This window comes from Cupressus sempervirens, chromosome 10 (assembly GCF_028749045.1).
Source record: "Cupressus sempervirens isolate cs-2001-9-10 chromosome 10, ASM2874904v1, whole genome shotgun sequence".
NCBI lineage: Eukaryota > Viridiplantae > Streptophyta > Pinopsida > Cupressales > Cupressaceae > Cupressus > Cupressus sempervirens.
Window position 1 is genome coordinate 946354964 of NC_143127.1, and position 72089 is coordinate 946427052.

Below are 72089 nucleotides of genomic sequence, written 5' to 3' on the forward strand. Positions count from 1 at the left end.
TTTTATCTATTTGAAGATTGGTCACATTAGTTTATATTGTCCCACAAGGTCAAAGCACCAAGTTGTGAGTTCATCAAAGGCAAAGGCAAGGGGGACATTGAAAATGTCAGAAATGAGATGAATAAGACATGGAAGAGAAAGGAGGATTACAACACATCAAGTGCAGATCGGATCACTTCACATAATGGGTTAGGTTATCACACCTCATCAAACTAAGCAATCAAGAGGTATGTGGGATTGATACTTAAAAGATATACCATACATTAGTTCCAAGGGTTTAGTTCTGAAAAAATGGCATATGCATGAACAATGATGCAAAGTGCTATTAGAAATCAAGGAAAATCTTTAAAGTTTTGTTAGCTTTTTCATGTCAGGAAAAGTCTCTTATGGTTTCTGAATGAGATGTTAGTGGATGTCAAGCTAATGAAATTTTTTAGTTGAGGCTGAGCTCATAATGATTTTTGAGTGAATGGAAAGACATGTGGATGCCAAGTGAGCCAAAAATTAATTGATGCCAATCTTATAGATGTGTAAGCACTTAGCATTAATTGTAGTGTTTTAAGGGCTATTTGATCAATTTTTGTTCATTTAACATCATTAAAATTTGAGAAAGAAGACAAAGAACTAAATGTGATATGGATAATTTCATCTGAGTGATTTTAAGAGATTTGAACAATTTTTTGACACCATTTCATCAAGATTTATAAGGTATTTACCATGCACTGAGCTACGCAGTTTCAAATTTTGCAAACCCTAGATATATGTAATGGCATCTAGTTCTTCTAAAGTGAAAGGAGTAGAGGGAAAAGAGGTTTTAAATGGATAATTAATTAGCAATGAGATAAAACAATCTATTTTGAAGGCTATTCCAAACATAGTGTACAAACAAGATCCCTCTAATGCATTGTCTATGATACCACCATGGGTGTTAATGATTCAAGATGTCAAGAATTGTTACAATTGTAAGATTGGAAGCATAGGTGACATGGAAATTAAAGAAGAATATAAAATACTATGTGAAAATGGAATGTTGAAGGAAGAATACAAGATTGTAGAGAAGAAAGGGTTTACTTGTGCCCTAAATATCCCCAGTGTTCTCAAAATTGAGTGGATTAAGATTGTCTTAAGAAGAATTCATGATAGCTTAGCATGGTTAGAGAATGGGCCAATTAAAATCAAAAAGAAAATTTTTCATAGGGTAATAGGGTATCCAACCCTAGATCGACCGAAGACTATGAGAAGTGAGTCTAAGGAAGCTATTGAAAAGAACATAGGAGCTATATGGAACAAAAGGGGAAAGACCATTAACACTATCATAGATGCCCTAATAGAATTTGTAGTGAGGGTAATAGCACACAAGTTTTATCAATCAAGTAGCTTAAAAATTATACCCTACATTGTAATGGACATGGGCTACAAAACTGTGAAGAAAGATCATACTTTTGATCTTGCCAAGTCACAGTTGTAGCAATTTATTGACAATCTGGGAGCAATAAGGAAAACAAAGAGTACTTAGTGTAAATTTAGATCTATTCTAGTATGTATTTTCTTCTGTGTGTAGAATAAATTTCCTACATTTTCTAAGGTTGCATGAAAGACAAATAGATCACTTGCAGTATAGGTAGGAGAATTTTTTGAAAAATTAGGTGATAACTTTGAGTCAGTAATGACTAGTTATTTTGAATATTTTAAACAATCTATGAAGAAAATATTAAGGATACCAATCTCACTAGTGGAGAAACATTATGATGGTGTTTTCTTCCTAGTTGATATTGATCACACATATGTTCAAGCAAAAATTCCTAGAGTGAGATGGCTAAGGCCATTAGGTTATGAGATTAATGTCAATGAGGCCTTTGCAACAATCACCACATTACCTGTAGAAGAAGTGGAAAAAGAAGCCCAAGATTTTGGCAACTATGAATTGGCCAAATCAAATATCACTATGGAGTTGAAGACTAATTCTATGATCAAGAAGAAGAAGAACTAGGTGAAGAAACTAAAAGAAAAATTTGGTGAAGGAGCCAAAGAAGAAGAAGAAGAAGAAGAAGACACATAGGCTCAAGCACCACTAGCAATGACACAAGGTCAGGGATAAGATCATCAAGAAGAGGAAATAGAAAATGCAGAAGGTGTTGAGGGAGAAGAAGTCAAGGAAGCACCTATTCCTATTGAAAAGAAGAAAAGAAAAACCAAAACACAAGTAGTGACAAGACTAAAGAAGGTTGCAAACTAAGCCAACCTAAAAAAAAATACCTACCACAAGGGCTAGTACAAGAGTCACTACACAAAAGGCTAATGAGGTAGCCAAGCCTAAAGAGTAGGAAGGTGAAGCATAGAAAAGACCAAGAAGAAAGTATGTTGCTTAGGCTGAATTTGATGAGGAGAAGATAGAATATGATGACAATAGCCAATTCCAAGTGGTGAGTGACAATCCATCCTTAGATCTAGATAACTTATGTGAGAATGTTAGAAATAATGTTGATTTTTTAGGTTTCTCTCACATTGAATTTGATAATCTTGGAAAGATTGAGAAAAATCAAGTAGAGGAGGTAATATATGCCATGATGGCTAAATTTAAGAAGGCTCCTCTACAAATTACCAACTCCATACCTAAGAGCTTATTTGAAAGAGTTGAGCAAAAATGGCACTATTGTTTAGACACAGAGAAGAAAATTAGGGAGGCATCCCTTGCTCAAGTTATGCTAGAAATTAGTAAGGCAAAAATTTATAAAGCCATAAAGAAATATGTTGTGATATTTGTGAAAAAGTATAGGGAATTTAGCATATTATAGAACAACATAGAGGATGTTTTCCAAAAGTCCAAATAAATGTGGAAGATTACATATGGACTAGCCATAGCCAAAGATAATGAACAAGAACCTATTGAGGTAGAAGATGATGAAGAGGATAACAATGAGAAAGACATAGTTGAGAGAGGAACCCATATGGATATTAATGATTAGGCAACAACTAAAAAAGAGTAGCAACCATATCATAGTGTACAAGATGCACAAATGCCAAGTGCCAGCCCTCCATAGGTGATAAGTGAAAACACTAAAACTATCATAGTAAAGGAAGTTTTTGATCCTACTAATCAAAACAATAATCCCCTAATAGAGGAAGATTTGAAAAATATACTTATCCAATCCACACTACAAACCAAATTATGTAACAACCCTGTATTAGTAAGTGTTGATAAAATTCAGAAGCCAAAGTCTATGACTGCAGGGGAGGAAGTGAAAACACAAGAACTACCTACAATCACTCCTCAAGTCACCAGTGTACAACCTTCACAACCCTTAGTCATATACCAAAGGAAGGATACAACAGGATGCACTATCAATACACCCATGGAAGGAACTCTAGGCTTAGAAAATGTTCAAGAACTTGAAAAATACAAGGTTGAGATAGTTGGAGAAGACAAGGTGGAAACACCAGTAAATGATGGGACATAAAGTCAAATAGGTCAGGTAGAATCTCTAGCACAAGATCAAGGTGTAACAAGAATCAAAGAGGCAAAAAATGACAAGTCTAAAGAGACAAATTTGACACCCAAGTCAAAGGAGCTAGTAGCAATCCAAGCATTGGTGACATTACCAAAATCTAGATCTCCTCCCATTCAAAATCTTTAGAGGCTTAGAACAGATGCAACACCTTTGCAATTCTCAATGCCAAGTCCTAGCTCATCTAAGGTAGAAGAGGTAATAACTTATGGAGATGTTAGCCTAGATGAAGAAATTGTATTTCCCAACTTTGATTATGCAATAATAAAAATTGAGTGGATGGGTATACTTCAAGAGGCCCTAGCAAGGAAGAAACATTAAGAACTTCTTAGAAGGGAGCATAGGCAAAAGAAAGCTTTGATTGAGATCAAAGAAATTTTCTTAGATGCATTCAATCTACCTAATCCAGATGAAACAAAGCCAAATCATTGAACAATTGACCAATTTAGTGAAAAGAGTAAGGAATACAGACTTGGGTACTAATGTCAAATTATTACAATGGTCTAAGAAGAAGTTTCAAAATAAAGTGAATGAGAAAATATCTAGTGATATTCCACTAACATAGGTTGCATTGGAAACTAAGATAGATAGTGTGAAGAAGGTACTAAAGGAAATTTTCTCTCTATACACCAAATTGTGTAATCCTACACTCTTTACAAAGGAGATAAGGAATCACATCCTAATTTTGGAGAGTAAAATGCAGTCATACACTGCAAAATTGTCCATGACTCCAACTCAAAGTGAAACACTTTAGGACCCTTTTGCAATCCCAAATTTAGTTAGCATCATTACAAGTAGATGAAGCCAACATAAGGGCTAAAGTGATTAAAATTTAGTCTACATTGACTCCTCACATGGAGATTCTACACAAGGAGCTAGGCTATGCAAGAACACTTATGAAGAAAGACCCCAATCTTTCTACATCAGATGGCTTAATACACCATGCTGCTAAGTTAGCCATCCAAATTAAGTCTTTGGAGGTAGCTTGTGATAATTGGGATGAAACTCTTAAAATAATACTTGAGGCCCATAAATCTTTCTTGGACAAATACACTATTAGTGTATAAACCATTGACATCAGTGTCAAAAAAGGGGAGTAAGAGCTAAGGGGGATCAAGAATGGGGGAATAAGAGTAGAAAATAGAGAAAGAGTATCAGTTGAGGTAAATCTACTTGGCAAGAGAAATATTTTGATACAAAGTATACTATAGAATAAATCAAACAAATCAAGGAGAGTTACAAGATTTTGAGGTATAAGTCATGGTGCAAAATTTTGATATTTTGAAATTGTGTATAGAAGCCGAATAGTCATTTATGTTATGCTTGTAAGAATAAGAGTATTAATGTATGACCAAGTGTTTTTGACACACATGTCAAAGGGGGAGATTTTTAATCTCATATTGGTTTTGACAAGTGAGTGTCTATACACTTAAGTCATTTACTTAGTTCATGTCAAACAAGTAACGTATGTTGAGCACAATATGTAAATTAGAGCATGCCAAGTAAATAGTGAGTGTCAATTCACTCATATGCTAACTCACTCAAGTGCCAAGCAGATAGTATGTGCCAAGTGATTTAGGATTTTTAGTCATTCAGATGTTGAGTGACAACATTGAAGTCATAGTATATGCCAAGCATTAGGGACTTCACATGTCGAGTAATATAGTTTTGTCATATTTGTTTATATTGGCACAAACTACTATGTAAACCATTTTTGGGCTGACTTAAGGATTGTAACCATGTTTCATGATCAAACATTGCAACCTTCATTAGATATACTTTATTATTGCAATATTGAAGATTTGTGGGTATCATCCCCACCCCAGTTTTACCTTCTCACTGAGGGGTTTCTGGCTAATCATATCTTTTGTCATATATGTGTGAATTCTTACTTGTTTACATACTTTATATGTATATTCTTTACATGGTATTTTAGTTTACTTATTGAATATGTGAGATGGATGTGTGGTGAATATTCTTATGGGTTAAAGTTTAAAGCTCTAATTCAACCCCTCCCCCCCCCCCCCACAAGAGTTTACCTTTCCTATTGTAATTCCAACATCTCTCCCTAGTTTGTGTACAATTATATACATTTTTTTTAGAAAATTCTTATTGGATACTTCATATTTCCCATTCCCTTGGGGATAGTAAATGGAGGACCAATGCTGCTTAATCTTGAATTTTTTATAGAGTTGTCTAAGGTCCTTATTCTTGAATTGACCCCCATTATCAGTAACTATGGAGGAGGGAATGCCATACTAAAAATTGATGTGATTGAGAATGAATAGAGAAACATGTTTACCTATAGTAGCTAGAAGAGGCACATCCTTAACCCATTTAGTAAAATACCTTGTAGTTGTAATAAATAACTTGTGTCCACTCAAAGAATTGGGATGGATCTTTCCAACTAAATCAAAGGCCCAATATTGAAAATGCTAATGTGTGATGGATGGAATCATCTCACACCTAGGAGCATGAATTATGTTTCCATGTAGTTGATATTTCTTACAAGGTTTAGTATAGTGCACAACATCAACCTACATTATAGGCGATTTGTAACCAGCCCAAAGAAGCTTTCGAGCAAGTGCAAGACCATTAGAGTGCAATCCACAAATGCCATCATGGACTTCGGATAGTCCCTTTTTGAACTCATCTATTTTGAGATGCCTAAGAAGTGTTCCATCTAGACCATTCCTAAATAGGTCACTAGAGACAAGGGTATAGTGTGAGGCATTATGGATAATTGACATTTTTCATTGTGAGTAATGTTGTCAGGGACAATTTGGTCTCAGAGGTAAGAATAGATGGTGGCATACCTAGAGGAATCATGACCAAAAAAAATGCAGATCACTCTGTTATTGAAGGAATTGTAAGTAGGGTAGCATAGTTCTTCCACTAGAAACTCAAAGTGAGACTTATGTTCTTGCAATTGCACGATAGATGCCAAGGTAGCCATGGCATCTGCATCCTTGTTCTCTACCCTAGGAATTTGTTGGAATGTAACAAATGTGAAATAGTTCCTTAAGATGTCAACCAATTTCTTATAGGTTACTAGCTTAACATCCTTACCTTAGTAATCATTATTGATATGATTGATAACAAGCTAGGAATCTCCATATATATGTAATTCAGTGATCCTCTATTCAAGAGAAAGCTTGATTCCATTAGAAAGGGCCTTATATTCAACTATATTATTGGTGCAAGAAAATAGCAACTTGTAGGACATAGGAATGGTATATCCATGATGTGTAATAAATAAGATGTTGACACTAGCCTTGTATTGTGTGTAAGCCCATTCAAAGAACATTTTATAGGTTCTTAATGTGACATACTGTTAGTGAACAGATTGTCCCGCTTTAAAGAAACATGAAAATATGACCCTGGATGCCCAAATGACAGAACAAGCTAACACCAACAGTTGGATAGGTTATCATGGGTTAATAACCTTCCTCTGAATTTTTATCGGGTACAGCTCCCCGTACAAGGTATTCAATGAATCAAATGTAAATTCTTTTACCATAAAGCATAAAAGGATATCAAACATCCACTTGTAAGTACAGCGTAGATGTGAAAATCTATACTAAAGCACGAAAAGAAACTAAAAAACAGCAAATGACACAAAGTTCATTTGCTAAATGTTGCATCATGTAATAAGAATAAAACTGACTATTTCATCTTCCTAAAAGGATTTAAATTAGAGCCTTTAACATGACAAAAGAACAATGACATTGAACTGTAATGTTCAGAGAAAACTAAAAATGCCTCAAAGTACAAATTCAGTGGAAGGAAAAACACATTATAGCCAAAGTTAAATGCATTTCACCTCTAGCCTCCCTTCTCTGACTGTGTAGACCACAAAGCTTCTTTCATAGGTTACAATCCAACTAATATTCAATGAAAATAGAAATTCTTCCTATCATATTACATCAAGCGTCAAATACTTTTACCCAATCTCAGACACATAGTTTTGAAAAGAAAAGAACTATGCTCATGCTTTGCACTCGTTTGGCCCCTCAAGAAGATGAAACCATCCTGTCAAAAACTTCTTCTTTAACTGTATTCATAGTTCTCCCAATCCTACTGCTGCTCAAAGTCTCGCAGCAAAACTCAGAAAAACTAGAACCCCCCCTTGTTTAATGCTTTCATCATTTATAGAATTTGGTGGCTGACTGTTCAGTTTCTATAACTGATTCTTGAAAATATTTTTTGCTTCCTCTTTCCTTTTCTCTTACCCTTTCATATGTGCACAAGATTTAATTTATAATAAAATACTTTATTACAAACCCCTTTTAATATCATATTGCATTATGATAGACCACAACTTTTCTTGAGAAAAATTTATCTAATCTTGTCCAGCCACATGTTAGAAAATGAATCATTGACTGTAGGCTCCTTGCTTCTAGGTATTTTTGGTTCATCCTATATTTGGAGATGTCATGTGACCAAGGATTGTTGCTTTGGCTTTTATGTGTCTTTGATTGAAAACCAACCATAAATACACGACTGTCACCTTCATACCTTGATAGAGTTCTGCTAACTTGCTCACAATGACCATCCTATTCACATAGCCCAATTGTGTCAAGGGCAATTTATATTTAAACTGTGTAGCTTTGAAATGGGATGAAGTCCTCTTGACTATGAATGAGCTTTCTTTATCATCACTCCTTTCTACTATGCAGTTATCAAGCAACAATTAACCACCACATACATGGCACTCAAGTTTTGCAACCTCCTCAATGATCTCTTGGTTCGGCACCACTATTACCTTGTGGGGACCCGTGTATTATTGAACAATTCATACATTTGTCCCATAAATCCATGAGATGTCTGCGCCATGCCAAGATGAGCCTTCTCCCAAAATTGTCATGGGGTGACTATCGAGTTAGCCTTATTGTAATCATTTTATTGATATTGCGCTATGAATAGCCTCCTTTAATGTCACAGTCTAGTATTCAATTTCGTCAATGATGTAGGTGCTAGATTTGGAGAGTATCGACTGTCAAGATCTCTTTCCCATAGTGATCTTCATTGGCTTAGTGCACAAGCGCCTACCTTAGTTGTGCTCAGGGGTCAAGACCCTATTTTTCTTTAAAACTTGTCAATCATACTATCGCTCACCATGTGCCTTTTCATCTGAGTTTCTTCCATTGCAGGTGTTGAGAAAAAGCACCCTCAATAAAACCATCGCTGACTATTTGCACTTTTAGAATTGTGAATTGTCAGATAAACAATTATTGACATCATTGAGAATTATGAATGACCTTATGGGATTCTGCCTTTCATCCGCACATTCTTGTGATGATAAGAATGAAAACATCCATGATCAAGAATTAACTCAAAACTAATGAGATTTTCATGTGACTCATTATATCAACAGCCTGGTTATCAATTTGAAGCCTTTGGGTTTTCATATCGAGCTCCACTCTTTTAAGCTAATGATCTATCTTATAATAGATCCTAATGTTTTGAACCGAATGTTTGCATCTTTATAATTGAGTCTTATACTAGTGGTGTTGAGCTTGGAATTTAAAATAGTCTTGAACCTAAATTCTAGATCTTTGAAACCTTGAATTTTAAACTATAGATTTCGAGTCTCCAAATTCTGAGCATGTGAACCCTTTGAATTTAAAACTAGAGTGAGAATTAAGCACTTGAAATTTGACTCTAATAACTAGCAAACCATCTTGAATCAATTGAGCTCAATCAAACATGAAATATTGAATGGGGTTGAACATTGCATATGGAGGCCATCAAAATCATCTAAAATATTGAGTTTACTAAGCTGCCAAATGGGATTCTAGTATCAGGTTGAACACAAATTCTGGATCATTCTAAACTAACAAGTTTGCATTCTGAACCATCAAACCACCACATCTAAACTTCATCTTAATCTGCATCCTTGCACTTTCTTGAAGTCATGAGATTAACAAACTAAACCTAGTGAATGCATTGAGACAGAATTTTGAACTTTTCTAACTGTTCTGCATTTTTGAACTGAACTATTTTGAACTGTCGAACTACTTTGAACTACTTCGAACTTCAATTCGAAGTGGTTCAACCTCTGAAACTAAAAGCTTAAAAACTGAGACCACCTTGGGTACTAACACATACATGATGAAGGAATATGGAAAGTCTATCTACATAGGAGCATTGTCTTGAAGCAAAAATTTAATGAGATGATCAACAATGGCCTATCCCTTAATGGCTTTAGGTTTGATGTACTAAATATCAAATTCTAAGAGATTCATCATCAATTTAGTTAACCTTTCCATAAGCACAACCTTACTAAGTTGATACTTTAAAGGATCAATTTTAGCCACTAGGTGTTTGTTGAAAATTGGGCAATGGAGATATGTAATTGTTGTCATTCATGGAAACACATGATGTACATGCTTACAGGAAACCTTAGAACTAAAGATACTTAGCTTTTGGGAATCAGAAAATTGTTTAAGTATGAATTTGGTATACAAAATTGTATTTTTTTATTTATAACTTGTTGTTGACGCCATCTTATGACTAGGGAAGTTAGATGGAGATAGTACACATTTTGATGATGATGTGTATAACCTTGGAAGTTAGTATAGATTGTACAAAATAGAGGTATTCATGTTTTAAGTGAAATCAGACAACAGAATTAAAGGAAAAGATTATTTTGTTACAAAATAATTACTTGTCTAATTAGGGCCAACATCCTAGATATCTACTCTAAGCTGGAAAAGTGTATTATGGTCTTATCTAACCTAGTAGAAATTTGTGTAAAGGCATGGTATTTATGCAAAGGACATCTTGCAAATTCAAGTGTGCTATCCTGTAATTGTTGTATTTAGCAATTGTATGAAAACTTTTGTGAAAGCGATATATGTGAAGTTTGTAAAGCTATTTTGTGATCTGAGATTGAACTAAGAAAGAATCTATATTCAAAATGTCTAATTACTTGTTTGGGTAGTGAGCTCTTCTTTTAATTGGAAGTGCATGTTTGGGCAGTGGGCTCATCTTGCATCTATTGGACTACATCTCCTAATAGGGTTGGCGCAACTCCTTACAAGGTTGGAATCTCCTAATAGGGATTTAAAGTCTCCTAACAGGGACTCTCTATACTCAATTTTCTCATTGACTCCTAACAGGGTCCATCTTCTAACAAGGAACTTATATATTAGTATATTATCTAGTGGGTATCATCCCCACTGAGGAATTCCCTTGGCCAGGATTTCCCTAGTTTAAAAAAATGGTGTTATGAGTTATATTTGTGCACGGTTACTATTACTATTCAGCATTACTTTATTATTTTGTTATGTATGGTTTAAAGTAAGAAATAATATCTCGTTAGCAACTAAAGTTTGTAGATTATTGATTCACCTCCCCCCCCACTCTCAGTAATCACTATTTCTAAAAATTGGTATTAGAGCATAATTACTATGAAGACTCCAAAGTATACATTGGACAATTGAAGGAAAAGATTAAACACCTCAAATCCAAGCCTGAATCTACTGAATCTAAAACTAGTAATGATGACTATTCAAAGTTGAAGACAGAATACAAGATCTTGAAGCATGAATTGAAAATTACAAATCTAAAGTTGATTTTGAGAAATGATCCTAGAAAAGTTGAATCTAATTTGAAGACTGAAAATGCATATTTGAGAAAAATTCTAGAAAAGAAGACATCTAAATTTGAAACATTAAAAGAAGATCATGAAGAACTTCATAAGTACAATACTATTGTGAAAGGTACAAGAAGTAACTTGAGAAGCTTTATTCTAGCAAAGAAAAGCTTAATGATTCAATGTCAATACATAGACCTACTTATGATAAGATTGGTCTTGGTTATCTATTTAATATGTCTACAAAGAAACCTAAGATTAGGTCAAATCAAAAGAAAAGGGTAAATCTGATGATAAGATTGAATCTAGTCAATCTTCTAATAAACCTAAAGATGAATTTTGAGGTAAGTGGTTTTCATGTAATGAAATAGGTCATATGAAAAGAGATTGTACAAATAAGTCATTTAATCATGTTAAGGACTTTTATTGTCATAATTGTAATGGTATGGGTCATAATGCAATTGATTGTAGGAAACCTAAATATGATAATGATAGAAGGAATAGTAGAATGTCTAAAAATACTAACCCTATAGATAGAAGAAGATCTAATAAAAGAAAATTGAGAGAAGGAAGACCTTATGAAGATAGAAGACAAATCGTGTGTTATCTGTGTAACAACTTTGGACACATAGCTCAAAATTTTCATGTACCTAATGATCAACAGAGTCCTAAAATCATAACACCAACATGTCAGTTATGTAACAACTTTAGACATATAGTAAAGTACTATAGAATGGACATAAACTTCAGAGATAGAAGGAACAATGGAAGAAACTATAGAAACAGAAGGAATGATGGAAGAAACATTGGAAATGATAGAAGGAACCATGAAAGGAACTCCGAAACTAACCAAGACAATTAGAAAAAAAGGAATGTACTAAGTGAACTTCATGAAGAACTCAATGAGGCATTTATAAAAGAACTGTACATCTCAAAAGATAAGTTAATGGTGAGATAGGAAGATTAAAGTTAGTTATAAAGTTTGATTCAATCAAGTTAAATTAAGCTTGTTTACAGCACTAGAATTTGGAAACTTCACTCAGAGATCAAATTAGAGGTAGCTAAGTAGGGTAAAGGTGTATTGAGATAAGTTTAGATGATACGTAAGCATGCTTGTAATTTGGAGCTTATTTAAACAAGTTACAAAGCAATTAAGAGTTATTGATATTATAGAGAAAGTTAATTCTATAGCAAAAGATGAAAACTATGTTTTTACAAAAGTGAATTTTTGCGGAACATTGTTATGATGAAAGAAGGCTATAGTAAACCTCAAGTGGCATCTGAAGATCAGATAGATGATCTTGAGTAGATATTTGATTTTAGAACATGATTGACATATTTTTCATGTTTGCAAAGTGCATAATTAATGCAAGTTCAAGTTGGTGGAATAAATGGAGTACAGACTTGATTTTCACTACATTGCAAATACATCTAAAGCAAAAAGCACTTAGAAGTGACTTGTTAAGGAAATTTTGAAGCAAACCCTATTTTTGAAAAGAGGTATTTTATCAATTTTTTGTAGAATTTATTTGATAAAAGTTCATATTTGATAGAATCATGGATATGTTAGTAGTGCACAATGGTGAGAATGAGGATAGACCTAAGTTGAAATTTGTTACCATGAAACTTGTAGAAAGAAGTCCTAACTCAGCATTATCCATTACTTTGAACAATGTAGCATATTTGGAAGATATAGGAAGTTATCTTAACAGTAAGTTTGAATGTATTGAGAGTGAATATATGAACAATGATATGGAAATAGTTTTCAATCACAATATGACTATGAAACCTAGATTTGAACACTTGAAGGAACTAGACCTATTCAAATATCATTTCTACCATGAAATTGACATAGATTAGTGGACTAAAATCATATTTTGTAGAATACATTATGGGAAAGTATGGATGCAAGATAATGTAGTTGTTATTTCTGTCGACCTTATTCATGAGGTAACTAGTCTTAGTAAACAAGGCAGTGTACCATAGGTGAGAAAATGGTTAAGAAGAAAGTTGAGAGTTATACCAAAGTAGTATACAATGGAAAGGCCATGGTGATCAGCACCATTAAGAAAATTGATGAAAGTTTTCTATGTACAATTATTGCCTACTCTGTATGTGCAAGTTAAAAGATTGATGAATTGTTAGCCATCTTCATCTATGCAACATACAAAATATGTGTAGAGAAGGAACAAGTAAACCTCAGTGAAATTATGGGAATGCAACTACTTGAAAACCTAGAAAAGATCAAGAGGGCTAAGAATGGTGTGTTTAGATTTCAGTCACTAATCAAACACATATTCTTTCATGTGCTTTTTCCATATTTATCAGTCACAAGGATAATAAGTAGTGATAGATGTACAATGGAGAAGATCATAGAAGTATGTAGAAGACATCCTACAGATAAGATATTAGACTGTGGAAACTTGATAATGAAGACATTTCAAAATGAAATGAGACAAAGATTCAAAATTGTACCTACAATTGTAGATAGATTTAAAGATGAAATTTTTGTTATGGTAGATACAAATTATACTTATATTCAATTTGTAGAAGCTCAGGAAATATTTTTTGATCCCTTAGGTTATGAATTGAATAATGAAATAGTAGCTAGATACATTGATTTATTGTTGAAATCAGAAAAGGACAAAGTTGAATATAGATTTGGAACCTATGATGAGATTACCCAATCAACTAATCAAGCATTCTTGGAGAAGGCATCTAACAAGAAAATTGAGTCAATTATGAAGAAAGCTTTATTAGAGGCCAATATGAATGAGAGTGAATCGCAGCTAGTTAGGAAAACCATGAAGTAGGGAATATTAAATGTGCAACCCTTGTCAGTATCTATCGTAGAGACATCTTTGGAATAGAGCATTCTGTATGCAATAGTATCAGATGTGCAAGCAAGTGAACAAAAGAGAAAATTTGAAAGATTAGTGGAATTTGTGACCACAAAGACTAAAATGGTAAAGCAACAAGCCACCAGACTAAGAAAAAGACAAAAGACATTGTTGACAATTGTCAAGTGTAGCAATGAAGAAGAACAAAAAGAACAAGAAATCAAGCAAGCAAAGAAGGTGACAATGTTAAAGCAATTAGTAGTAAAAGCTAGGAAACCCTGGAAGTTGAAGATAGAAAAGGTAAACTTAGCTATTATTATTGAGGGAAACTTTGTTCAGATGAACAAATTTTGTGATTTGTACAACAATTTTGAGAAAGATCAGATTGATATCTCTACTGTGAGATACATTATAGCTAATAATATAAAACTAAAGGATAGTAAGGGCATAGTAAAGCAAAAATTCTATGATAGACTTATTGAGAATAAGGCACCAACAAGAGAAGAATATTTAGAACATTGGAAGCCTATGCTAAGGACTATTTGCAAGACTATTGACAAAGAAGAAAGTAAGAGATTATTGAATAATCTTGCACATAATATGAAAAATAAAGTGAGACCTTTTTTGTTTATGGTGGTTGAAAAATATAAGTTAAGAAGTGAGATAGCAGAAATAATAAGTTACATGTTAATAGAATCTAAGGCAACATCTTCACCTGCACCCAGAACCTCGAAAGTGTCAGTAACTAGTGACACTATGTAGATAGATCAGACCAATGTTATCATTAACATTGATGAAACTAATCCATTTGAAGCTTCCAAAAAAAATGAGCCTAATACTGAGGATATTGAAGAAAAACTAAGGAAAATTGAAAGAAGAGAAGAGATTACTAGAATAAGAGAAAAGGAAAATAAAAGAAGCCAAGCAGATATTGCTTTAGGATGAGATAAAAAGAAAGAAAGAGGAGGAAAAGAAATGAGTACCAGAAGAAGAAATAAGAAAGAAAATAGAAGAAGATGAGAAGAAGAGATTGGAAGAGGAAGAGAAGAGAGAAAATGAAAGGAATGTAAGAGAAAAGAAAGAAGAAGAAGAGAGAAGAGTCAAAGAGGCAACTGAGAAGAAGAAAAGGGAGGATGACACTTAACCTTCTAAGTTCATCTACTCCACTTTTTCTTCCCAGCCTAACAACTAATGATGATGATCAAATGGACTTGATCTCATATCTGTCAAAACTCATTTAGAAGAATAGAATGATGAAGAGCCTGTAGAAAACCTTAATGGAGGTTACTAACAAACTACACAGTACTCTGACAATACAACACACAAAGGTAGATCTAGAATAGAGGGCATAGGTAGTGCTAAAGTTGTTTGATGAAGAATTGCTAATTTGTTGATTTTTTTAGAAACAAAGACACAAATCTCACATAATACTAATTTATTTAGCACCATTTGTCAAAATATTAAGAATGATTAGATAAGTCTTGATACTTGTATCAAGGAACTTTGGAAGTGTCAACAGGATGGTAAGACAATATATATTAAATGTACTCTATCTCATAAATTGACTAAAAACATTGATAGTCAGATTGGAGGAAAGATGAGTGAGCTAGAGGCTATATCTAGCTAGATACAACATCCATCTTGTAAAATAGCTAATTTTGAAGGACAAGTGGCCAGTGTTCACAATGATATCAGAAAATTAGAACTTTGGAAGGAAAGAATTTTGAAGAGAATATTTAAGAGAGATATTTCTTTGAAACTATCTTTTGTTGAAAAACAGTTGGAGGAATGTGTCAAGGCTAAGGAAACTTATTCTAATTTTTTGTATTCAGACCTGAATGAAGTTGAGATTGCATCATATGCCTTATGTGCAATTCTCAACTCTGCTAAAGCCACCAAACAAACATGGACTAAAGGAATGGATAAACTTAAGGACAATTCTGATGATTGCATGAAGATTCTATTAGCTTAAGGCATAAGGACAACATTTTTGATAGCAAATAGACAATTTTTGGATAGCTTTTGACATTTTGACATTTTTCATTGATGTCAAAGGGGGAGAGATACAATAGGAAAATTTTAAAATAGGTAAAAAGGAGAAAATAATATTGTAAAGTATATTGTAAAGGTGAGTTTATGTAAGATGGATAAATTGTAATAAATGAAATGTGAATGTGTTGTTTGTTTTAAATTTTTGATACTTGTTGGTAAACAAATTTGTTCTTTTTTTTATTATGACTCTTGAATGCCCAAATTATGAACAATATCTAATTACAAGCAGTTGAAAAGCCACTTTTGGATAGATTTTCCTTTCTCTGAATTAATAGGTACATCTCCCTATGGTGGATTTGCAATGAATTATGTTTTATTCCTAAAACTAATATGGGGGGTGTGTTCTTGATTCAAGAATAAAAGAGGTAAAACTGAGCTAGACCCAAATAGGATCTAACTCAAGCAGAAAAATATTTTTGAAGAATTGATTAAGTTTATGAACCCACACATCTTATGAACTCACAAAGCTTAATAGCATAACAACTAATAATGAACTAAATTAACTAGGATCTGAACTATAGAGAAGAAGAAGTTAACTAAAAGGGGAACATGTTTAAGGGATTCCTCTTTGAACATGCAATGAAACTACTTATCACATTCGTTCACTACCTCGAAACAGGGAAATGAAACTTCATTCTTTCCTTGCTTCAATCCAGACAAAAGAGAAAACATATAACTAACAACTAACAGAAATGGAATAAAAAATAGTTGATACAAAATACCATTCATTTGACTCTACAAAATCAAGTACCTCACACCAAAAAAATTTTCGACCTTTTATTAATCTTTCAATTTCATACCTATAGGATTCTGAGACGACCGCTACAAAAAAAGTTCAATTGGTTCATCTCCTCAAAGCATGACAAATGGAAAAAAACCAATTTTTCATATTGCAATAATTATATAAGAAAGTGAAAAGGGGGTAGAATGTGAATCACTTAATCTTCTTCCCCTTTTCTACTTTTTTTCTATAGGCCTTAGCGGCAGCTATGATTGGGATTAGCTCTTCATGCCTAGGCACATGTATGTTGGTGTATCTCAAAAGCCACTTAGAATGTTCCCTAGCCAACTCCTTCATGACATTCAATTGATTTGGTGATTCCTCTGTGGCCATGTGTATGCATCCGTTCAGTTTTTGGAGTTCCACAACTCTATTTTTATTACTAGAAGATACATCAGTCAGACTATCTAAAAATTTGGAGAAATTCTCCTTCATGACGTTTATCCCAATTAGTGCTTTCCCCTGGCCACTAGTCTGTGAATATGTATGTAGTCCCCTTATGAGTTAAAATCCTCTATCTTAGGTCTTCTTCACTTTATCCTCTATTTCCTTAAATCCTTTTTCTACTAATAAGATCATTTCTGAGTTGAATTGCATGCTCTGAAGCCATTTGAATAGAGATTCATCTCACTTTGGCAAGATTTTTGCTTCAATGGCTTCCTTTGCCTTCATTTGAATGATCATCTTTAGAAGAGAGATACAATCATTTCTCTTTGCTCTTTCTCTAGCTAGAGTACTATTATTTGTTAAGATGTTATCCTTCTTTGTTTCTTATCTTAAGATAACATTGCCAATTTTTTCTATAATAGTGACTCCTTGAAAGTTGAGTTTCCCAATCTAGTCTTTACCAATTTGGCCAAAGTGCCTATCTTCTTGAAATTAGGAAATAAGGGCTTGAACTTCAAAAGTAGTAGGATTTCTTATTACTAATACTTCGAAGACAGTTATTAATGGAGTGACCAATTGTCTGATGAATCTGTTCAACTCTTCTATCTCAGCCTTTATCCTAGCTTTTAACAACTTTAGGTTTTCCAATTGTCCCTCAATTACTTCATTGGTTGACTTCCACAAGACAACCTTGATGTCATGTTTGGCCTCTCCAAGGTCCACCAAGTGTAAAGTAAAATCATTAGTAGTCATATCTTCAATTCTTCTTTCTTTGTTGGGCTTTGCTATCTCCATTTTTAGGTGCCCTATTTTTGGATCTTACCCAAGTATAGACAAAGTTTACTGCTTCTTCACCTTGGCTAATGTAGATCTAGAAAAAATTTCAAGGGATATGGTATACTTGGCGGGGGTGCTTTCATCTTTATTTTTTTCTCTTTCTCTCCAAAGTATCCTCTAACCAAGAATCAGTGCCTATCACCTTGGAGGTTGTCCCAAGTGAATCTATGCTAAACATCTTCTTCTTGACTAGAGTGATTTTCATCATAGTTGAAGAGAAAGGATTCTTTGGTGCCTAAGAGATTAGCTTGGAAGAGCTCTGGCCTTTCTCCACCTCTGAGGTTATCTTCATTGCCTCAATAGATTTAGTAGATTCACTCCTACTGCTCTTTCCATCTCCCAAATCTACTATCTATACAGGGAAGCCACTTGGTTGCAAAAGTGTAGCACTTACTGGTGGAACTAGGCTATAAGGAGGAGAGGGGACTAGTGTAACATGAGGAGAGAGAACTGGTGTAACATCACTATCCTTTGGCTCCTCCATCTCCTTTTCCTCAGCATCAGTTTGGGTTCCAATAACTGGGAGGGAGCCATCATGACACATCTTAGCTATGGGAATGCTCTTGTCTAGAGGTTGGTCACCTCCTCTTGAAGGTTGAGCCAGTCCTTGAGTGATAGCTAGTGTTATTCCTAGTGTAGCACTCTGGGAGGAAGAGGGATTTTTAGTTACTAAAGAAGCTTGAGTGGTTGTGTCCTTAATCTAGCTTCTTTTGGTTGTCCATTCGACCCACTTTCTAGTTCTTTTAATGATTTGGGCCATAATAGTGTCTAAATCTTCCTCGGCATCCTCCTGAGGCTCTGAGCTAATAGGAGTGTTTCTTAACTTATTTAAATATGTATTACTATACATATATTTCCCATCATCCTCCAATCCTCCAACATTAAGATTGATATTATATGTTTTTATTTGCTCTACTGTGAGCCTAGCAAAAGCACAATCTCAACTTTCAAATTCATCTTTACAATCTGCCCAATAGGCTTCAATAGTGGTAATGTATTTGATCACACTCCCAATCTACAACACATCCCTACCATATCCATTCGGATCAAACATAGGTCTCATGACCTCATACGTCTCCAATTTTTATTTTGTCTCGAACACTTTGAGCATATTCTTTGCATCAGATCAGGACTCACAACTGTAAGCTCCTAGTTTCACAGGGAACTCATATCCCTTCTTCTTCAACCTTCTTCTTAGCACATTCACCTAGATTTCTTGCCTCATGATCTCTATTAGCACAATCATGTCACTCAGATACTTGGGTAGCTTCAAGGGGAATCCATAAAAAGTTGCAAGATGCAAATATGAGAAAGATGAGAACTAGATAAAATAGCTTTCAAATTGACTTATAGCCACCATTGCCTTCAAACTGAATCTCCTCTCCGGGCATCCTTGGATTTCCCTGCAAATTCTCATTGTGAATGCATCATTAACTTTGACATACTCTACATAACTATTTTTCAATTGCAAACATGGATAGAACTCATAACACTTCACATCATCAGGGAATTTTTCTATTCTTGGAAGGCCCAACCATAATTTTAGAGATGGTAGCATGTAAATCAAAAAGGAAGACATATAGAAAGTGTTGTAGAACTTCATGGTGCTGAGAGCATTGGAAAGATTTTCACTTACCTCATGAACCCAATCAATATATTGCGTATCTGAAAAAATAACTTGTACCAGAAAGAAATATTGTTCAACAAAATTAGTACCAAATAGAGTTTTAGGGACCTTACTCTTGGTACTCCATGGCTTTTGAAACTAGGATTGCATAATTTCCTTCCTCCACACCATCTTCTTTGTAGAGAACTCAGAGACTACTCCTCCTACTATCAAGTCTGAAATATCCTCCCATTCTAGAACTTGGAGGCAATTCACCACAATTTGCCTATCAATGGAGATAAATATTGTATGATCAAGTAACACAATTTATCTGGTGTCTTGATTGTAGTGATTTATGTATTCATAAATCAATTATGGAGCTTGGATTGCCACCAACAAACCAGCTACCTCTACTAGTCCACTTCCTTGGAGTTTCTTTGTTATGGGATGAATCAGCTCTGACTTTAGCCTCCTTTGGAAATCTTGCATATCATAAAAATAGAGTGAAGTATTCATGAAATTCTATAATGTGGAATCAATTCTATTTAGCCCATCAAAACTTGCAAACTTGGTTGCCATTCTACATGAGAATTAAGTAAATTGAAATTTTGAATCTAGATGAAGAACAAGATATTGAATTTACAAATATAGACTATTTGAATGTGTTGTGCAATTTAACATAATAATAGTTCAAGAAAAAGAGGTAGTTTGAATAATTGTTATGTTTCCATCTAGATAGGAGTCATAATTCATCTGTTGATCTTCAGGATTCATGCCACATGAATGAATTAAAGGATAAATCTGTTGAAATAGTAAATCCAGGAGCTCTAATCTTTTCACTATTTTTGTTGGCCCAATGATAACTTTCCTTTCTTTAATACTTACTTTTCCATTTACCATTAAGTTTTGGAGAATTATGAATAGAGTACCCCGTAAGGAAATATTTTCCTAATTAAATTTTGCACAGTATACCTTTCTTGCAATGGTTAGATTGTTTCCATTATCATCTTAAGATGTTCTGTGTGTAATTTGTGGGTCCAATCTACTTACAAATTTGATTTTCTCTTGAATGTGGAAAATTATCCTCATGGGTTGAAAACTTGTCGAGGAGAAGACGATTCTCATTTTTCGGCCCAGGCTTTCCTTTAAACTTTGCCTTTTGAGTTAATATTTCCTTTGGGTTTGGAAAGGCTTAAAAGGACTTTGAAAGGGGGACCACTTTCTTGTTTCTTTCCTTTACAATTTCCTTTGGTGAAAAATGGACTTCATGGGTCGAAAGCCTGCCAAGGAGAAATCAGCTTTGAGTTTTCTACCTAAGATGATTCTGAGCACTATGATGAGTCTTGAATGTCTCCCAAGGTAGAATATCATAGTGAAAATAGGGATTTTCCATAAGATAGCTCATTATCTTCTTACATCAATCTATTAGTTTCATCTGTTGCTCTTTGCAGGAAATTGCCTTCATGGGTAGAAAACCCATTGAGGAGAAGGTGATGCTCATTTTTTCGCAAGCTTCCTTCTTTCATCAAAAACATGATAAGCCACAAACAAGCCTAGCTTTGTGAATAATTTCTTTATATTGTAAGAATCCCCATTGAATTAGGTACTAAGCTACCCATAAACTCACAACATCAAGGAAAACCACCCAGTCATAAAATGTGAGAGAAGGGAAAGATGAAAAATCCAATGGAAACTCTTTTCACCTAAGAGGAATTAAAACTAGACCTAGAAAAACTTAGGCTTAACTAAGACACAAAATTTTCCACTTTTGCAAAATGGTTACAAGGTGAAAAGTGGCACAACAACTACCTCTAACTGGGAACTTGGGTAGACTATACCCAAGTAAAGAACTCAAAATCTCTAGTTTCACAAAAATAAAAGGTGGCAATGAAACAAAACTAAAATAGTAAAAAAAAATAGGGAAACAAAGGCAAGGAAGGAAAACTAACTAGAAAAACACAAAAAGGAACTAAACATAACTATAATACAATACAGGGGTTACCTATTCTCAGTTTGAAATTTGATAAAGCTTTAGATCTTGACCATTATAGGTCAGAGTTAGCACTTCACCATCTTGATAAGCCAATTTGAAAGAATTATTCTCAAACACCTGATGAATTATGAATGGACCTTTTCATAAGGTATCAAACTTTTTATGCATACCCCTTGGAGCACTTTACTTATTCTAGAGTAACACACTATCTCCTACCATGAATTTTTGTGGTCTTGCCTTATTATCAAACATATTCTTTACTCACATCTAGTGTTGTGTAATCTAATCTACAATTTCTTCTATTTTCTCTTCAAGCTTGCTTAAGTACAAAATCCTATTTTCTAAACCATCTTTATAGATATCATCTTCAATCACTATTCTAAGTTTGTTCATAGTCAATTCCAAAGGTAATGGGAGATTAGCCTCAGTTCCAAAGACTAATTCAAAAGGAGATATGTCAATTTCCCTTTTAGGTGTTACTCTATCTACCCACAGTGCCTCATGAATTTTCTTGTGCAAAGTCTTTTGATTATCTGATACCAATTTCTTGAAAATATTTATCAAATTCTTGTTACTAGACTTGGCTTGACCATTTCCTTGTGGGAAATAATCAAACAAATGACTGACTATGATTCCATGCTCAAGATAAAATTGGTAATCTCAATTGAAGAGAAATATGTTGCATTGTCCATCACTAATTTGATGGGAACACCAAACCTAACTAGTATGTTTTCCTTAATGAATTTGCATACTACTTTAGAAGCAGTTTTCTTAGTTGCTTTGGTTTCCACCTACTTAGTGAAGTAATCAGTCGCAATTATCACATACTAGTGACCGGCACTAGATGTTGAATTAATCAAACCAACTCGAGACCCCATTTTTAAAAAGGTCCCTTGATGATCATAGGTCTTAGTGGTAGAGTAGCTAATTGAGGACGCTCAGCGAACATCTTACATTTTTCACATTTTACCACCCAGGAATAGGTAGCCTTGGACATTCCAGACCAGTAATAGCATTATCTTAATACTTTGAAAGTCATGACTCAAGATGAAACATGCCCTCCACAAGCTTCATCATGAAATGTTTTCAATAGCTTTTCTTGTTGTTGTTTGTCCACACATCTGAGGAAAGTGCCATCTATGGCTATTTTTAATAATTTTCCATCCCAAATTACATACTTAGCTACTTTCAATTTAAGATCCCTCCTTTGTCTTGCAGTTAGGCCCTCTGGACATTCTCCATATGTTAGTAGATAAGTAATATTTTCAAAACACAAATCATGAAGACCTATAGCCAAAACTAGTTTTTTTTCTCCCAATTCTTCTGATTCTTCAGTGATCTTGTTTTTTGCAATCAATTTGCACAAGGCATTACCCCTTACTAGCTTGGTAGGTTTAATTTCTATATCATACTCTTGTGTCTTTTCTATCCATGTTCCTCTGACATTACACCCTACATCCTATTGTGTTAACACACTTTTTATTACTACATCCAGGACATAAACGACAGAATGTGAATGCAAGATGTAAAATCAAAAAAAATTAAGTGCTTTGACTATGACAAAAGCATGTTTCTCAATTTGTGAGTATTTCAATTCATGATTTTTCAAGGTTATGCTCATGAAAGCTATTGGGGCGTGTATCCCTTCATTATTATATTGCATAAGTATTGCCAACAAAGTTTTTTTAGAAGCGTAATAGTAGATGATGAAATCTCGCTTATAATTTGGGTAACATAATATAGGAGCATTAGCAATAGAAGTTTTTATATTCTAAAAGGCCTATTTTCCCACCTCATTCCATTTGAAATTTTAATTTCCCTTCATCATGTTTACAATACACTTTGTGGTTTCTACAAAATCCAGTACAAACCTTCTAAGGAAATTCACCAACCCAAAGAATGATTTAACTCCTATTTTATTTGATGCCAAGTTCAATCTTCAAATGGCTTCAACTCATTCAGGATCAATTCTAATACCCTCTTGAGAAACTATATGGCCAAGGGGTTTTCCCTCAATCACATAGAAAATGGATTTTTTGGGATTAAGTGAGATTCCATGTTCCTGACACCTTTGCAATACTTCCCTCAAATCCTCTATGTGATCTTTTCTCATTTTTGAAAACACGGTGAGATCATCCAGGTATATAACTATAATCCAATCCTTTAGATCAGAAAATGTTTTACTCATACACCTTTGAAATGTAGCACCTGCATTAATGACCCCAAAGGGCATTTTATGATATGCAAATGTACCCCATGGGGTGGTGAATGTTGTTTTATGTTGATCCTTTTCTTGCACTTCAACTTGATTGTAACTTGAGAATTCATCAAGCATGGACATCATTTTGGCTCCAGCCACTATTTTTAGCAAGTAATCCATATTGGGGAGAGCACAATTATCCTTTAGTGATGCCTAGTTCAAATTCTAGAAATCAACACAGATCCTTATTTCTCCATTTTTCTTTCTAATTGGTACTATATTAGCTATCCAGATGGAGTGATGGATGGGATAGATAGTTTTTTCCTTCAGCATCTTATCAACTTCCCAAAATATAGCATCCTCTATCTTAGGATTGCAATTCCTCTATTTCTATTAGAAAGGGATTGCATCAAGTTTCAAGGGAATTTGATGTTTAATCTTCCCACCTCAATAGCTTTTCAAATCTTCATAACTCCAAGAAAAAAATCACAATATTCTATGAAGAGTTTTTTTGTAGCTTCTTTCTCTTCAAGAAAACAACATTTCCCAATATTAATCATTTTGGGATCATGAGTATCTCCAATATTAACCCCTTCATACCCACTAGTAGTAGGATCTTTTTCTATCCTTTTTTGTTTTATGTAGGCATCATGTCTATTAAACAATTTTTCCAAAGACACAAAGAATGGGAGAATGATATTACCTTGCAGTTGAAATTCATCATTTTGATTCTATCTCCTCTCAACATCAGAGTTTTCATGATTATCATCATTGAATTCATGTTTAGAATTGGATTTTTCATTTTCTAGGAATAGCTGCAAGCTCTTGTCATCTTCAAAGACTTGCCAGGATTCTATATTATCTGGAATAGCGGCTCGATACACAATTTCAATTTGGTACTTCTAGTCCTTGAATTTTGGATAGGGTAGCAGTAGAGAAGTGGAAACTACTAGGGAATTAGCTTTGGTGTTCATCTCCCTTGGCACTGCTTCAATAGAAAAAGCATCTAGGCCTTTTATTTCATCCTAAACTTTGTTTCTATAATTCTTCAACTTGTCATTCTTCATAGAATATTGCTCTTTAATCTGTCTTACAATGAGCTCTGCATCACCTTGAGCTTTTAGGATCTTTATTACTTTTTCTTTCATAGCCACTGTCCTTAGGAGTAGGGCTTCATACTCTACATTGTTATTTGTATTCCCAAACTCTAGTTTGAAGGCCATGGGTTTGGGTTCTCCTTTAGGGGGGATTAAGACTACACCTACACCAAATCCTAATGAGGAACAACTTCCATCAAACTCCAATGTTCATATATATGATGACTTTTGTTCTTCACTTAAGGCTTTCATTTTTTAATCTTTAGTTTCTTGCTCATTCAGAATGTCTTTAGTAAATAACATGTAATTTTTGAACTCCAACTCTTGGTAAAGGATCTGAGCTTTAGGATCATCTGATTTTAAAACATTAAATTTTTCCTTTTCTTCAAGTTCTAATCTAACTTTCTTATTCCCTATGGGTATGACTACTTGGGACCAGTCTAGTTTAATTTCTCCTTCTAGGTCTCGACAAAAAATCCTACTTAAGAGAAGCCCATAGCTTGTTGGAATATCTACCACTATAATGGTCAATAAGAGTTTCTTTTCTGGATGAGAAGCTAAGGCTACTTGAGCATCTTTAATTTTTTTGAGCAAAGGAACCTATTTATCATCCATAGAATAACATCTTCCATGCACCATAGTGAGGTTGAGACCCAGGGCCTTAGCTACAAAATAAGGCATAATGTTGTCTGACGCACCTAAATCTATTATGCAATTGCTTAGTTTGTATCCATTAATATATAGTGAAATATAGAATAGGTCAAGTTTTTGCCTGGGAGAGGTTGCTAGAATAGTAGGATCCTCTTGATTAAACAAGTTTGATGTCAAAGTTTCATCCTGCTCTTCCATGGTCACATTGTGATTTAAATCTGTAGCATTCCCTTTACAACAATCTACCAACCTTTTCAACTCAGAGGGATAAGACTTTAAATAATCTATAAGGGAAATTTTGATTTTTGATTCTTCATAGAATTGAATGAAATCAAAGCATATTTTGTCCTTACCTATCTAAGATGTAGATACTCCTTGATCAACATGAACATTACTTGCTAGAGGACTAGGATCATTCTTGTGAGCATGACTAGAGGATTGATTCTTTTGCCTTTGACCTCAAGTCAATACTGTGTATGAAGTTCCATCAATAGTTGTGTAGCATTCACCCTTTGGCTCAGAATTTGACTTAAATTCCAAAAATAAATTTCTAGAGTCACCATTTGAGTATGAATATAATTTTGAACAAGGAGTTGTAGTGTTCAGCTCATTGGTGGATAATAACTACATCATACAAGCAGTTTTTGGACAGCTTTCACTATCATGATCTTTTGTCAAATGAAAGACATGCATATTTCCTTTCTTTGGTGTTGCTTCAATTGGCAATTTGGGTTGTGAGCCTGTGAGCTTTAGAAATTTTTGCATCATTATTCCTTCCTGGCAAATTTTGATAATTCCACTGGTAGGAATTATTGAATCTAGGTAATTGCCTTTTCATTGCTACCAACTCATTTGACAGTTTCTTAATCATTTCATCAGATAATGTGGTGTTATTGGAACTTCCTTTAGTTTGAAGTTCTCACTTCTAGTTTTCTACGGAAATCAAGTCATCTTAAAATTCAATTGCCTTCTTTTGTGCATTTGCTAAATTTGTGGGATGTGACCTTCTCAAGTCATAATTGATATCTGGGGGCATTGAACTTATGAAGAAGGTTTTTAGATTACCAGTTATGGGCCTATCAGCAATTGGAATTCTACTAGTAATCTTATTTAAATTAGCAAAAAAATCCCTCATACTCATGGTAGGTTTCTTTTTAATTGATGTCAACTATGTTAACAAGACATGGTCATCTTCCCACGGTCTTAAATCTTGTCTCAAAGGTCATTCTCATTATATCCAAATTAGTGATCGAGCCATCATCTAGATGATAGAACTAGTTTGCTGAATTTTATGTCAAGGTTTCCACAAATAATCTTACAGCAACATCCTCATGTGAAACTCCTAAGATGTGAGTAGCTGCAAAGAAGGCCTTAATGTGTTCATCTGTGGTAACCTTCCCATCACTTGAAAATTTAGGGAAATTCTTCCTTGAACTAGTTGGGACTGGATGATAAGCTATTAGTGCTAATGGTCCTATTGTTGCAACCCATGGAGTAGCCATAATTGTTCTAGCAAGGTATGGTAGGAAATTGATAACTGGGAGAGTAGTGATTCTATGAAGGGCAAATACCTAGCATGTAGTATGTGAAGCACTTTGATTCCTAACAAGGGAATATGGTCAACTTCAGCTTTTCTTTTCATGTTTCCATTTAAGAATGTCTAGGATGGGAAAACCAAGCTCTATAAGTTTAGCAAAAATAGGGTCTTTCTCACCCTATTCCTTGGTACTTTTGAGGAACCTTGTTTGTTTCAGGGTGCTAGGTTATTTTTTTCTTTGAGGTTCATGTCTCAATTGTCTTTCTGCTCTTCGGATGTCCCTCCTTTGAACAACTCTTTCTAAAGCTTCAACTCTTCTTTTTTCCTCTTCCAATACTTGGCTAGCATTCCTATAATATTTTTATTTGCTCCACTATGAGCCTGGAAAAAGCACGATCTCAACTTTAAAATTCATCTTTACAATCTACCCAATAGTCTTCAACTGTGGTAATTTTTTTTATCACACTCCCAATCCGCAGCACATCCCTAGCATATCCATTTGGATCAAACATAGATCTCAAGACCTCATACATCTCCAATTTGTATTTCATCTTGAACACTTTGAGCATATTCTTTGCATCAAATCTAGACTTGCAACTGTAAGCTCCTATTCTCATAGGGAACTCATATCCCTTCTTCTTCAAGCTTTCACTTAGCACATTCACCTGGATCACCTACCTCACAATCTCTATCAACACGATCATGTTGCTCAGATACCTGGGCAACTTCAAGGGGAATCCATCGAAAGTTGCAAGATGAAAATATGAGAAAGATGAGAACTAGATAAAATTGCTTTTGAATTAACTAATAGCCACCATTGCCTTTAGACTGAATCTCCTCTCTAGGCATCCTTGGATTTCCTAGCAAATTCTCATTGTGAATGTGTCATTAACTTTGACATGCTCTGCATAACTATTTGACATACTCCACTGAGGAGAAATCAACTTTGAATTTTCTACCTAAGATGATTCTAAGTGCTATGATGAATCTTGAATGTCTCCCAAGGTAGAATATCATAGTGAAAATAGGGATTTTCCATAAGATAGCTCATTATCTTCTTACATCGATTGGTGAGCCTCATTTGTTGCTCTTTGTGAGAAATTGCCTTCATGGGTAGAAAACCCACTGAGGAGAAGGCGATGCTCATTTTTCCACAAGCTTCCTTCTTTCATTGAAAACATGATAAGCCATGAAAAAGCCTAGCTTTTTCAATAAATTTTGCATGTTGTAAGAATCCCCATCGAATTAGGTACTAAGCTACCCATAAACTCACAACATCAAGGAAAACTACCTAGCCATAAAATGTGAGAGAAGGGAAAGATGAAAAATTTGATGGAGAATCTTTTCACCTAAGAGGAATTAAAACTAGACCCAAACAAACTTAGGCTTAACTGAGACACAAAATTTTCCACTTTTGCGAAATGGTTACAAGGTGAAAAGTGGGGCAACAATACTTAGCCAATTTTCCCTATTTTGTTGCCATCAATGCCAAAGCGGGATATTTTTGATAATTGGCTAATGGAGATATGTAATTATTTTCATTTATGGAAACACATGATTTACATGCTCACAAGAAACCTCAAAAATAAATATACTTAGCTTTTGGTAATTAGAAATTTGTCAAAGTATAAATTTGGTACACAGCAGTGTATTGTTTAGTTTATAACTTGTTGTTGATGTCATATTATGACTAGTGAAGTTAGATGAAGATAGTGTACATGTTAATGATGATGTGTATAACCCCACAAGTTATTAAAAATTGTATGGAATAGAGATATTCATGTTCTAAGTGAAACAGGATAGCAAAATTGAAGGAAAAGATTATTTTGTTTACAAAATAATTACTTGTCCAATTAGGGCCAACATCCTAGATGTTTACTCTAAGTTGGAAAAGTGTATTATGGTCTTAGCCAGCCTAGCATCAATTTTTGTAAAGGCATGGTATTTATGCAAGGTAAATCTTTTGAATTCAAGTGTGCTATCTTGTAGTTGTTGTGTTGAGAAATTATATGTGAACTTTTGTGAAAGTGATATATGCGAAGTATGTGAAGCTATTTTTTGATTCGAGATCGAACTAAGAAAGAATATATAGTCCAGAAGTTTGATTACTTGTTTAGGTAGTGAGCTCTTCTTGTAATTGGAAGTGCATGTTTAGGCAATGGGCTCATCTTGCATCTACTATACTACAACTCCTAATAGGGTTGGAATCTCCTAACAAGGATTCAAATTCTCCTAACACGGACTCTCCATACTGAATTCACTCATTGACTCCTAAAAGGATCCATCCTTTAACAAGGAACTTATATATTAGTATATTATCTATTGGGTATCATGCCCATCAAAGTTTTCTCTTGGATAGGGTTTCCCTAGTTAAAAAAATATGGTGTTATGAGTTATCTTTGTGCATGGTTATTGTTATTTTTCAGCATTACTTTATTACTTTGTTATGTATGGTTTAAGTAAGAAACAATATCTAGTTGGTGACTAAATTTGTAGATTACTAATTAACACACACACCCCCCCCAAGTAATTCCTATTTCTAACAATGTTTAGTATGCACCAACATGTGACAATTTTTTTGTGACGTAAGTACTATAGCTAGACAAGCTTTTTTAATATAGTTTTAATTGATCTCATAAGCAATCAAATTTATGGCTAATGTAGTATTTAGCTCATTCTTTCCCATTGTCATCATGTTGTTCGAGAAAAGCACCTAAAGAGGTTTTTGTAGTTGAAATGTATAATATCAAGGGCTTTCTAGGATTATGAGGCATAAAAATTAGAGGTTTAGCCAAGTAGTCCTTAATCTAAGTTAGGCTCTTCTTGCACTCATCTATCCATAAAGAGGTAGATCCCTTATGCATTTTTATTTAAAATGGTTCGGCCCTATCTGCCAACTAAGAAATGAACCTCCTAGTAGATTTTAAGTGTCCTTGTAGACTCTTGAGCTGATTGATATTTTAGGGTGATGGCATGTCCATAATGGATTGTACCTTTTCAAGATCAGCTTCTATCCCCTTTGCTAATATAATGTAACATAAAAAAATTTCTAGATGTGACACTAAAACCACACTTTTTGGGATTAAGCCTATGTCGAAATAGTTCCATGTGGTCCAATATCAAACTCAAGTTAGCTAAGTGAGTGCTTCTCTTTTTTAGATTTGGAAAGGGTATCATCAACATAGTCTTCCATGTTCTTATGCATCATCTCATGGAAATTTATGGTCATAGCATGTTGATAAATAGCTTCCGCATTTTTTAGACCAAAAGGCATGACATTCCAATAGGAGGTTCCCCATGCACATGTAAAGTTGTTTTCTCCTGATCCTCGGGAGCTATTTTTATCTGATTATACCTTGAGAATCCATCCATAAGGGAGTACATTTTATATTTTGCGGTCATTTCCACTATCATATCAATATTTGGTAGTGGAAAGTCGTCCTTTGTCAAAAATTGGTAACATACTTGAATAGATTTTTTCATGTTTAGAAACAGGGACAATGTTTGAGATCTAGTCAGCATAATCAATAGCTCTAATGAATATGGTGCTTAGGAGTTTGTCTAACTCATCTTTCACAAGTAGTACAACCTATGGATTCATCTTTCTTATTTTCTATTTAATGGGCTTGATGCTAGGAACTATGGAAAGTTCGTAGGCATATTAGCATATGTCCATGCAAAGTTGATTTTCTTCTCTTAGAAAAATTGAGTGAACTATTATTTCTCTTTAGCTGAGAAAGATTGAGCTAGATGTATGATTTTAGGAGATTCTATGGTACCAAGCTTTATTGGCTATGTAGGTTCAATCAAAATTGATGACCTATCCTAGAAATAATTGGGTAGACTACCAAGTACCTCATCGTCGGGCACCTTGAAGAGGTTTTCACCCTTAGATACATCTTTCTTTTTTCATTTTTTGGCTCACACACTACCACAAAGTGGTTTTTTCCATCTAAGCTTTTATTTTTCATTTTTATTTTTAGCTTATGACTAAGGTACTTGATATCAGAGTCATTCATGTTAATCATTGGTTCACTAGTGGAAGAAGCTACCAATTCAACAACGTTCAAATAGCAACCGATCTCATAATCATTTTGGAACAATGGGAGTTTAGGTCTTTGATTTCGTGTAGACCAATCAATGAGATTGTGGTGTATAAGTGATAATGAGGAAGATTCAAGATTTTTAATGCAGAAAGAGTTATCTCTAGTGACGAACAAGTCATAATCTATAAGAAGATCTCCTAAGGAATCTAGAGCGAGATTAATCCTAGGATCACCAATGTTATCTACTAAAGTAATTTGGGAGCCAAAATCATCAAACCCTATAGGAGGCGAGCCAACGGTGTTGGTTTAGTTAACATTTGCATGTACCACATCAACTGCCACTTTAAAAGATGAATCAAAAAGAGACTCCCATTCATACTCATTCAAGTCAATACTTTGGTTACATGCCACAAGCTAAGAAATGTTTCTTCTAATTATTTCTTGATTAGGGTCTTCAACATCTTACTCATCAAATTCAAGATGTCTAGATGTAGATGCTTCAGTAGTATTATCATTAAACAATATATGTCCCCCTTCCAAAGAAGGGAAGTATGAGGGATAAAATCTTCTTCATTTCATTCTTCTCTATATATCCAATCTCTAAAAACTTGATCCTCTTTTTATTATTCTAAAGGAATCAAATATTGAACAAAGGTACCAAACATAGTCATAGTTGATGAGGTTCGTTTCATTTTCTCAGATTCTCTTCCATAGGAACAATGGAGAAACATGTAGTGCCACAAGAGAGTCTAAGGTGTATTCTCCCATGCCAATACTCGTCATTTTTATCTTCTTCTCACATTCAACAAGAGAGGGTTAAATATCATGAGTAGGTGTATTATGTGGTACTAAGGACTCAACAGTAGTCAACATATTGATCAACATAGAATTATCCCCTAGGATTATAATATCAGTACCATTAGAGGGGAATTTTATGCATTATTAGTAGATTGATGACATGTCTTTCATCTCGTAGATCCAAAGTCTTCCCAACAAAAGGTTATAATCAAATGGAATATCTAACACTTGGAATACCACATCTTTTTCCACATGACCAACCTAAATAGGTAGCAAAATAAAACCTCTAGAAAATATTTTAACCTCATCATAATCCTTAATAGTAATTTTGTGCCTAGGATCAATGGTGAACTCAAATAATCCCAACTCTTAGACCACATTAAAGGAAATAATGATCATTCCTACACCATTGTTTATTAGTACTTGTTTAACTTGGGTATGATAAATTTTGACTTTAATGTGGAGAGAAGGGTTATGGGGATGACTCAATGCTTTTTTCATCCTCAGTAAATGTGAGATAGTATGGTGAAGAAATGTGGTTGACCATAGCTTGAAACTTGTCAACATCAATATTTTTAGGGACACTAGCTACACATAAGGCCTTTTCAAGGATATCATTATTCAAAGGAGATAATTCTAACAACTCAAAAATGGAGATATGAGCAAGGGTTTTACACCATTGATTCACTAGATCATAGGTAGACACAGTGAGAGTAAAAGGTTGTTTGAAAGAAGATGTTTGTTTGGGATAATTAGCCACTTTAAGAAAAACCTTATATTTCCCCCTAGTAACAACATTTAAGGTCTCACCGTGAGAAGAAGAATCTTCCATCCTAAGGAGAGCCCTAGACCTAGTGTCATTGATATATTGAGGCAGATTGCGCATTCTCAAGACCACTTAGGCTTTTCATCATCAATGTCATAATTAGGTTCCTCATAAATTTTAGAACCCATCATGTAGACATTCTCAATAGGTTCCAACATGTTGATGATGTTATTTGTGTTGGCGTATGCATAGCTAATCTTTACATCATTACCCTTTTTGTTATCCTTAGATGTCTCTCTTTTTTTGTACTCGGGTAATGGTTCTTAAAAGCCTTGTGATCAACATTCTTAACTAAGCCATCAATGAAAACATTTACCTCATCAATAAGATCTTGTATAAATCCTTGAGTTTGAAGAAATTATCAGTATTGGGGCCTTTATTTGTATGATAATTTCAGAATTGATCACCTTTCCACCAATTAGGCTTAACAGGTGGGTCATAGGGTCATCAGTTTTCTAGTAGCATAATGATCTTTTTGGAAAGAAAGGTCTTCAAAACCATGTCATAGGACTTAACCATTGGAGTATATGCATGCTTAGGTCTAGAAGGCTTCTTAGACATGTCAAAAATTGAAATTTAGTGAAAGCATTAGACTTTGTTTTCTCTTGTTATTTTGTAGCATAGATAAAAATGGTTAAATAAAATATGGGTTCCTTTTTCTTAGGGACATCCACAAAACCATCATTGAAAACATACTTGTTCTTATTCCATGATTTATTTTTGTTTCTTCCATTACTATTACCATTCTTATCTTTGTTGAGAAAAATATCACCCTTCTTGATAGCAACATCCTCAATACGATAAGCTCTTTTAACCATATAATTGAATGAGGTGGAAAATTTCTTTCTAAGATCATAGCATAATTCTAAAATAATAGTATTGATTAAAATATCAATCTTTTCACTTTTCAAGATTTGATGAGGCTATCTAGAATATAGCCCTCTCCATCTTTGTAAGTACATGGAAAAAGGTTCTCATTGTCATTGTTTGATTTGCACATATCCAACATAGTAACTAGATGTTGTATGATTTACAAGTAGTGTCGGTTGAAGCAACATGCAAGATCATCAAAGTTCTTAGGAGGGGGTGATAGATTTGTAAACTATTCCATGGCTTGTTCCCTTAAAATCCTAGGGGACAACCTCATAATTAGATATATGTCCTTGTTCATGAAATCCATACTAAGAGAATAGAAGTTTCTCACATGATCATGTGGATCATTATTTCCATCATATTTTTTAGACTTGGAAAACTCTATATCCCTATGAAATTGTGTCATGTACAAACTCTTATAGAAAGGGAGAGAACATATAGTTTCAACAAACAAGTTTTTAGGCTTCTTCTTTTCCATTTTCATAAGTGCAAGTTGGTTTCACAATTCTTGAACCTCTTTCTTAATAAGCTCACTTTTAGTTTGATATTTCCTTTGTATAATTAGTTTAACATCAATATCATGTGGTATTCACCAACCTCTACTCATCATATATGTGAAGTATTGATCTCCATTTTTCTCTAAAGCCTTAAGCATAATCTTTTGGAGATATTTGTCTTATTGAAATTTTATGTGGTCTTCATTGTTCACCTCATTGTCTATTTCTCTCCCATGGTGAGAATGTTGTAAGAATCTAGGTGGCAACACATACCCCTTTATGTGTGATCTAGGGGTTCTTGGAGGTGACTTATTTTTATTATTACCAAAAAGAAGGTAGTTTGCAAAAGGGATTTCTATAAGCCATGCTAGTGTGTCAGTTCTTAAAGTTATGTGTATGAGAATATCCAAATCTTTTTGTTATGAGCATTAGTCTCCACGTGTAGGTGGTAAGACTCCCTAGCGGTCATACATCTAGCTTCCTCAAGTCTTTCCTTTCCTTATCAAAATTTTTCTTCACTAAATGCAAAGAAGCTCTCTAGACAATGGTTTTGTTCTTCTTGGTTCATGATGAGTGACATGTTGTTCATAGCTCTAGGAGTGTCTAGGGGAGTATCAAAAGAACTTCCTAAGTGGCTAAGAGGATTGTTCCAAGTGACAGATTTGTCTTCCTCTTCCTTGTCAAGATAGGTTCTCCCTCAAAAGATTGCTTAAGTAAATGCCTAGTGGGAATAGTTATTCGTTCAAAACTAAATGAGGGATGGTTTCCTTGGCCAACTTCTAGCCTAGTCACTACTAGCATGTAATAGTAAGTCATTTAGTGTGATAGGATTACACAAATCCTTTTGACAATTAAACTTGTATAGTCAAGGTGTTCACTTGTCAAATATATGTAACAAAGAGAGCATCTTGTCAAAAATTCCTAAGTAATTTATGACACTAGTAACTTGAACCAAGAATAAGACAAGAAACCCAATAGAAAATAGCCAAGAGAAGTAAGGTAACTAAGTTTGACAATCGAACGATCCTAGATGTTAACTTTACATTCAAGAAGCTAAGATCATATTTTCAGCCTAAGACATGACCAAACATGAAAATTATAGATCAAAGGCATAGGAGAACCAACTAGGAACACCCCTTATCAATGAGAACACACTTAAAGACTAGATTGTATTAGCAATAAAACAAGGCAATAGTTTGCATAAATCCAAGTGACAAAAGTGTAGCAAAGAGAATCGTACAACACTTTCTATAATACCTAGAGTACATTTTCTAGTGGTACAATAGTTTCTAAAGGTGTGTGAAAGTTTGTAGTATAGTGGTGTGAAATAGTTTACAAGGCAATCCAATACTTTGGGCAATCCAAAAATATTGTATGATATTTTTTGATAATAGTGATTTAATACAAGTTTAATAGAAATAACACTTAGTGAATTTGTGATTTAGATGTCTATGTTTCAACTCAAATTTTTGCATGTTTGAACAAGTGATAGTTAAATAGAGTGTTTTCTAGTTTCTAGCAGCAAAATCTAATGTTTTAAAATCAAGTAGATGTCACAAGCACATGTCTCTAAACAATTGAACAAGGGACAATGAAATCTTGTCAATACAAGCATATGTAAGGTTTTCAAAATAATAGCCCTCTGAATACTATTGTCATATATATATTCAAATAATTTCCATAGGTCTAGAATATTTGAGAACACATCAAGAAAGATCTACCTAGAGGTCACATCTCATTACTCAACAATTTATACCACACTTAATGTTGTTACAAGCTAGAGTTTTCATTGCACTAAAAGATCGACCTATCAATGCCCAATACAACCACTAGACTTATAGCACATAGGTGGTTGTTTATCCATGTCATAAATCCAAAAGGGGGACTATGGTAGTTAGTCCAACAATCCCCCCCTCGGTGTTACCTGAGGAGATTTGAACTTGTGACCAAGCTCTACTACCACTTGTTACAAGCTAGAGTTGTCGTTGCACCAAAAAATCAACCTATCAATGCCTGATGCAGCCACTATACTTATAAAACATAGGAGGTGGTTAATCCATGTCATGAATCCCAAAGGGAAATGATGCTAGTTAGTCCAATAGATGCCCCTTCACCTCACACAAGGTGGTTTCCCCAATAGATGTTGGCTTTGTCATGAAAGTGCTATTAACATAACCAAAGGGACACAAATGGTGAGTGTAAAATCTTGGGGTGATCTCAGTAGCACACTAGGATTGATCCTTGCACAAAGATGTTGAGTGGATAATAAAGGCAACTTCTAAATCCTAAAGTGTTTAGAAAGGATCTTTTTCACAACACCCCTCTTGCACTTGCTAACAAGACACCTTATCTTGCGATAAGTAATTGACCTTGCAACCACAAAAGTACCTTAAGCATTCTCACTTAGTGTTTTCATCATGGTCACAATCCTACAAGTACTTACAATAAATGAAAACAAGGGTTATCCCCCAAGGCTTTGGCCTTCATCAAGGGGTTTGTGATTATAGTGGGTTGGGTTGGCTAGGTTGTGCTTGCTCCCACTTTGGGTCTTTCCTAATCGTAGTTTTCCATAAAATGGATCTACACTAAAGAGGTCAAGTTTTTTATTCACCTAAAAGGTGAAGAGCATACTCTCCTATTCCTTAGTGTTTCCCCCAAATATGCCAAGAAGGTCAATTAAAATGACTAAAAAGTGGAGTATGCCACTCACTTTCAAGATTCAATGAGGGCTCAAGATATCTAATTCACCTATAAGGTGAAGAGCATACTCTCCTATCAACAATGAATCATAATCACAAGTTTTATATGTTGAATTTGATGAAAGATCAGCCCCACAACTCCCAAAAATCACCTAAATGCAAACACTTGTCACAAAAGAGAGAAGAAAAAAACTATGGAGGCTTGAATAGCTAGATCCATAGATGAGACATTCTTAATGAGCAAAAAGAGAAATTTCTATTATCAAAACTGAATGGTTCTTGATAAATAATTACAAAGAGAGATCATCCTTATAAAGGAGATCAAAACCCTAAAAGGTCTAACCTAGGTTGCATCATAATAATTAATAAAAGAAATTAATTATTAGATGCCTAAAGTTTTGCTTAAGCAGACTAGAGTTAATTAGAAATATCTAATTACTCTAACACCCCCCTAAGATAAACTTAAGGAGCAGCTAAAAACCTAAAAACTACTACTAAAACAAGGCTTGATGAGGTTCCCAACAACAACCAAATCTCTAAAAAGATGAGAAATAGAGAACACCACGTGGGAAAAACCCTACTCCAAAAAGAGATGGAAAAAATGTTGAAATAAACTAGTGAAGGACTGAAGAAGCCTCCAAAATATGAAAAGTCCTAGAAGATAAAAACAAAGATGATCATGTAGAACATCACTGAAGCATGTAGAAGCTACAAAGCTCTGTCAAAAGTAACTGTTGATCTAAAGAACCTCCACTGAAATAGAACCTGACTAGGTAGAGAAGACTGTAATTTGCATTGAATTAGGAGGCACACAAAAGAAAATAATGAAACTCGAAGATACAGATGGCATGAAACACCAAAGCCTTAAGAGCTGATCAATTGAACCAAGGAAGCATGAGAAACAATAAAAGAACCCCCCTAATGCATACAAGGGTGAGGTGACATGCAACTAGAAAAGTGAGCCAAAAGAACTACATGTCAAAGAACCACAATCAAGATGCAAAAATGAGTACATATGTGTGTACTGAGGTGATCAATCTCAAACATGTCATGAGGCTGATGTCATGGAAGGGACACTCATTGGAGAAAGGAAGATGGAAAACAAAGGCAAAACATCAACCCCCATTGGAAATTTATCAAATTAATGCACGTGCAAAAAGACACAAGATATGGTGAATATCAAGAATACAATAATCTACATAAGTGTCCTTAGATGACACTACTCAAATTAGAAGGCAAAACAAGGAAAACAAGTAAAATGAAAATATAGATGTAGTATGGCACTTTATCTCAATGCATTTGCAAGAATGCATAAAAATGATGTCTAAATAAACTAGAAGAGACATAAGACTAGTACAATAGATAGTACAAGTCATGACAAATCATCTAAAGCAAAGAAATTGATCATCAGACCTGAAACAACCAAGTTATCCATTAGAATGCAAAAATGTAGAAGACTAAATAGAATGTGCCTAGAGTAGAATCTAGAAAAATAACTAGTATCACTAAAAAGAGGTCTGAAAGACCTTTCCAATGATATAAACTTTTTCCAAATCAAAGATCGGATGCTCAAGATATGTCTCCAAGAGTGAAAAATAAACTCTTGACTTTGACAACATAAAAAGCCATCAAAATAGCATCAAAACTAAAAACTAACTATACCACTATGATGGGCTTGGAACCATCTTTTCAGTGATATCTAGTTTGCAAAAAAAAAAGTCTGTATACCTGAGATATGAGTGAAAAAGCAAAGGTAGGTCCAAATAGAGGTCGAGAAGGTGACAGGAAGTGGTGATGTAGTGTAGATGTGGCACTAATGTTAGCAAGTGACGAGCCCAAATTTGATGGCCAAATGGTTTTCAAGGTAAAAAAATGCTTTAAAAATGACCCCTATCAGAAAAAATCTCTGAGCGCTGGAAATAGAAAGTCGGGTAAAGGGTCAATGCCGAAAAAAATCCAGTGGCTAACAGAATATCCCCCTCCCTTGGAAATGAATCTAGTGAGCAGAAAAAATCCCCCTGCCCAAAATAAAATTTGGCTGCCATAAAAAAGACAAAGAGTTCAAAAAATAGATGTTGGTCGATTTTGAGCCAAAAACTACCACCAACCGATGAATTTGTCAGGGTGCCAAAAGCCATAATTTCTGGAAAGAACTATGGGTTTTGATGACTAGAAAATTGCCACCAATCATGCTAAAGACCACCAAACTACCAAGTAAATCCTCCAATCATGTCCACTGACTATTTATGCATAACATCTAAGAAGGTAGGAGGATGGCACGGGTGGTGACTCCAAATGATCCACCAAAAAGAGGGCCAAAAAAAGATAATTAGTATAGAACAACTAATGGAGAAGTCATTGACACATTGAGTGGAGGACCTTTGGCTAGTGGCATTCAAGCATACCATGAGAGAGTGGGTGATCATTACAACAATCAATGCCAAAAAAACCATAAATACTACCAACCCAAGGGGACTAGAACACTCACACAAGGGTTGAAAAAAAAACATGATAATCGACAGTGATTGTGGAAAATATGCCTACAGTCAAAGCCAAAAAAGGAGCCAAACTCCAAAAAATATGCTTACACCAAGGAATATCAACATGCGCTTCTCCAAAAACAAGCACAAATCATGATCTAACCAAGCTCTCATGCATTAGTGAGCATGTGCCAAAAAAGACAAGTTGGACCATGCCACCAAAAATTGTGCAACATGCATACATACGGTGACCAAGAAAGCATCAAACCCAAGATTGTATTCACCTTCCAAAATCTTCAAGTAAGTCTGCATGCTTATTCTATCAATAGATGCTGCCCTCGATGCTTGGAGGTTGGATCTGCAATGGCGACGATCAAGTTCAAGAGAAATAGAAAAGCTAGAATCCAGTAGGTAATGTGCAAGCAGATTGTCAAATATATCTGATTCCAATGAGTTTGTTGAAAGTGCATAATCTGAAACCTAGTTTCTTTTATTTTCCTCTCAATTCATGCCAAAAGAACTTCAAATTACCTACTGAAAAAAGATACCACCATGCGAATAATTACTGAAACACCAATCATGCTAAAAAAAATCCCAAGCGCTTTCATGGCTACTGAGTGTTGGATCATAGTCCAAGGCATTTAAGGCAGCAAAGAAGAGGTTGGTGGCTTTTTGGAGGAAAAAGATAACTACCTCAATATGTGTGCCCAGGTCAAAACAACCTGGGTGCAAAAAATTTAACCTCAAATTTCAACAACATCTAAACAAGATATATTTTATATGGAAATGGGGGTTTTCGAGTGCTCTGAGCTCAATAGTGATGTTCATTTTTGCTCAAAGTGCCTTGCAAATTATTGACCACCCCCCCCCCCCCCCCCCCCCCCCCCAAAAAAATCCAATAAAAATTTTGTTGAAAGCTTGGATCTAAAATCTAATGCCAAATCTCTCACAAATAGAATAGGGGCATGAAGATCTAGAGCTCTAATACCATGTTGAAGTTAATGAAAGATCAGCCCCACAACTCCCAAGAATCACCTACACACAAACACCTATCATAGAAGAGAGAATAATTTTCAAAGCTATGGAGGTTTGAAAAGCTAGATCCATAGATGTGACATTCTTGATGAGAAAAAATAGAAATTTCTATTATCAAAAGTTAATAGTTCTCAGTAAATAATTACAAAGAGAGATCATCCTTATAAAGGAGATCAAAACCCTAAAAAGGTCTAACCTAGGTTGCATCATAATAATTAATAAAAGAAAATAATTATTAGATGCCTAAAGTTTAGCTTAATTAGACTTGAGTTAATTAGAAAATATCTAATTACTCTAACATTATGTTTCTAATAAAATGAAACAACTAGTAGATGCCACACTCAAAAGTAAAATAAAATATACAAGAGACTATTTCTTTTGGGAAGCCCTGTAACAAATATTAGTAGCTCTTTTTAGCAAATATAGTTCTTTGACATGCATTCTTTTAAGAATTTTTTTTGCAAGAAAATAGACAATCCCTACAAAACAACCATGTTAGGGCATCAAAAGGGGTTAGCCAAAACTATAATAAACCTACAAAGCACACTGGTTAGACTCTAAAAAACTAGATTACCCAAAAATGGAAGATCCCAAGAAGTGAAAATGCAAGTAAAAACTCAGGATTAGGCAATGATTTTGGTTGTACTAGTACCATACGAAACTTCACAACATACCCAAGTGATACAATCTTCTTGAGTGATACTATGTGTCAAATAATGTGATACTTTATAAGAGCCTGTATGACAAAATGTGTAGAAGCATGCGACATTTTAGCTAGTAAAGCGTCATACTATAATGCAGAAAGTATTGTACGATACTTGAGAAGTATCGCACAATAGTAGTAGATAGTATCGCAAGATATTTTCATTTGCAAAAATAAAACATATGGAATAGCAAGAAGAAAAATGACAAAAATGCAACAAGAGCTAGAGAAGGTTGTCCAATCCCATGACGGGCACCAAAAATGTATACACAAAAGAGTACACTTTTGTTAACCCTTCCATCCAAGGAATCTCATGAATTGAGAAGCTTAGATGGTGGCTTAGAGCTCCCTAGTCATTATGAGCAAAGGGTACAAATGGAGTGTTCATTCTCTCACATGAGCTTAGAATTATAGCCCTTTGTAAGGTGCACCATGAAATCAAAGGTTTAATAACAAGAAAAAAGATGCATGTGTTCAAGAATTTCTATGAGAATGCAATGCTCAATGGTAACTAAGCTTGTAATTCCCTACCCGGAGATCCTTGGAACAAGGATAAATATTTTTAAAAAATTAAAACAAGCATGGATGAACATGACATACACATATGAGGATCACAAAGATTGCAATGAAAGACTAACCAAACATCCCAACACCAATAGATCTCGAAATGCTACTACTAACCAAAATGACTGACCATGGAAGACACACAACTAAATTTGAATCAAAACATTCCAAATTCAAAACGCAATGCCAAGGGATTGAAGAGAACCTAAGAGGGTAGCCAAAACACTTCGTAAAAAGTTTGGGTCAAATCAAAAAGTGCCTATTGTCTACCTGGATAGGTTTTTGCAAAACCTAAGCAATACATTTTATCAGCTTTGTGTCATACTTTCCAGTAATGTACGACCTTTCTCAAGAAGGGGTGAAACACTTTCAAGGTTTGGGTGACACTTCTCTAAAGGGTGTGCAATACTTTACAAGTATCGTATGACACTTCTTCAAATGGGGTGTGATACTTTCCAGTATTCTATGACATTTCTTTCTAATAGGTCTAATACTTTCCAATATTGCATGATAGAACTCCTTTGAGTGTGCAACACTTTATAGTGTCACCCCATGCTAACACATTGTCACCTAGGAAATGCATAAAACACTCCAAGGGAAAACTAAAGGGAAAAATAGAGTTTTAGAACCTCCACACCAGGGAGTACTGAATCCACAATTTGAGGTGTAAACACTCAAATATAGTAGTGAAAGATAGAAACTACATCTAACCATGTAATCAAGAAAAGAAGGGAAATAACTAAAAGCAACATCATAGTGTATAGAGGTAACATCACAATGAACTAAAATAACCAACTAAGTACACGATTCCTCCCAACCATAATAGCATCATAAGACCATCATGGGTCCTAGCCATCCCTCGCACATAACATCCAAAACTATTGATTAGATTGTCGATGTTATCTTATGAGAATGTCACTACTAAAACATACTACAACATAAGAATAAGGAAATTTAACATGCTAGAAGCATAAGATAATCCTACAAAGCAGATAACATCATCTATCATATGCTAATCATCATAAATGAGGAAATGTGTCAATAAAATAACATCATCTAAACATGATATGCAAGAATTTTAATGAAAACATAAATCATAAGAAAGCATACTCTGGAACCTGAAGTACCAAGTGAAAATATCTAGCAATAGTTGCACTAGGATAGTAGACCGTCTCTATACACTAGGCCCCAATAGTAGTATAGGTAGCTAGACCTCCCAACCATGTGGAACTCATAGGTCCACTCCCATCATGCTAATGGAGATAATGATACAACCACAAACACACCAAAGTAAACAACCATGATTATCACTCACACCAGACAGTAATGATTACAGAATCCAAGACCATGCAACAATGCAAGTACAATAGATCCTTGTTTGAAAATCTATGGGTAACTATGTAGGGACTCTGGTGGGGATTTGGTAACTTGAAATTACCCATGTTGTAGCACACAAACAACTATTCCCCTCGGTACACCCTTGGGAGGCTAATGTGCTAAAATAAGTAACTATTCCCCTTGAAAACACCCTCAAGAGGCTAACCATAATTTATTATCTTATTTAACTATCTATTAATTAATTAATTTATCACTTATTAGAAACTTCTACACATACACCACGTCATGGATACTGCACCGGTTACAAGAGAAGCCCCTCCACCGCCTTACCCTACATACCCATGTTCATCACACGATGAGTTCCTATAGGCATGCATATTCCCAACCCAACCCCACATGAACATAACTCCAAAAAAATACAATGGGAGTTTGAACCTCACAAGTCACTTGACAAATGTATGTGTGCATGCTTGTGTGTGGCATACCACCATCACAAAGATCAAACATAAGGCTTGGATGAGAACTCAAGCAGAAATAACACTCAGTTAAATAAAAACTCAAGAGGACAGATGTGGCATGTATCCCAATCCAACAAAAAAAAGTGCAACAAAGGTCTAACTAACATCCAGATGGATTGTCTAGGTCCATGACCAAAATCATGCCAAGAAAACTTGAGAAAATAGGGCAACATGCAAAACAAGGTAAAAAACCCAAAAAACTAGAAAAGTTTGAAATTAAAACCCATTTGGTCTTTGGGCACAAAACCCTTGAAAATCCAATAATATTTTGGTTCGGACACCATATGAAAAAATAGCCATCATAATGGTGTGAAATCCCAAACCCCCATCCCAAAAATAGGGAAAATGTTCATACTTGACCAACCGGGCAGAACCAGCAAATAGAAATGGAGGGGAACACTAGTTCTCACCCTCCTAACAAATTGCTACTAGAAACAAAAGCTAAAATGAAGTAGAAACAAGAAAATGGGAAAGCCCAACCTAATAGAAAAAGGGGAAAAAACTAAAATCAACCTAATAAAATAATTAACTCGTTGATACTACCAAAAGTGACAGCAAAGAAAGGTCTCCCCGAGCTGGATCCAATGAGACTGACCTCGTGAAGATCCCACACGCATAGCTCTAACAATGAACAAAAAACCAATCCTTCAAAAAAGGATTTTAGAAAAAGCTCTCCAATTTCTAAATTGCAATATTGAAAAGTAAGAAAACAAATCTTTCAATACTTATTCACTTTTTTTGAGTGAATCATTGATTTGGGAAAATAGCTAGTTAAACTAGCTAGACTTCAAATCAACCCAAACAAAAATAGGTTATTCCTCATAACAAGAATTCACCTTAGGAAAAGCTACCAAAAATTAAATTCAATAACAATTAAAGCCTGAAAACCCAAAATCACAGAAATTAACTTAACAACTTTTGCAACAATGTGAACCTCTAAATGCACAGACATGCTCACTAATCTAATCACATAATACAAATGAGTCTAGATTTAACAAGTCACTGGAAGGTTTAATTTAAATAATTAAATAAGGATACATTGACCATATGAATAGTTGAATTGTTAATTCCATGTGCCACTGCTAGAGATATAAATGCTCCACACTAAAACACACAATCAAGTCCAATGGCATATAATAACATAGCCAAAGTAATAGATGCATTAAATAACTAATTTAACCATTTATTAAATTATACCTAAATAATACATTTACATCACTTATGTTCATATAAAGCATATAGAGAAAAGAATGAAGTAAATAATCATAACATAAAATTCATCACATAATAGAATCAAAAATATGTCCCAATACTAGATAATCAGATATCATCATAGACCTACTGTCATCTCAAAATGGCATCAATATGCAAATATTATAAATTGAACATCATAGGAGTATAGCATCTATGATATTGAATCAAAGTATAACATCCAACCCTCAGGTCATCTCAAGGTACATATAATAAGAGTATCAAGTATCTCTCAAATCAAAATAGACAAGGTACAAACTGCATACACAAGAGGCACTACATCCTCCCCCACTAGTATAGACTTACTCCTGGAAGTTGGAAAATAGATAGGGGTACAATCCTCTCATTCGTTTAGCATCTTCCCAAGGCATCAAAGTCTCATCACTTGGGTCTCATTGGACCCTTACCTACTCAATGTCCTGACCTCATAAGGTTAGCCTCTAGTGTTGTAAGATATGAATGGGATCCAAAGTAAGTTGCCCATCTGCTACCTACAAAGCATCCCAATCAAGAATATGGGTCACATTAGGAATATATTGTCACAAAACAAAAACATGAGAAATATTGTGGATGCATCATAGGCTAGGTGGCAATGCTACTTGATAAGTAACAAGAGAAATCCTCTCGAGGATCTCAAATGGTCTGAAAAAATGTAGCACCAACTTAGACCCTTTCCCATAACAGATGGAGCTCTTCCTTGGCCTCACTTTCAAAAATACCCTATCACCAACAGAAAAATGATGATCTAACCTATGGGCATCTGCATACTTTCTCTGCTTTTCTAGGTAGTAACCAAATGCTATCTAATATGGACAACCTACTACTCCATATCCTAAAGCATCTTTGGACCCAAAAGGACTCAGTCCTCTAATTGATCCCAACTCAAAGTGGTACAACACGGTCTATCGTACAAGGCTTGAAAAGGTCACATGCCAAGATAACTATGATAACTGTTGTTGTATGCAAACTCAGCAAGGTATAAATAGTCCTCCCACTTCACCTGCCTATCCATAACATACATGCAAAACATGTCTTTCAAAACTTGATTCACTCTCTCAGTTTGACAGTCGATCTTTGGGTGATAAGCCAAATTGAAATCAAGTTGTGTGCCCAAAGCATGTTGGAGAGATGTCCACAGTGTAGAAGTAAACACTGGATCTTTATCTAAAATAATCCAACGAGGTATCCCATATAAACAAACAATATCCTCTAGGAAAAATTTTCTACAAAAGAAGTTGTGTAGGATGCTCTCATGGGTGAAAAATGTGCTACCTTAGACAACTTGTCCATTGTCCCCATGACACAATCATGTCTTTGTGATGTCATAGGCAACCCTATGATAAAATCAATAGATATCATGTCCTATTTCCACTCTGGAAAAGCATGTGACTATAAAAAACCCATCAGATGTTGATGCTCTGCCTTCACTCTCTAGCACTTGAGGCATCAAGAAACAAAATTAGAAACACCATGTGTCATCCTTGCCCAAAAGTATAGCTATTTGAGTTCAGCATGCATCTTCTTAACACCTAGATATGCAGAATATGGTGCACAATGCACTTCTGACAAAACCAAGGTATGAAGATCACCTAACATAGGTACATAGATACACACCAAGTGTTATAGTAGTACATCAGGCTCAAGAAAATATCCTAAAAATCTCCCCTCAAGGGTTCCTCTAGACTCAATCTCCACCCTCACCTCATGATACCAAGTGTTACTAGGTAAGGCCTCAAAGATATGGCCTCATAAATCCACTCCCAATGATATCACTGACAACTCATGTCGCCTCCTACTCAAGGCATTTGTGACAATACTCTCCTTCATTTTAGTATAATAAACATCACAGTCATACTCGCACAAGAACTCCATCTAGCAATGATGTCATGCATTCAAGTTTGGCTAACTAAAGATATATGGCAAGCTCCTATGATCACTCTACAACTCAAACTTGTGTCCCAAAAGGAAATGTCTCCAATGAACTAGATCATGTAGTATGGCCACAAGTTCTAAATCATGAGTGGGGTAGTTAAGCTCATGGTCCTTGATTTTCCAAGACTCATATGTAATCACTCGACTATCCTACATCAACACTGCACCCACACCTTCCAATAAAGCATCTATGCAAACCATGAAAACACCTATAGGATTAGGCACTGCAAGGACTAGCACATTGTTCAAACACTCCTTAAGAGCATTAAAATTTTCCTCACACTAATTTGACCAAACAAACTTCTTCCCTTTCCACTGAAAAGAAGTGATGGGGCGAGCTACTCATGAGAAATCCTTCACAAAGTGACAATAATAACCCACCAACCCCATGAAACTACAAACTTCTAAGACATTAGTGGGTACCATCCAATCCATGATAGCATGAATCTTCTCTAGATCCACTACAATTCCATCATCAGTGATGGTGTGGCCCAAATACCTCACCCCTAACTAGAAGAACCCACATTTACTCAAGTTTCCATACAATTGATGATCCCTCAAGCATTGCAACACCTAGCGTAAATGGACTTCATGCTCCTCAATAATCCTTGAATAGTTCAATATGTCATCTAGGAATACATTGACACACTAATTGAGGTAAGTGTAAAATACACCATTCATCAAACTCATAAACATTGATGGCACATTACTTAACCTAAAGGGTACAACTATGAACACATAATGCCCATACCATGTATGAAAAGTTGTTCAATGAATAATAGCCTCCTAGATATGAAGTTGATGGTATCCTAACTTCAAATAAATCTTTGAGAACACTTGTGCTCCCTTCATCTGATTGAACAAGTCATCTATCCTTGACAAAGGATAACGGTTCTTCACTGTCACCTTATTCAACTATTGGTAGTTAATGCACAAATGCAAAAATCTATCCTTCTTCTTCACGAGGATGATTGGTGCACCCCATGGGGATACACTAGGATGAATATGGCCCTTGGCCAAAAATTCCTCCAACTACAACCTAAGCTCACTCAACTCTTGAGTAGTCATGCGGTAAGGAGCTTGTGAAATTAGCTCCACTCCTGGTACAAGATCAATCCAAAAATCAATGTCACATTGTGGTGCAATACCTCGAATCTCATCAGGAAATACATTGGCATACTCATGAAGGAGTGGGTGATCATCAAGTGTCACTGTACAACTCTCACCTTTCTTGAAATCACTAACAAAAATAAGAAACAACTGACAACCCTTCCACACACTTCGCTTCAGCTAATTAGCTAAGATCATCCAAAGTGAGATTGGTCTCTAGACTCCTAAAAGTTCCACCTGCCCACCTGTATCATCAACACACTGTACCATATTATTACATAAATTAATATTTTTCTAATGGATGGCTAACCAATCCATGCCCAACACAATATCATACAATCCCAAAGGTACGATATGAAGATTCACTATAGTGGTGAGGGTACCCAAATTCAAAATACAACCTCTGACCAAGGAGTCTACAGCCACTTCAAAACCTATGGCAAACTCAACCTACCACCTATCAACATAACACACTACCACTAGCCCACATTGTTGAATAAGAGATGGTGATATAAAAGAATCAGAAGTGCCTGAGTCGAACTAAACTAAAGAAAAAATACCATACAATGTACCTGTAGCCTCAACTACTATACCTTGATGATCAACTTGATGGTTGTCAACCATCACAAAGACTCAGTGATTCCTACTAGCATCTCCTACAGAAGGCTCAGATCTTGATGTGCCCTTACTAGGTCCTAAAGATGGTTTAGTGGAGCACTCAAAATATTTATGGCCAAGATGACTACAATAATAGTAGTTTCCCCCAAAGTTGGAACATGTTCCATGACCATACTGAGTCGCACTAGAATAAGGTGCACTACCCCTGCTAGAGTTTTATTGACTACTCTAAGAAGTGCAATCTTTCTAAAAAAAATTCCCATGACTCTGGTCTCATCCCTTCCCTCCTATGATAACTAAACTCTACCCATCCTTTTGAAGGAAGTGCTGATGTCTCCATTCACTACATTTACTACCACCTTGAGATGATGTTGATTGGGCTTGGCCCTTCCCAGAATACTAAATAAACTGAACATCTTTTTGTACACTTTGGTTTTGAGAATTAGATTTTCCACTATATCCCCTAGCCACATTTCTCTCTAAGATCCTTTCCTTCTCAATGGAAAGCACAAGTGTCCTTGGTTGGTGAGCTCGTACATCCCCAATAATAGAGTCCCTGACGCCCCTAACAAAGTGTTGAGTGATGAGTGCCTCATCATGCCTATGGCTTGAGTACTATTTCAAACCAAGGAAATTTTTCTCATATTGATCTACTATCATAAATCCTTGCCTAAGCTCATGAAATTCATCAATGTGAGCCTCATGGTACTGTGGCAACAAGAATTTCTCCCTAAACCTTTCCTCAAAGATCTCCCAAGTGAGATCTGTGACACTAATCTGGAGCCTATCACTCTCTAAATCCCACCAGATGGAACCTCAAATCAAGGAAATTTTTCTCATGCTGATCTACTTTCATAAATCCATGCCTAAGCTCATGAAATTCATCAATGCGAGCCTCACGATACTGTGGTGACAAGAATTTATCCCTGAACCTTTCCTCAAATATTTCTCAAGTGAGATCTGTGACACTAATCTAGAGCCTATCACTCTCTAAATCCCACCAAATGAAACCATGTTCTCTTAGCTGTGTGATCCTATAATGGCCCTTCACATTTCGCCCATAAGGTAGTAAGGTGAAAAAACACCCCATATCAAGCAACCAAGTCTCAGCCTTGAGTCTTGTCCCCTGGCAATCAAATAGCAGTGGTTTGGACCTCTAAAGTTCTTGCATCATTTCAACTGAGTGAAATCATCATCATCTTGACCACAACCCCTCCATTGGTGCCTCCTTTCACTGGGTGGTGTATGATAGCATTCCTTGCTCTGACTAATGGGAATCTCCATGATGAGATCCCTCTTCCTAACTATGTTCCTTTTGGCACTCCTCTACATGAGGGCCCAATCAAGAAAGAATCTCTTGAAGCATTGGCATCAATGCCTCAATGCAATTATGGTTATTATTACCCTATTCTCCTTCTCCTTCTTTACATCCCTCTTCCTAGTGTTCTTCTACATGATTGCTACTACGGGTACCACCCTGACCGCCAGGTCTATGTACAGGAGGCGTCACTAAGGGAAAACAAGATAAATTCAAACATAAGGATCATAAGAATAAGATTTGAAAGCATGAACCAATGAGATATCAAATAATCAAACACAATATAATAATACACAACAAAAAACAAAACCATAGTGGAAGCATAACACAAAGATCCCAATGTTTCAACATGGCCTCTGATACCAGATGTAATGGCCCACCTAGATATCCTTGGAACAAGGATAAATATAAACCAAGATAATAATAAAAAATTAAAACAAGCATGGATACAAATGACATACACATGTGAGGATCACAAAGATCACAATAGAAGACTAACCAAACATCTTGACACCAACGGATCTCCAAATGCTACTACTGACCAAAATGACTGACCAAGGAAGACACACAACTGAATTTGAATCAAAACATTCTGAATTCATAATGTAATGCCAAGGAATTGAAGAAAACCTAAGAGGGTAGCCAAAAAATTCCTAGAAAGTTCAGGTCAAATCGATAAGTGCTTGCTTTCCACCTAGATAGGTATTTGCAAAACCTAGGTGATACATTTTATCAGCCCTATGTGATACTTTCCAATATCGTACGACCTTTCTCAAGAAGGGGTGCAACACTTTTGGGGTTTGGGTGACACTTCTCTAAAGGGTGTGTGATACTTTACAAGTATCGTATGACACTTCTTCAAAGGGGGCGCAATAGTTTCCAATATTGTATGACATTTCATCTTAAGAGGTGTAATATTTTCTAATATCACATGATAAAACTCCTTTGGGTGTGTGACACTTTATAGTATCACCCCATGTGGACACATGGTCACCCAAGAAATGCATAAAATGCCCCAAGGACAAACTAAAGCAAAAAATAGAGTTTCAAAACCTCTACACTAGCGAGTACTAGATCCACAATTTGAGGTGTTAACACTCAAACACAATATTAAAAGATGGAAACTACATCTAACCATCTAATCAAGCAGTGAAGGGAAATAACTAAAAGCAAAATCATAGTGTATAGAAGTAACATCACAATGAATTGAAATAACCAACTAAGTACGTGATTCCTCCCAACCATAATAGCATCATAAGACCATCATGGGTCCTAGCCATCCCCTGTACATAACATTCCAAACTATCGATCAGATTGTCAGTGCTATCTTATGAGGACGTCACTACTAAAATATACTACAACATAAGAATAAGGAAATCTAACATGCTAAAAGTAAAGCATAAGATAATCCTACAAAGAAAATAACATCATCTATCATATGCTAATCATCATAATGAGGAAATGCATCAATAAACTAACATCATCTAAACATGATATGCAAAAATTCCAATAAAAGCATAAATCACAAGAAAGCATACTCTAGAAGCAAAGTACCAAGTGAAAACATCCAACAATGGTCACATTGGGATAGTAGACTATCTCTTTACACTAGTCCCCAATAGTGGTATAGGTAGCTACACCTCGCAACCACATGGAACCCATAGGTCCACTCTCATCATGCTGATGGAGATAATAATCCAACCACAAACACACTAAAGTAAAAAACCATGGCTATCACTCACACCAGACAATAATGATGACATAATTCAAGACCATGCAACAATACAAGTATAATAGGTCCTAGTTTTACCCAAGCTATAGCACAGAATCAACCATTCCCCTCGACACCACCCTTGGGAGGCTGACCATACTTTTTTATCTTATTTAACTATCTATCAATTAATTATGTTATCACTTATTAGAAACTTATACACATTCACCATGTCAAGGACATCGCATGGGTTATGAGAGAAGCCCTCCACTGCCTTACCCTACATACCCATGTTCATCACATGATGAGTGCCTATAGGCATGCATATCCCCAACCCAACCCCACATGAGCATAACCTTATTGAAATAGAATGGGAGGTCAAGCCTCTCAAGTCACTCAAAAAATGCATGTGCACATTCTTGTGTGTGGCACACCACCATCACAATGATCAAACATAGGGGCAGGATGAAAACACAAGTAGAAATAACACTCAACTAAATAACAGCTTGAGAGTATGGATTGAACACATATCCCAATGCAACAAAAAAAGCACAACACTAGTATGACTGACATCCAGATGGATCATCCAATTCCATGACCAACATCATGCAAGAAAACTCAAGAAAATAGGGTGGCACACAAAATGAGGTAAAAACCCCCAAAATTGGAAAACTTAAAAATTAAAACCCATTTGGTCTTTGGGCACAAAACCCTTGAAAATCCAATAATATTTTCATTCAAACATTGTATGCAAAAATGGCTATCATAATGGTGTGAAACCCCAAACGAAAATTGTTCATACTCGGTAAATTGGATAGAACAAGCAAATAGAAATGAAGGGGAACACTATTTCTCAGCCTCCTAAAAAACCACTACTAGAAACAAAAGCTGAAATAAAGTAGAAACAAGAAAACAAGAAAACCCTACCTGATAGAAAAAGGGGTGAAAATTGAAATCAACTTCATCAAATAAATAACCCATGGATACAGTGAAAAGTGACGGCAAAGGAAGGTTTCCTAGAGCCAGCTCCAACAAGACTAACCTTGCAAAGATCCCACGCTCATAGCTCTCATAACAAATAGAAAACCAATCCTTCAGAAAGGGATTTCAAAAAAATCTCTCTAATTTCTAAATTGAAAAATTGAAAAGTGAGAAAACAAACCCCTTTTTCAATACTTATTCACTTTTTTTTAGTAAATCATTGATTAGGGAAGATAGCCAATTAAACTAGCTAGACTCCAAATCAACGCAAGAAAAAATAGGTTATATCTTGTAACAGGAATTCACCTAACAAAAAGTTGCTAGAAACTAAATTCAATAACAATTAAAGCCCAAAAACCCAAAATCACATAAATTAACTTAACAACTTTTGCGACAATGTGAACCTCTAAATGCATAAACACACTTATTGGTCTAATCACATAATATAAATGAGTTCTGATTTAAAAAATTGCTGGAAGGTTTAATTTAAACAATTAAATAAGGATACATTGACCATAAAAGGATGACATTGGTAAAATATGAATAGCTGAATCACTAACTCTATGTGCCACTACCAGGGATATAAATCATGCACACTAAAACACACAATCAAGTGCAATTGCATATATTAACATAGTTGAAGCAATAAATACATTAAATAACTAATTTAACCATTTATTCAATTGTACCTAAATAATTCATTTGCATAACTCACGTTCACATAAAGCATATAGAGACAAGAATGAAGTAAATAATAAAAAGCATAAAATCCATCACATAACATAATCAAAAATATGTCCAACTACCAGATAATCAGATATCATCATAGAGCTATTGTCATCTCAAAATGGCATCAACATGCAAATATGATAAATTGAACAGCATAGTAGTATAGCATCTATGATACTGAATCAAAGTATAACATCTAACCCTCATGTCATCTCAAGGGACATATAATAACAGTATCAAGTATCTCTTGAATCCAAATAGACAATGTACAAACTACAGACATGAGAGGCACTACAAAGCTAAATGAGGACGTAGAATGCAAGCAAAAACTAATAAATGACATTTTACAATCCCCTACTTAAGCTAAGTGCATTATAAAAATACATGAAAGAGAAACTAAACTAATCCTTACATGATATTAAGCTACAATTATGTGCAACTATGGATGGGAGTATGCAACAAGTCTTCTGAAGCTCTAAATAGTTCTTCAGATTCCTACAGCATAATGTTAGTATAGAATGAATGGATGTGTGATGATAAGAGAGCTCTCCCTTTTAAATAATAATGGGTGGTGGAGATCATGAGGCAAGATGGATTTAATCAAGGGTGGAGGATGAAGTGGACTGATCCATGTGCACAAGTGTTTCCACCAATTGTAATCAAGAGTTCACTTTTGTGCCCCATGTGAGACAAAAAGGCTTTTCTTTTATTTTTTAACTGGGAATAATACTTTATGTGTGCATAACTTAGGATAAATTGATTTTTTGATGATTTGATCAAGATAAGTGATTTAATAATTTTAGCAAAAATGCTAGAAAGGGGATAATAGTCTAAGCGACCATTTTTGGGTGATTACACTACTCACCCAAAAATAGTTCACTCTTCTAAAGTAAGCTTGGCTAAGATCTAACCTTTTCAAATGTTACAAGAACATTTCTTAGGTGTGACCCTATTAGGGGATTTTCACCAAAGATCATCTACAACTTGTCACCCTTCAATGACTAGCCTCTTTAAAGGATGTTTTCCTTCTTGTCTCTTCCTTATATAGATACATTTTTTCTGGTTTATCTCATTCCTTAGGGTTTTTCCACTTGATCATAATCATTTGATCATCTTCTAGCTCAAATACATTGAATCTAGACATGCTTTAACCATAAACTTTGGACTTCTCCTTGGATCACAAAACATACTTCTAATCTTCTCCATCAAATCTTTCCTTAATTATTTCAATCGTTGATCTTGTTAACCATCTTTGTCCTTTTCTTAAATCTTCTAGAATAGTCAAGATCTTTGCTTGATGCCATCCTTGATCTTACACAAACTATTCTATTGTAACAAACTCTGCTCTTTCGTCAATGAACACCTCTATCACTTGATTAATACTACACTAGGTTAACACTAAACTTTCTCAGTTAACCCTTTTTCTTGCCTAATACTATTTTGAATTATCCTTCCTCTTTCTCTTTATTTACCCACAATTATCTCTAGTTTAGTGTAACTAATTACTAATTCTTTCTTTTCACTCTACAACTTCATTCCTTCCTTTACCAACCAAACTAACTTACTTCTACACCATCTCAACACTTCATGAAATCATGTTAAATAATTTGTTGAAGTTGATGAAAGCTCAATGCCACAACTCCCAAGAATTATCTGCATGCAAACACATGTCACAAAAGGAGAGAAGCAAAATCTATGGAGGTTGGAATTCTTAGATCCATAAATGAGACATTCTTGATGAGAAAATAGAGAAATTGTTATTGTCAAAAGTGAAAGAATAATTAAATTACAAGAGATAAATTCTTATAAAAGGATATCAAAACCCTAAAAGGTAAAAGCTAGGTTGCATGATGATAATGAAAAAATTAATTATTATATGCCCAAATTTTAGCTTAAGTAAACTAGAGATAATAAATGACTTAATAATTAAATTAATATGGTTTAATTAATAAGAAAATATTTTATTATTCTAACACCCCCCTTAAGATAAACTTAGGGAGTAGCTAAAAACCTAGAAACTACTACTAAAAGTAAATTTGGGTCCTGGCAACAAGGCCTAATGAGTTATCCAAGTACAACCAAATCTCTAAAAAGAGGAGAAATAAAGAAAACCACATGGGAAAAACCCTACTCCAAAAAGGGGTGGAAAGAATGTTCAAAATAACTAGTGAAGGACTAAAGAAGCTTCCAAACTAGGGAATGTCCTAGAAGATAACAACAAAAGATGTTCATGAAGAACACTAGTGAAGCATGTAGAAGGTGAAAAACTATGTCAAAAGTAATTATTGATCTAAAGAACCTCCACTAAAATACAACTTGACCATGTAGAGAAGACTATAATCTGCATGAATTATCTTAGAAGATACTACTCGAATCAAGAGGCACACAAAGGTAAACAACTAAACTCAAAGATACAGATGGCATCAAATACCAAAGCCTAAAGAGTTGATCAATGGAACATGGAACGTTGCAATGAAAGTAGGAATGAAAAAAAGAGTGTCTATATGGTAAATGATCCATCTTACCAAAATGCATAGGTACCTAGCCACTACATCTGCTAGTACTTTGGAACAAATACTAAATACATAGCTCACTCCATTGAACCAAGGAAGCATGACAAACAAAAGAAGAACCCTCGTATTGCAGACTAGGGTGAGGTGACACACAATTGGAAAAGTGGACCAAAATAACTACATGTCAAGGAACCATGATCAAGATACACAAAAGAGTACATATCTATGTATAGGGGTGATGAATATCAGACACATCATGTGGCTAATATCACAGAAGGGCAACTCGCTAGACAAAGGAAGATGGAAAACAAAGGAAAAACATCACCCCCCATGAAACTTTAATCGGAGTAGTGCATGTACAATAAGGCATAGTGAACCCCAAGAATACAATTATTTGTATGAGTTTCCTTAGATAATATTACTTGAATCAAAAGGAAAAACAAGGAAAAATAACTTAATTAAAAATACAGATGTAATATGGCACTTTATCTAAGTGTGTTTGCAAGAATGCATAGAAATGATGTCTACATGGACCAAAAGAGACATAAGGCTAATACAATATATAGTACAAACCATGACGAAACCTCTGAAGCAAAAAAATTGATACTCAGACCTAAATTAACCAAGATATCCACAAGAATACAAAAAGAAACAAATTAAATAGTTTGTGCCTAGATAAGAGTCTGGAAAAATGACTAGCATCAATGGAAAGAGAAATGCCTTTCTAATGATATAAAGAATTCTCAAATCAAAGATAGGATGCTCAAGATATGTCTCCCGAAGTGTAAAATGGAACCCTTGAATTTGATAGAAGAAAATGTCATCAAAAAAGAATAAAGACTAAAAAATACATATACCAGTGATGTACTCGGAGCTAGCTTTTCAATAATATCTTGTTTGTAGAAAATGGAGTCTATATATCTGAGCTATGAGAAAAAATGTGAAGGTAGGTCCAAACATAGGCAGAAGGGTAAGTAGGTGATGTTGATGTAGTGTTGAAATGAGCAAGTGACGAACCCAAATTTGATAGTCAAATGGTCATCAAGGCAAAAAATGCTTGAAATTTTACCCCTGCCAGAAAAAATTTTAGTCACCGAAAGCAAGTGTTGGATCAAAGGGTTGGTGCCAAAAAAAAAATCCGGTTGCTAAAATTGAAATTTCCAAATGTTTCAAAAAGCACGCATCTTGAAAAATAATGCATAAAATTACACACTTAAGCTCATAAAGTTATCACCAATCTATGGAGTCTAATCATAAAAAGAACCTCGCTTCCAATAAATGAGAGCCAATAAAAAAGAAAAGATTGTATCAATAAGTCCAAAAAAGGATGGGGCCCAATGCATGAAAAAAAAAGCCTTCACAAAAAATAGTGCCTCTTCCCACAATAAACATGTGGGATTGTTTGAAACATCAACCATGTGGTTTTTGATTACCACTAGTTGCCATAGGAAACTAATCTCTCCCACCATTATTTTTTACCATAACCTCCAATGAAATACAAAACACTATCCTCCAAAAAGTCATGCCTGCAAAAATTGTTTGATCTGTAGTCATTTATGATGCATAGACCTTAAAAATTGGATGGCCAATGGGAGCTCCATAAATGGTAGTTGATAAACACTATAGGGGCCTCCAACAAAAAGGCATGCCCAACAAAAACTACATCTCCAATTCCATCCACAAGTGCTCCACCATATGTTTGTGATTTATTTTTGTTTGAAACAAACAAACAAAAAATAGGGTGCCAAAAAAATTGTGATTACCTTCTAATAAATAAATAAAAGCTGACACTATCTTGATTTGCGTGCCCAAGTCAAAATGGCTTGGGTGCAAAAAAAATTGCCTTTGATTTCAACAACTTCCAAATCGAACATATTTAATATGGAAATAGGGATTTTTTTACTGCTTTGACCTCAATAGTGATATTCGTTTGGGCTCAAAGTTCTCTAAAATATAGTTCCTCCCCAAATCCAATACAAAATCCTCTAAAAGCCATAGATTTAAAAACTGATGCCAAATCTCTTACAAACAGAATAGGGGCATGAAGATTTGGAGCTCTGATACCATATTTGTGTTGCTGAAATCTCAACCCCACAACTCCCAAGAATCACCTGCATGCAAATATCTATCATAGAAAGAGAGAAGCAAATGTTGTGGAGGCTAGAATTCCCAAATCCACAAATGAGACATTCCTAATGAACAAAAAGAGAAATCACTATTGTCAAATGTGAATGAATAATTAATTAAAAGAGATCAATCCTTATGAAAGGAGATCAAAACCCTAAAAAGTAAAACCTAGGTTACATGATAATAATTTTAAAAAGAATTAATTATTATATTCCTAAAGTTTAGCTTAAGTAAACTAGAGATAATAAGTGGCTTAGTAATTAAATCAATATTTTTTAATTAATAAGAAAATACTTTATTACTCTAATACAATCAAACCAACATTATAGTGTTATATACCAATTTATTAATTCTCCAATTAGGTTCACGTACTTAACATCTCTTCTACATATCACGTTTTTCTTTTCCTTCCACTTTTTTATTCAATACCACATCCTTTAGATGATTGCAACTTACATGAATTAGTATTGTTAACTAGCTTGATATCAATGAGAACAAAATAACTGATCTAACTCTTCTACATACACTTTGTAGCTCGGTTCTAAACTTGTTCCTCACTGTCATCACTTCTATCCAACAATCTCACTTTTGTTTCATCAACATCAATTGTGTCCAACAAATTATTTGCAGAATTAATGTGGCAACTCATCCTTTTGGAGTCACCCATGATGAGGCAAACCATCTAGGATATATAAATGGTGCCATTAATATATATGTGCACCTAGTATATTTGTATCATGTAATTATCTCATTCCCTAGATAGGATGGAAACATGCTCTTTGAATTGGCTATAGAAACATCATTATTATTTTTCCATTTTGTTGCACAAACAACACTAAATGAAAAAGAAGTGCAGAATGTATCAATACTCATATCCTCATAAGGATTGTATTATTGTACAATATGAGTCATATATAACAAATAATCTCTAATACTAATTATCATTTCCCTATTGGGAAGGATATGGATCTATGCAATGTGTGATCTACCTCCTCAATTGCATACTGTAATAGATCAATGTTGTCAACATATATTTTGTCCCTAACATGTGCAATTTGAGAGTAAGGGTGCACATTATGCTCATAACTAATATTTTGTGAGCCAGTGTGAGATGTCATGATGATATATGAAAATACAGATATATGCATGCCTACATTATATGATTTAAAATCAAGAATAAATTTAGACCTAACAATGTACATAGCATTGGAAACATCTAGAGCATATAATCTACAAAACATTTAAACATATGTGAAATAAATTTAATCATCTAAAAATGATACTTTTATAGGAATGACATTTAAGCATATACATACATTGCATAATAAAGCTTTAAGATAACAAATATATTTTATCATCCTCGTATGGATGCATTTTTTAATGTATTCATCTAGAGCTATAATAAATAATAGGGGAGTCATATATGTGTGTTTCATTACCAAATTTATTGCTAGATCATATATTTCATCATTATACTCAGAAATGTATGATGCTTATCTAATTTATGCATTCATTAACAAAAAATTATGTATTTTCTAGGACTGTACATAATATCTCATAGTATGTTAAAGATCCAAGGCATATGTCGGTATATTCTAGAGACTTGTCAAGTTTTGATGTTTGGTTTACATACTAACATAAACATATCCATACACATATACACATGTGGACATATATACAAATATATACGCATATACATGTACACATACATATAAATACACATATATAACCACATACATAAACATATACATACTCATGTACATGCCACACAAAAATTAAAAATACACATACACGTAAATATGCATACATACATGTACCACATACACATGTGCACATTCAGATTTGCATGATATGTACACAAACACATAGAGATGCATGTATACATAGACATGGACATACATAAAATAAAAATATATGTACATACATATAGACATGTGTTGATAATTTGGCTAAGTTAGACAGTGTGATGTTATCATTTATGGCAACATATCTTTAGCATGAAGTAAGCAAGATGTGAGGATATAGATTGGCAGATAAACTTAGAAAATTATCTAGGTGTTAATCATTTTTCCTGTTAGCGGAGGTAAATATTTGATTGGTCAGCTTCACAAAGAGAAGATCAGTATATGTGCACTTATAAAGAGAAAGTACAGTATGTCAGGATGTGTTAGAATATTCAAATGGGACGAATGCTTCTGAGAGGGGGGGTGAATCAGAAGTATTACACTTTTTCAATTAAAAGTTTTAACTGAAAGTATATTACATGCATGTAAACATATGAAATAAACATGAAGTAAACACATGCATCAACAACACATAACACTAGATTTTTGTAACCCAGAAACCCTCCAGGAATAAGAAGGTAAAACTGGGGTGGGGATGATACCCAAAAAATCACTGCAGCAATAATTGTTTTGACCACTTCAAATGGTCTGCCTTATGAAAGGATTGCCCTGTTAAAGGCTTTACACTATATCAATAGTGACCTGATCAAAGGATTTACAAACACTTTTCATTAAGTGTCACCCTATTAAAGGATTTAATCACCTCTTCAAAGGATCTACAACCTAGCTGTTAAGCTAACCTATCAACATAGGATTTCATTTCTAATACAATTGCTAGAGAATATTAGGTATAATAAACCTGATAGCTTACAATCCTTGATTTCTGAATTTAGGCGCTTGATCTACTCTCTCTGATGTTGATTCTTTGAAATCTGATATCTGTTCATATTCCTTGCTTTTTTTTGATCAACTAAATATCTAATTGTTGCTCTTTTCCTCTAATTCTTTTCACTCTTCGCTCTGAATTTCACTATAGCTTTCCATATTTTTCTTTTCTCATTTCTCATTATGAGATTTTGTCTTCCTTATAAAGGCTTTCAAAGACTTAGGGTTAGGTATGGATCTACGATCCATATTGAATCTTTATTTCTCGCTCATTCCTTGCACTTTTATTATTGGTTGCATGCCTTCTCCATTTTTCTTATTGGCTACATGTAGATTGCATAGGAAATACAAAAGATTCAATCTTATCACTTAGATCCTTCGAGATTCATCATATGTTAGCCATAAAAATGGTTTACATCTAAGTTTGTGCCTTTTCAAACTCATATACGCATTTTGTGTTACTCAGCACTTACTAATTCCTAATGCTCAGCACATATAAGAAACTAGCTCACTCGGCTCCTATAGTGATTCTATCCTGCTCGGCATCATCTATGACTCAGTACCTAAATATTACTCAGCACTTGTATCATGCTTAGAACTTGTAGTCACTTGGCACTTGATCTTCACTCGGCACTTCAAGATTGTTCAGCACCTAAAGATTATTCAAAACCTGTTGGAATTTTGACTCATCATACATAGTGTACTCAGCTTCAATGTAGAAAGTGGTTAAGTTTGTTGGCACTCAAATGTCAAAACCATTCTGAGACTAACAATCTCCCCCTTTGACATGAGTGTAAAAAACACTTAACTAAGCATTATTTGTTTGACCTTATAGGTACATAGTTCATTTTGTTTAGCGTATGCACAAAATCTCAAAAACTTGTTCAAAAGTTTTGCAAGGAACAGTATACCTTAAAGTTCTTATAACTCCCCCTGAGCTGATTGTGCCAAAATTCTTGTAACTAAAATTTTGATAAATCTGATACTCTTTAGCTATTTCTATACTTTGTAACCAAAATTCTGATACTCTACACCTTTGTTATACAGTATATCCCCCCCTTTGTTATAATATCTCCCCATTTGTTATATCTCCCTTATTATATCTCTCTCTTTTTGTTAATCTCCCCCTTTTTGACACAAATGTCAAAGGGTACTAAGGCTTAAGACCATATTTTAGAAAAAATGCGCTATTTACCTCCATAATCATCTTGAGAGCTGCATCCCAATTATGCAAAGCAATTTCCAATGACTTGTGTTGGATGGCAATCTCTACAGCAAGGTGAACAAGTCCATCTAAAGTAGAAAGATTAGGATCTTTCTTGAGAATAGTTTCGGCATAGTCTTGTTCTTTATGGAGTACTTCCAAATGTGGGGTAATGGAAGATTGGAGCTATATCAATTTGGCCTTGATGGTGGCCTCTTCTGCTATCAACATAGCTACTTCTCTTTGGGTGTGAAGCATTTGGTTAAAGTGCTTCTCACTTTGACCTGGATCTTTTGGTAGTTGCATGCTTGAAATCTTCAAATTCCTCTCCAGGCTCATTATTCTTTGGCTTGTCTCCTGTGTGAATTATGAAAAGTCACACAGCTTTTTGTACAATGAGAATATATTCTCAAGTACCTTTTTCACTTTGTCAATCATCTTTTCCAATTCAACCTGGGAAAGTGCAATTTCACTAGATATTTTCTCATTTACTTTCCCTTGGAATTTCCTTTCAGACCATTCCATAAGTTTTACATTAGTTTCTTGGTCTTCATTTGTCACCTGGTCAACAATATCTAATAATTGTTCCATTATACGCTTTGTCTCATTTGGTGACTACAAATTGAAGGCATCCATAAAGATGTCCTTAATCTCATGTAATTTTTGCTTTTGTTTATACTCCTTCCTGAGTATCTCATGCCTCTTTCTTCTATTCAATGCTTCCTGCACCTCAATGATTTGATCAATGCTTATTGTTTTTGAGTCATAACTAGGTATGACTATCTCCTTATCTAATTTAGGGTATCCATAGTGAAGCACCCTTGCAACTTTTTTAGTACTTGATCCTAGTGTTGATATTTGCAGTGGCATTGCATCATTGCTTGGTTGTTTTGAAGGATTTCCTGAGGTAGGAAAATTTATCAATGTTTGTATTGCCTCCTGCTCTTTAGGGGTTTTCTCTACTTCCTTATCATTCTGTCTACTACCTTGATCAATTATATAAATGTGAGGAAATGCACCTTGTGTTTGTGTTGTAGGATCAGATGTAACAGTCTATCTTGTTTGTTGTATTTCTTTGTCTCCTGCTGCACTCGGCTTCTGCACTATGGTGTCAACTATTCCTGATGAAACAATTGTTTGCATTTGAAGTTGACCACTAGTAGCTTTAGAGATGATGGAAGGCGATTCTTGTGGATTCACCTTATCTCTAACTGTGTCTGCTACTAACTTTTGTAATTCATCCACACTAACCAATACTGGATCTGTACATAATTTTGCTTGTTGTGTGGATTAATCAAGGATTCTTTTGAGATCCTCTACAATTAAAGGATTGATGTTCTGAGAAAAAGTGTCAGGAACATCCTTTATAGTTATAGTGTCTGCAGGTGTGATGGGTAGGGCTAGAAGGTGGCAATTGTGTGTCTTGCACACTCTGGTCTTATTGTTGCTCCTGCTCAGTTGTTGTTGTTTCATCTTGTTTTTGTGTCTCCTCCTCCTCACCTTTTTCTTTCTCCTCTCCATCTTTCTTTTCTTCTTCCTTCTTCTCTTCTTCTTCTTTTTCTGTATCCTTTACTTCTTCCTCCTCTTTCTCACTAGGCTCTGCCTTATCTTCATGTTCAATGTTTTTTCCCTCAAGGGGGTCTTCTTCTCCATCCTTGACAGTAGTCAAACCATATATCAACTTCCATATTTTTGTTGACTTACTGACAACATCTTCAATCTTGTTTTGTAAGATACTAAAGGCTCTATACTTTGGTGTGAAATTGGCACTATTTCTTATTAGCCTTTGTTATTTGACCTCTTGTTAGTTCAGGCATCACATGTGCTAAGGTAGATTCTCTTATCTCCTTTTCAATTTTCAAACAATAATGCCTTTTTTTTCAATTATCTCATATAATTCTCTAGGCATGGTATTGTCTAGCTCTAGAGGTGTATACTTGAATTCAGCCATCATGGCATATACTGATTCTTCTATTTTATTTTGCTCTTCTTTACTTAGCTTGTTGAAATCAGTGCTTTTCAAATTAGCAAAATCTACATTCTTAATATTTTCACAAATTTTATCTATGGCTGATTTGGGAGGATGACTTACCACTCTAAATTGGCTGATATCTTCTAACTTTATTTTCTCTTCCTCATCAGAATCTGGTTGTGCTACATGTTTTCTTCTTTTTTCTCTGCACTTCACCAGTATGTTCAATAGCCTTCTTCTTCTCTTTGATTTGTTCCTTGGCCTTTTGTGAAGATTCCCTTGTGGTAGCCCTTGTCACTGGTATCTGTGGCTTGGCTTGAGTTGGCTTAGCACCCTTCTTTGTTTTGGGCTGGGCTGGAGGCTGTAGTGTTACCTTTCTTTTCTTTGGCTTGGCTTGGATTGGTGCTTCCTCAACTTCTTCTTCCTCAACACCTTCCTCCTTATCTTCACCTAGGCTTTGAGTCAATTCCATTTGGCCTTGCCCTTGTTCAACCTCATCATCATCATCTTCTTCTTCTTCTTCTTCTGCTTCAAGCTCAATTCCTTCACCAAATTTTTTCTTTATTTTCTTCACCAATTTATCTTTCTTCTTCATTATGGAGGTAGTCTCTAACTCTGTTACAACTTTAGATCTAACAACATCATATGTGCCAAAAGGCTTGGCAGACTTGTCTATTTCTTCTGCAAGCAATGCAGTGATTGTTGTTGATGCTTCATCCACATCTAGTTCAAAACCAAATGGCCTTAGCAATCTCACCCTTGGAACTGCTGCTTGGATATAGGTGAAATCAATATCAACTAAGAAGCATATATCATTGATATGTCTTTCCACTAAGGAAACTGGTATTCTTACCCTTTGCTTCATGGATTTCTTGAAATCCTCAAAATAGCTTGTCATATGGGCTTTAAAGTTGTCACCCATTTGATCAATAAACTCATTAATTTGTGTAATTATAATTTTGTTAGGATTCCAATTTTCCTTTCCTATAGATGGAAACTCTTCCATTATATAGAAGAATATACACATAAGAATTGAACCGAATTTGCATTGAGCACCTTTTGTTCTCCTTATTGCTCCTAGGTTTTCATTTATCTGTTGCAGCAAAAGTTCTGGCAGATCATATGTGTGATCTCTCTTTACCAATTTGTAGGCCAAATCAACAGCTATGCATGGCACGTTGTTCAATCTAGTGGATTGATAGAATTTGTGGGATATTATTCTCACAGCAAAATCTAGAAGAGGATCAGTGATAGTATCAATAGTCATACCCTTCTTATTCCATTTTGCAACTATATTCTTTTCAATGATCTCTTTTGAATCATTGTGCAGGGTCTTAGTCTAATCTAGGGTTGGAAAACTTGTAACCCTATATTCTATCCTTTTTTAAATCTTTATTGGACCTTTTTCTAGCCAAAACCATCCATTGTGAATTCTACTTAAAACAATTCGTATTCATTCAATTTTGAATTTTATAGGGTAAACTAGGGCATTGGTCAAACCCTTTCTCTTGACTATCTGGAATTCATCCTTCACAATCTTGTTCTCACATAGTTTTTCATAGGGTTGGAATATTTCAAGATCACCTATGGTGCCAATTTTGCATTTATAACACTTCTGTACATCCTGCACCATGACTACTTTGGATGGAACAATAGATAATGCACCAGCAGGGTCGTTTTTGTAGGGGACTTCTAGAATTGGCCTAAATTCAGGTTGTTTAACCTCATTACAGACCAACTAAACCTCATGACCTTCTTTTCCCTTGGGGTTCTTAGAACTAGAAGCTGTTATTCTGATCTAGGGTTTTGAAGATTAAAAACTTTTAACACTGCGCAACTTAGCACTCGATAAATACCTTTGATAGATGAATTTTATGTTGAATCACTGTTGAAATCTGTGCAAATGGCTTTGATGCAATTCTTTAATCTCTCCTATGCTCTTCTCATCTTTTCTCTACATTTGAATGGTGAGAAATAATCAAAAATTGAGTACCTTATACCCTTCAAAACATAGCATTAAATGCTTAGTGCTTGTACTGCTGTAAACTCGGCACTTGAAGGTTTCAACATGACTCAACATCAATTGACATTTCTCAACTTGACATCAACCATCAACTCAGTCGTTATTAGCAACTCGGCATGCATTGGGGCTTTACTTGGCATTTGAGGATGACTCAACAGTATTTGCAAGAACTTCAAATTTTCACTTGGCATCTTTGCTTATGATGATTTCTTCTTTGCAATACTTCTTTTTCTTGGGACTGATGTATGATATAACTTTGTATTTCAATCCCATACACCTTTCTCATGCTTAGTTTGATGAAGTGTGATCACTTGACCCATTGGGTGAAGTGATCCCTTCACTTGATGTGTTGCACTCATTTTTCTTCTTCCATGTCTTATTCATCTCTTCTCTTATGTGTTCAACACCTACCTTTGCCTTCCCTTTGTTGAACTTAGAACTTGGTGCCTTGGACCTTGTTGGGAAATTCCTACTAATATGACCAATCTTCAAGCAACTGAAACATGTGGTTTGACTCAACCATCTGCTATAGTTTCCTCTGAAATGTGTCCTTATGCAATTTTTAGGAACATGTCCATATTCTTGACAGTAATGATAGCTATACCTGGTGTTGTAATCCCAACAGTAGTGAATTCCATTGCCTTTTGCATTTTCTGGTTGATTTAATGTCCACATGGACTTTGATCTACATTCAAAGGCTCTATGTCCATACTTCTTGTAATTGTAGTAGTGAGCTTCAAATCTTGGTGTCTTGATAATCCTAGTTTTGCATTTATGTGCTTGATGTCCTTACTTCTTGCACTTATGAAAATAGCTTGCACTCTTAGGGTTATCAAGCTAATGGGAATTATTGCTCCTACACACATTAGAAGTGTGTCCTTTCTTACCACAAAAATGATAGGTAGGTTTGGTGTTCTTACCTTTGTTGTTCCTTTCTTCTGTAGTCTTGGATGACTCTCCTTCTTTAGTGCTGGTATATCCTAATCCTTGAGTGTCATTGCTAGACCATGGGGATTTTAGTAACTGCTCAAAGTACTTGATGGCTTCATTAGGTTTGTTTAAGTTCTCTAAAATTTCCTTTTCTTTTCTCAAATTATTCTACAATTTTTTATTTTGCATCTTCAGTGTAGAGATCTCAATGTCCTTCATATTCAGCTTAAGATGTGCATTCATCATCTGGCTTAAGGTTTCTAGCTACATGTTTGAGATTCTTTCAAACTCAACTATCTTCTCCTCTAATCTATTTGTAAGATTTCTCTTGTCATCTTCTATCATGGCTTTTTTTTCAATAGCCCTTTTCTTTTGTTCAATCACTTCACAAAGCATTATGGCTTGTGATTCTTGTTCAATCTTCAAGATTCTAATTTCTTCTACTTGAGATTTATTCATTTCCATCAGTTCTACTATTGCTGCATTGAGCTCTTTAGTATCACCATTGGAAAATCCTTTTTTGGTATCAATCTCCTTGTAGTTTATATCATTTTTAGCTATGGCTATATCCTTCCTTCTTTTCAAAGATTTTTGTAATTCTTCTTTGGCTTCCTCCAATTTGTGTAGAGTGAGTTGAACATCAATCACTTGATTTTCTATTATCTTTCCAAGTTTGAAGACCTCCATCTCCTGACCTTTTTCTCCAAGCTATTAGGCTTTTCCTTGTAAGAACTTTGGCTCTGACACCAATTGTTAGAATATTCAAATGGGAAGAATTCTTCTTAGAGGGGGGGGGGGGGGGGGGGGTGTGAATCAAAAGTATTACACTTTTTTAGTTAAAATTTTTAATGGAAAAAGTGTAATACTTCTAATTCACCCCACCCCCCCCCCCCCCCTCTCAGAAGCATTCTTTCCATTTTAATATTCTAACAAGGATGAAATATGCATGAGCACAAGGTTGTACAGTTATTACAGAAAGAGATATTTTAGTTTTATAGTGATAGTGTTGAGCCAACAAAACAAGGTAAATGATATAAAATTGAATATTTTATATTAAGGAATTATTTTGTTTCTAAAAATAATTACTTAACTAATTAGGGACAACATCCTAGATGTTATCCTTAAGTGAGCAAAAGATAATTTTGTAATTTGGCAAGCATGTGAAGTAATGAAGGCTGACAGGACAAAGAAATAAGGTATAAAGAAAAAATTTTGAATGTAAATGTCATGTCCCCTTTTCAAATAATTAAAAATAATAATCTTTTCTAAGGCAGGCAGGCCCAAAAAGGTGAAGTTTCAAAAAAAGGGGATAATCTTTGGAAGCTAATGGACTAATAAATGAAAATTATTATTAAAATATGTTTTAATTAACCCCTCTTGGACGTGAGTTAGGGTTATGCCCTCTTTTAAGGGGTTTGGAGGCATTTTGGGCTGATTCTAGAACTTGATTTTTGCGCATTGCTTTGTTGTTCTTCAAAGGCTGCCAAACCTGTGAAGAAGGAGACCCAAGAATAGGAGTTTGTAGGTTTCTAGGAAGGCTAATTATTACAGTTTGAAGCCATTCCATGTGCATGCTCATGCAGAGTTTGCCTTTCTGTTGAACAGTGCAGATTTGTGGGTTTTCGGGTGTATTTTTTGTAAGAGTTTGGTGTTTCCAGTTGAGTATTTCATATCAGTTTGGGTTGCTGCTGTATATCAGACTTTAAAATGATAAAATAGAGCTGAATATATTTATTTTTATATTATTATACTTCTGTGATAGATTATTAAGTTTTTGTGGTGATTCCGGGCTATTTTGTGCTATTTTCGGGAGCCCGATGAGCATTGCTTTTGTCCTCCGTTTAGGAGCTATTGTGCGCATGTTATACAGATCTAGAAATTTCATTTTATAGGCTTTTATGCTGATCAAATTTCTGTAAAAATTTCCACTCTCAGATTTATTAATAATAGGTGAAGCTATGAAGCTTTTGGCACTATTTCTGGCATACCCGATTTGGGTTTTATTGAGAAATTGGTGGATCTTTGAAATATTGGTTGTTTGATTTTAAAGATCTGATTTGAGGCTTGAAATATCATATAAAATCAGAGAAAGGGACATTTCAGTGGTATCAGAGCTATGATCTTGCCATCCTAAGGGTTTGTAGAAGTTTGCATGTCAGTTTTAACAACTACCCAAATCTTGCATGTCATAATTTATGGTTGCATGTTGCTTCTAATCAGATGCATGTCAAAATTTATGGTTGCATGCTACTTCTAATCATTTGTATGTTAGTTCTTGGTGAATTTGGTGGTTTCATGTTGCTTCTAATCAGTTGCATGTCAAAATCTATGGTTGCGTGCTACTTCTAATCATTTGCATGTTAGTTCTTGGTGTTTGAAGAAGTTATAACCTATTGGGGTTACACTCTAATTTAACTAGAATGGAAAGGTATAGTATAGAGTCTCAGAGGACACGATCTTGGACAATTGATATCCAAAGTCAGAATAGTAGAAAGGATGGTTATTTAGACATTCGAGATAAACTTAAGAAAATAAGCCATGACATGTCTGAACAGTTGGTTGAGCACCACCGTATGATGAATGACATGTTGTCCAACCCAGCTAAGGTGGATAAGTTGACTGGATTTCTATTTGGCAGATTTTCTCACAAGGCAGATGACACAATTACCAAGAACTTGCATGAGGAGTTTGAGAAATTAGCTTATAGCCAAGCAGAGGTCTCAGTTTCTACTCTGCCACAGGAGGTAGTGGGTTTAGATGATGATTATGAGGATGTTGTGGTGCATGATGGTGAGATACCTAGTAGAGATGAGTAGACATTGAGCATTCATGACTTTGCTGAGAAAAAGTACCAGGCATAGTCAGATGCTTCGTCACATGAGGTTGAGGCAGGTAGTACTTCACATGATTTGTCTAGCCAACTGAAGGTGAACAAAGATAGTATTGTGACTTCATTATCTCATCATGATAGGATGCGGGATATGATAGAGAATCACATTTGGATGATTCAGTTATAGGGTAGACATAAGGTAGTTCAGGCAAAGTCTTCTTGTGTTGACTTATAGGTAATTAGGGAAGGAATGGGAATGATGAAGTTGAGTTATTTACATCTTCTATCAGATCGTGACCATCTTCTTAGCCTCTTCGAAGACTATTCAGATGCCTTGAGGAGGAAGGAGAAAGAAGTTGATAGGCTTTCTCATGAGCTTGAGGACACTAGAGCTTCTTTGGTGAATACTCCATTGGCATTACAAGACTGGAAGAGACATGGGGATAAGCATGGCATGGAGTTGAGTTTAGTTTCATCTTGCACTCCTGATACTCATCTTTCTGTGAATGGTAGATCATATGTGGTCATTGATAATGTTGCGAGTTCATCTTGCATTCACATCCAGGATATAGGGACAATGTTAGATAGGTATGTGGAGTTAGTTGGTATTGGTCATATTACTCAAGTGAGGAGTTTGCTTGAGTTACCAGCTGATTATAGTTTACGGATATGGACTCGAGATTGTTATATTGGCATTTGGGATTCAGTTGACTGGAAATCTTTAACACTTTTTGGTAGCAGTGATTATTTGGGTGCTATCATGGATTTGATTAGAAGATTGCATGGTGTTGTCTTTTCTTGTGTTGTCTTTTCTTGTGTCTTTGCAGTGCTACATTTTTTGATACTCCATATGTTGATATGAGCTTTGGAGTTGATTCGCATGATATGGATGGTAATACTCTAGAGACAAGTAACCTTAAGGATGCTCCTTTAGACAGTGCGTCAGAGGAGGTTTATAGGATACAGTCTAGCCAGTGCCATCATGTGTCTAGTCAGTTGAGAGTTAGTGAGCAAGACATTGCTATCGCTTGCCAACATTTCGATGCTACTCATCAATTGTTAGTAGTTTATGGATTGGGTTCCCCTACTAATGATGAGCAGGGAGGCAGTTATCTTTCCTTGACAGAGTTCCACTCTTTATGGGAGGCTATCCAGATTTTGAGACAAGATTATATGCAGTTGGTAGCTGACAGAGATTATCTTATGGAGTGGGGCAGTACAGCATACGATGCATTGTTGGCCAAGGAAGATGAGATGAATGAGCTTACTCAGTAGCTTGAGGTGACTTCTGAGATTCTTGAGAGTACACAGTTGGCTTTCAAGGAGTCATAGTTTCATTTGGCTAAGGTGACCATGGAGTCAGAGCAACTACAGTCTTTACCAGATTCTATACAGTCACAAGCTACGGTGTTTGGTGATCTAAGGATGTCCATGGTCAAGATTGTCAAAGATAGTGGAGATGGGGATGCATCCATCCTTGATACTAACATTGGCATATCGGGTTCATCCCCACTAAAGTTAGGTTCAGTTGAGTTGGGTGCTGCAGTAGATTGTTGTGGTATGCCTGACATGGTGGTGACCTCTAATACTAATGGCACAAAAATTAGAGATGTTGTATCAAAAACCATGTGTGATGTTGGTGAGCTGACAGTTGGCATGGTTCCTAGTAGTAATACTACTCCCTTGGCGATGTCTTCAGAGGTAGTAGTCAGTTCCAACTTTTTTAGTGATCGATTGCAGTTAGTTACATCTGGATTGCAGTCTGAGCCACAGACTGAGATTGGTGCATTCTATCAACATTACATTGTGAGGTATGCTCATCAATTCACCTTTGATTACCATGTTGATGAGATGATGATACAGAGATGTATTTTGGTTCCTAGTGCTTATCATCAGTTATGGGATAGTTTGATGCCTTAGGATGAGATTTGTGATGGGCACGACATGGTGATAGGTTCTGCAGTTGACAGCTTGATAATACATGACTTAGAGCAGGAGTTTTGGAGTGATGCTTCAGCAGGTGTTGTTATTGATTTTACTCCTTTGGCTATGACATTTCCTGACCTAGCTGGTGATTAGTCACAGTGGCTTGTATCACTTGTTCATGGTGAGTTGTTGACTAAGGTTGGTTTTTTTTATCAACATTATATTGCAGGGTATGTACATCAGTTAGCATTTGATCCTTGTGTTGAGGAGTTGATGGCAAGCAAATTTGGTTTGGGTTCCATTTCTTGTTGTTTATCTTGTGTTGGCTTTTCACCATTAGGGGTACATGGGAGTTATGGTTATGAGACAATGGTCGGTGATCTGCAGAGTTGTGTTGACTATAGGAGTTTTATAGTGTGTGGATTCTCCATACTTGGTACAATTTCATTTGGGAGCATTCACCATTACTGCAGAGTTCGATTGTACATTCTCTATAGGCTAGTGGGATGCGTTGATGGTATTTACTATGTTGGCAATTTGATTTATCCACTTTACTTGGGTTTTGATTCTAAGAGTTTGTGTCTCATGGGTTTCTGATTGTGGAAGTTGTGATTTTGGAGTTTGGTTGAGCAGTAATTGTCAGTTTTATTATGGATTCCTCTTGGTTATATTGCAGAGGATATTGCAGGAGCCTGTGTTAATTGACAATAGTATAGTTCATGACTACATTTGGGATCCAGGTGGATTGATTGGTTTATTGTTCAGCCATTTCTTGAGGACA